The sequence below is a fragment of the Grampus griseus genome (assembly GCF_964374135.1).
Source record: "Grampus griseus genome assembly, chromosome: 9".
Lineage (NCBI taxonomy): Eukaryota > Metazoa > Chordata > Mammalia > Artiodactyla > Delphinidae > Grampus > Grampus griseus.
Window position 1 is genome coordinate 45,527,308 of NC_139003.1, and position 72,089 is coordinate 45,599,396.

Sequence of the window (72,089 nt, forward strand, 5' to 3'; positions counted from 1 at the left end):
TTTTATAAAAATTTTTAAATTTACTACTTTCATTTTGGTTATAATCTAAAAAATTTAGTAAAACATATTTTACCTTAAAACACCTTTTTCATAGGATCAATTGAAAGACAGTTTAACAGAACAAAACTTTAGCTCAAGTTTCTCATACTGAGGATTCCCTGATGTGTTCCAGGGGGTTTAGAGACCTGTTTCTTCTACAAAGTCCACTACAATACCAAGTTTGAGAACCTGCCTTGGTCAGAACGGCTCAGAGGCTGTGGGGTTTTTGCCAAGTGGGGCAGGTGTTTTGAACCAAGTGTTGATCTATGTATGTATGTCCAGGGAAGTCATCTAGAAGTAAGCCGTTTTTTACACCAAAACACTGAACGTGGCAGCTGCCCTGGAGAAGATGCCTTCAGAAGTCATTCAAGTATTGATATTTCTTGAGCACCTACTGAGTGCCAGTTACTCCGCTGGGCATAATGGAGGACATAGCCTTGAATGAAGTGACCCAAATCCTTGTCCTCATGGAACTTACATTCTGATGGGGAGACTGAAAATTAAACAAGACAAACAAGCAAAATGTGTTATGAAGTGTTAAGCTCTAAAGAGGAGAAGAGGACAAGGAATGGGGGTACGAAGGGTGTACGGATCTTAATGTGCCTGATGGGGAGAGGGTGTGGCTCAATGTTGAAACTGTAGATGGAATGGCTGGGGGAGTGTTCACTGGGGTGATGGCGGAACAAAGTCCTGGAGGCAGTGAGGGAGAATGTGTAAGGATTGGGATGGAAAACATTGCAGGCAGATGAACAGAGAGGGCCAAGGGCCCGCTTCTGTGTGTGCTGGGCAAACAGGACAGAAATCAGCGTGTGTGTGTGTGTGTGTGTGTTTGGTGGGGAGGGGGATGGGGGCCACGCAGGTGTTATTCTTGAGTGACAAGAAAAGCCACTGAGCTTTTAGGTTGAATGGGATCACTTTGGCTGCTGGGTGTGACACAGATTGTGAAGGGGTGCAGGTACAGCGAAGAGTTCAGGTAAGAGTCTTTGGCTATAGAGCAGGCGGGAGATGGCAGTGCCTTGGACCAGGGCGGTGGCCCAATTCTGAATAGCTAGTGAAGATGGATCTGATGGCCTGGATGCGGCACGTAAGAGAGAAAACTCAAGACTGACATCTGTTGTCACTAACCCAGAGGAGAGGTTAATGGAGTGGACCAGTTTGCAAGGTTGCTTCAGAACTCTTCTTAGAAAAATGGGAGCTCTGGCCTCAATTTAAAAAAGAATGTTCATAAAGATTTTTTAAAGCTTGTCAGTGCTTTTTTTCTTTCCCATAATCTCATCCTGCTTAATCTCACTGTCAATTAACTCATCCTCAGATGCAGAACAGTGGGTTTGGATGAGCCAAAGAAGGTTTTAATTAGCATGAGCTGTTCTAGTTAGCATAACTGCTTCTGCACTAATTGCTGGTGATTGAGTTTTAAGACCCAACAAATGCAGACATTGGCTGGAAAAATTCTACTTCGGCTCGCTTCTGCACCAAGTCCTGAATGGTAAAAGAGGAGGGCGGTGAGCTTTGGTTCCCAAAGAGAAGGGCTCTCTCTTCCCAGGCCCAAGCTCAAGAAACTTCCATTAGGTTCAGGCTCAGGCTGTGGTCTGGGACAGAGGTGTGGAGGGTTAGAGCAGGGCTATCACAGCTAGATTCTCGAAGAGTCAGGACTGGAATCCACTTTGCAGGGTTTCCGACACAGAGCTCACAGCTGCACCCACCCCCATCCAGCAAGATCACAGCTCCTTAAGTAAAATCACCCGGGGAAACCGAAATCCCACTTCCCCATCCCCACACCTGCTTGTCTAATTGTGTCACTGGATACAAGTTTCTTTTAAATTCACATTGTCAAAGAGAAGCTCCTTTCGGGAGAGTGATGGGTCCAGCACTTCACATGGCAAGAAAGTGCACAACGGTGCAAGAGTAGGCAAAACACTGAAGGGAACAAGAGGAACGACGCCCCCTCTGAGGGAGCCCCTAAGGCTCATCTTGATACACTGTCCCTGTCCCCAACACGTACAGTCCACAGCATCTGGGCCCCACAGAGGAGACAGACGGTGCACATTTGCTCATTCAAACAGACCCTTTCTCTTTGAAATCCCACGAATCCAACTGTCCATGACCCAGGACTGGGTCTCTCCATCCAGTGTCCACAGCTGCAGTTCTGCAATCTCCCCTCTGGCCAACGTGGAGTGGGCTTAGAATTAAAAAATAAATCAAGCCTTTCTCATTTAACACAAGGGTCACCCACCAGCCCCACCCCACAGGGCCCAACGCAGGTTCACCTGCCTAAAGTCGTGCTGATGGAGGGCTTTCTTCTTTCTTTCTTTCTTTCTGAATGAGGACACAGTTTGTTTAATGGTAAAGAATTGTCAGCTTTAGGTTATACACGTTGCCCACAGTAACACTGCCTGAGTGTCTGAGTTGACTCACTTGTGGAAGTGTCTGCCTCCAGAGTCTACCCTTTACTATGATGATACCTCAGCCGCAGGAAATGACATCGGGCAGGAAAACGAGAATGGTTATAGGTTCTGGACCCAAGTATCAACAAGCACAGAGCAGTCAGGCCAAAGACAGGCACCTCCCACTCAGCTGGCTCCGGTGCAACTCGCAGGAGTGAGGGGAAAGGTATTACTCAGCTGTTCATGGACGGACCTACTAAAAACTTAAATCATTCTGTTCAACCAGCTTTCAGAAAAGGAAACGAATGCTCAAGGAGAGGAGAAAAAGGAATGAGTGACTCAGGTGACAGTTCTCCCCTCTCCAGGTGAGAGCCTCTTACGGTTCCCATGTAATAACTCTTAGCACTCCTCCCAGACCCAGACGGCAGACAGCGGTGCGCATGTTTATGCCCTAGCTGCTTGCACTGATGACTCAGTTTTTTTAAAAAATAAATTTATTCATTTATTTATTTATTTTTGGCTGCGCTGGGTCTTCCTTGCTGCAGGCGGGCTTTCTCTAGTTGCGGCGAGCGGGGGCCACTCCTCGTTGCGGTGCGTGGGCTTCTCATTGCGGTGTCTTTTATTGTGGAGCACGGGCTCTAGGCACACGGGCTCTAGGCGTGCGGGCTTCAGTAGTTGTGGCTTACGGGCTCTAGAGCACAGGCTCAGTAGTTGTGGTGCACGGGCTTAGTTGCTCCGAGGCATGTGGGATCTTCCCGGACCAGGGCTCGAACCCGTGTCCCCTGCCTTGGCAGGCAGATTCTTAACCACTGTGCCACCAGGGAAGTCCCTGATGACTCAGTTCTGACACATGCCCTAACCTGGGCAAAAGAATCTTAAATGGCTTCACAAATGATGCCTAAATGGTTTTGGTAAATCTATATATCGAGGCGGACAGGAATGCTGTGAACAACCTGATGCCAAGCAAAAATTGCATGCATTTTATGGGAAATACCCCAAATGAGCAAATGTTGAACAGTGGACAAGAGATAAAAGTAGGAAATAAGCAAGGGCGAGAGAGAGATGAGAAGAGGAAAATTTTAGCTTGATAGGACATTAAGCAAAATTGGTGGTTGAGGACAGAAATGGGTTCGTGGAGACAGAGAATATCAGTGCTATAGTCTACCGGTGAGCCTGTGGACAGTCTTCTTGCCGCTTCCCTCATCTTCCTCTCTAGTGCGGGCAACAGAGAGAGGAAGATGAGGGAAGGCACAGTTTCTCGTGAAATGAGTCATGGCTGAGAAAACTAGACTTCCTAACGTGGCTGAGAATCTGCTGCTACAAACTCCAAAGTGTGGGACATAAGGAAAGGTCTTGAGTTGCAGGGCGAGGTTGTATACAAGTAAGACTTTCCGGATGGCAACAAACTGTCTAAGCTTTGTAAAAAGTGACTGAGTAAGGCTTAGGTGCAGTTAGGATAGTGACAAGGACGGGAAGTAAGTTGTAGGCTCCTCCAGGAGCCCCATCCCTTACAGACCTACGAACCTGTCCAGTTAGCCACAAAGCCAACTCCACGACTCTATGGTACCGAGTGATAAAACTCAAGGTCAGCTATTTGGATTTGCAAAAGGTCAAGCTTTCCCAGCATTTGAGAAGGTAAGTTTCCACGGCTGTCAGAGAACACACGGATTTCCTCATTCTCTGAGGCTGAATACGCCGGAGCACTTCTCTTCTTAAAGGAAAGATTTCTTCGGACGCTTCAAGGCACGCTTCCTCTAGTCATCTTCATCCCCAGCCACAAAGGTAGAAACTAGCAGAGCACAGATGACAGCGTAGTGCGATTTGATCGTGTACTTTGAACTTGGTTCAAAACTGGTTCTGCCCCCTACTAGCTGAGTGAACCTGTAAAGCTTCTGCTTCCTTTTTCTTTTATGTACAAGGACAATAGGATACTTAAATTATTGTAAGGGTAGAAAGAGAGAGCACAAGGGACCTCTCTTAGAACAGCGTGGCACGTGGTAGGCACCCAGCAAACGTGCCCTTCTCCCTGGAAACACTGTGCTCCAACCACTGAAGTCCTGGGGAATGGGACAGGCCAGCCTATGGGGCCGAGGAGGGGAATTCACCCCCCAACACTGGGCAAGGGAAGCAGGATGTGAGCTGTAGAGGGTTCGTGAGCGCACATTCACATTCCATGCTCACAGCGGAGCAATGAAAACAATGCCCGCTAAATCCATCTTTTCTGGGAACTTTGGTGTTGACAACTTTTGACCCCTGTTGTCATTAGAAACTTTGTTCAGAAGACCCTTCCCCACCCCGGAGTGAGGGGGGCGGGGTTCAGGCTCTTTATGGCTTGAGGTGAAGCCTCCGTTATAGCAGAGGTTTTCCTAAGGTGCTTTCAAAAGACTGATGCCCGGGCAACAGAACTCAATAAATTGGTTTGAGGGAAGCACAGATGTGAGCAATTTTTAAAGCTCCAGTGTCTCCAGTGTGCAGCCAGGGTTGAGAACTAACTCACTGCTGCGACAGGTTTAAAAAGATGTGTCCTGAAACATGCAAGGAAGGTACACCGTCCCAGCTGGGAGAACAGAAGTCACCAGCACCAGAGGGGCTCCTGGCAGGAGGGCAGGGCCACAGGCTACTGCTCTCAGGCATTTCCTGGTGAAGCTCCCAAATCACATTCCAATTTCGGAAGAGATATTAATCCCCTCCACATGGTCTTAACACAATTATTGGGTAGACACAGCCCAGTAACCAAGAATTATTGAAGAGACAAGAGGCGAATTTTGAGGCACAGCAAAATTATTCATCCATTCATGCGCTGAATCTTCAGCTAGATTTCTTTGTGCTGTAGGCCAAATGCCAAACAAACAAAACCTGCCTACCTACTATGCCTTACACACAGTCAGACTATCAGCAAAGATGCTGGTGCAAGGCTCTCTCACATGAGTGACGCTATCAAAATCTCTCCATCCTAGGTGCCCCCCCCCCCCGCAAGAGACACAGATTAATAGTTTTCTCTGGTGACAGGAGGTTAATTTAGGAGCAGCTGTAACCAGAGATCATTTGCATTTATTTCCAGGTGATCTGGTTCTCTTGTGAATAGACTCCGCTGGCTAAGACAGTCACTACCGTTACCCTAAGTTTATACTGGTTAAGGGACCAATAATAAATAAAGGTCTAGAGTGAATGTATTTCAAGTGATTTATTGAACAAAATAATTTTGCAAATTGTTGTCACAAAGACCTTTGGACATCAGACGTCTCCAGTACCATCTCACCCAATTAGTAAGATCATTTCTGTATTTACACGACTTGGCAATGATCTCCTTTTCTGGAACGCTCATCTGTATTCAGTATTTTACTACTATGAGCTATTAAGCACTACTAAGGTTCTGGACTCCTGCAGAACTCAGGCACAGGACACCTCTCTAGACTCAGCTCCTGAATTCCAACCGAAGTTTTAAAGGAACTCCTGTGTTCCTACGTACATTCCATGGAAACCAGTTAGAATCTGACCCTTCCCCGTCCCTGTTTTTCAGGACAGCGAAGAACAGATGTGGCTTCCCTGAGAGGCAGTGCTACTTACCCAGCTCTTGAGCTACAGCCCAGTTTGCTACATACAAATACATAAATAATAAGGGCCTTACAGTATATCAAGCCAGAAAGACCCTGGCTTTATATACGCATCGGGCTTGAACAGAGGAGAGGGGTGTGTGCACACAACTCTTGTGTGTAAAGAGCCTCTTTGTTTAGAAAACAACTCTTTCGCTGCTTGTGCTCACAAGCAAGCACACGTGACACAGAACCAGAGGGCTCTGCCACTGGCCCATCTTCCCCACTCAGGTAATCAGTCGCTTCAGAGACACCGGGTGTTCTCTCAGGAGAAATCACGCATTGCACATAGAGGAAAGAACAGAGAAGCCAGGGCTGGTAGAATTAATATCCAGCATCTAACTCATGGCAAATGTATTTTCCAATGAAAAGCGAAGAGCGCTTGGGTTCCAATCCCTTTATGATCCGAAGGAGGTAAATCCCACTATGTGTTTAATATATCTTTTCTCATCAAGGAGCTCATAACAATGTCTGAGGTGGCGGTGACTGTCTGACTATGGAGGTGCCCACTGTAAAAGGAAGTTAAATAAATGGGAAGAAGTAAAGACAACTGCCCCCCACCCCTACTCCAGCCCCAATGTGACAATGCTGGAATACACCCCAAGTGAAGAGCTAGATTATTAGGAATCTGAGGTGAAAAGAATCCCTAGAAAATAAAAACTCAGTTTATTTAAAAGCTAGTTCCTTCTAATTTAATGATGAATACTTTGAAAAGCACTGGGTAGAAGAGAAATAAGTTTCAGTGAAAGGCTTTCTTCCCCATATTTGTTCAAAACTTCAAGACTCATCCAAAGTCTATTTATTGACGACCTACTACGTGCAATACTGTGGTAGGCGTCATCGGAGATGAGATAAAGATGAGAGAATCCCTGGGGCACTCTTCAACTGCTCTTCACACCCAAGACAAAGGAAAACATTCTGGAAAGGGCCCCTCCCCTCCCCTCTACTGTCTGAGAGGAAGATGGGAAGCCAGACAGTCTTAGGTCTGTAAATAAAGAGCTGCTCAAATTGGCACATCCTTGAATTTTTTCCTAACAAATAAACATCTGTGTTCTGAGTGTCCTGTACAAAAACATCATAGAAGTAAAGTCCCTCAAAAGCTGAGCCAAAAAATACTAGTGATTTCCAGGGCTACCTGGGAAGCTAAGTACAAGCACGTCTTAAAATTCAAATAGAGGCTTTCTGTCAAGGCACCCCCTCCCGGAGACTCTGTCAGCAGGAGAATGGGGTCAGCAGCCCTGACCCCACCCCAGCAAGCCTCCTCCGCACCTCAGCTCCTCCCAGAAGCCGCCCACCTACTCAGAGACTGCTGCCTCTTTGGCACAGTGCATCACCACCTTCTCGGAGAAAGAGAAAGGATAGAAAAGGCAAGTCCACAGACAGATGAGTGGCTGCTTGCAGCTGGGGCTGGGAGGCGCATGAGAGCTCCTTTTGGAGCGACGGAGATGTTCTAAAATTGGAAGGCAGTTACACAGCTCTGTAAATACACTAAACGCCATCAGATTGTAAGCTTCAAACAGGTGAACTTTACGGCTCTCTGAATAAAGTTAACTTTAAAATGTATTAACTGTGTTTAACATTAAGCCGTGAGTGTCTACCCAAAGGTAGGAGAAATAGCTTTGCTGAGAACGCGGAAAGATGAGCAAGCGGATTACAGGTTTGTTCAGAATTCCTTCAGCTTTAATTGTGGGAGTAAGATCAGGCAGCCACTGAGGATAAAATGCAGTCCCCGGGAGGAGATGCAATGCTGTTTTTTTTTTTGTAAAGTGGACATGATGAGAGTTATTCTTTTATTAGCGCAAATGGTCAAAAGTTGCCAAAACTGTCCTCATTCTTCGATTGTCTCTTTTTTCCCAGTTTCTTGACCTTCAAAGAGAGGATATCTGGCCTCCACATCAGCCCACGTGATGCTGCCATTGGCCAGATCGCGAACTACGCTGGGCAGTTCAGAGACCTGGGGTAAAAGGAAAGAGAAGTCCCAGAATCAACCACCTCCATTAGATTGTCCAAAAGAGGATTCACCCTGAACTCAGGAAACTATATAGAGAGCCAAGGCAGTGTCTACACAATGACAGGATCCCTCTACAAACTGGTCCCCATACCATGTTTCTTGTGACTCCCACTGAAGCCTCTTTACCTCCTTCCCAGGCCTGGGTTCAGGCTCTTCTTCCCGCCCAGAACGGCTGCCTGCTCCCTGGATAACTCAATTCTCCCGCGCGGCCTTTCCTAATTATTCCAAATCTCTGTGCCACTTGAAGTTACTTCATGTGTGTAAAATTTAACTCTTAAAACTGGGGTCAATCAAGTAACATGAGTGAAGGGAGCTGGGAAACTGGAGAGCTCCCATGAAGGGGGCCAGCTGTTCCTCAGCCAGAACCGAACATTGGCTGCCACACAGCAGGGGTTCTCAGACTTGAGTAACCATCAGAATCACCCAGAGGGCTTGTTAAACCAGTTCTGCCCGACCTCTCTCTCTCTCCCCCAACCCAGTTTCTGATTTAGTAGGTCTGGGGTGGAGACTTCTCTTTCCTAACAAGTTCCCAGGTGATGCAGGTGCTGCTGGCCCAGGGACCACACTTTGAGAACCCCTGCCCGACGGGAACATCGGTTCAGAGTAGGCAGATCTGGTTCTGTAAAAAGATGAGCCAGAAATCTGTGACCTCTGTAGTAGACTAAAAATTCCCTTGGAAAAAAGCAGTCTTTCACTTATGTTTTCCCTATTACTCTCTGTAACAAGCAGAGCACACGATAGGCACTCTAAATAAAAACCTGCTCAAGATAGTCAGGCGGCTGTCAATTAAAGTGGCCACTCTTTCCTTTCCCTCCTGTACTTTTCCCATCTCCACTGTTCCCTTCCCATCAAGTAAAATTACTGAAACATTATTCACTGTTTTGAATTAATTGAAAAAGTTTATACGTACTCATGTGTACATTTATATAGAAATATAAAGATAAAACTGTCTACGCCCCCGAAAGCCTACCAATAAAGCTATGGCAACAACCACCAGGGATCATATTTCCCTTGTCCAAATAAATAACTATAAAAGGGAACTGTGAGAGAATGAGCCCAGGGTGATCTAAATGGCTATAAAATATTAGAGAGGGCTTCCCTGGTGGCGCAGTGGTTGAGAGTCCGTCTGCCGATGCAGGGGACGCGGGTTTGTGCCCCGGTCCGGGGGGATCCCACATGCTGCGGGGCGGCTGGGCCCGTGAGCTATGGCCGCTGGGCCTGCGCGTCTGGAGCCTGTGCTCCGCAACGGGAGAGGCCACAACAGTGAGAGGCCCGCGTACCGCAAAAAAAAAAAAAAAAAAAAAATATATATATATATATATTAGAGAAGTGTTAATGAATATTTTCATAATTAAGCCAAGGAGGTTTGGAATCTGTGCTCTGATAGTAACTTATAATTAAAATTAAAAAGAAAAAAAAGGGGAGCATAAACACAACAAAATCCATCTCAAATCAGAAGGAACCAGTACACATTTCTAAGATTAAAAATGCCAAAGAGAAGGCAGCCACCTCTGCTCTTATCTGCCGCATGGAGTCTCGGTCCCGCAGGGTTGCCGTGTGAGGGGCCTTGTTCACTGTATCAAAGTCAATGGTGATGCCGAAAGCCACGCCGATCTCATCAGTCCTGGCGTAGCGTCTTCCGATGGACCCCGAGGAATCGTCTACTTTGTGAGAGATGCCGTGCCGGGTCAAGGCTTCCGCTATCCAAAATAAATTAAGTAAATTAAAAATTTAAAAATGAGAAAGTCCCAATGTCATCTCAATGTCGTACAAGCTCAGGACGCTTATAAAAGGGACTTACACCAAAGAGCAGTAAGTTGCAGTTGCAAGAGAAAGAAAAATTCCAAAAGTATCATCCCTTGCTGGCGCCCAACCCCTCACTCATACCTACATCTCATTCAGCTGCAGGGGAACGAGCATCAGACTAGGAGCCAAGGCCAGGAGGCTTGCATGACCCTGAGCAGCTCAGTGAACGCTTCCTGTTTCCCAACTCTGAAATATGTGGGCCACACCAGGTGGCCACTAGGATCCCTTTCAGTGCTGTGGGTCCAGTGGCTGTAGACCCACTGGGGATGTTACCCTCCACTAGGGTTCCCCTGATGAAGCAAGCAGCAGGGTCAACAGGAGAAGCAAGGATGTTTGAAACCTGACTCTTGGGTCCTACGCTGACTCATTCAAATGCAGGAGAAAACATCCGGAGCAAGCATACTCTCTCTCTTAGAAATAAGACCAGATGCTAAAATCCCTTAGATTTAGTCTTCATTCAATATGTATTTTTATTGAAGAAAAGAGACATTTCTGGGGCTTCCCTGGTGGCACAGTGGTTCAGAATCCGCCTGCCAATGCAGGGGACACGGGTTCGAGCCCCAGTCCAGGAAGATCCCACATGCCGCAGAGCAACTAAGCCCGTGTGCCATAACTACTGAGCCTGTGCTCTACAGCCCGTGAGCCACAACTACTGAGCCCGTGTGCCTAGAGCCCGTGCTCCACAACAAGAGAAGCCACCGCAGTGAGAAGCCCACGCACCACAATGAAGAGTAGCCCCCGCTCGCCACAACTAGAGAAAGCCCGCGCAGCAATGAAGACGCAACACAGCCATAAATAAATAAATAAATAAATTTATATATATAAAACAAAGAGAAACATTTCCTAAAATTCAGTCTACTTGACAGTATTCCCATGGAGATCACCCAACTGGATTTGCTTACATAATTCCTTGACAAACGGCATGAACTCCTGGTTTTGGCTCAGTGGAAGGACGGAACATTTGAATGGAGCTACTACAGCAGGGAAACTGAAGAACTAGATGGTTTGGAAAGAAAGAAATCCAAATACGTTAGTGTATAAAGATCTAAACATTAATGTCCAATCTTCACTGTTAAAATACTAGAAAACATGATATGAAAAAGCAGTGTGACAAAACAGAGAGAGCAGGATATCCAGAACTAGAATCAGAAAGATCTCGTTCTCAGTTCTGAATTTGGACCAACTCGGTGAACTCTCCCTCTCTGGAGCTTAGTTTCTCCATCTAAAAAGTAGATCTCTACCATCTGCTCTGCTTACTTGGCAGGTCTGTTGTAAGAAAGTTAAATGATGTAAAGGCATTCTGAAAGCTACGATCTAAGATGGTAATTATTTGGTACCACTTAAAAGCCTTACTTCTTTCCGTGGAGATCCCTAAAGAACCTCCTCCCAAATCATCAGAGAAGTAGTGTCAAAAGACAAAATTCCATTCTGTCCTTTAAGAGATTCAGCATAGGTGAAGGCTCTCTGAGCCTTAGTGACTAAGTAAAACAGAAAAGCTTAATTAGCTCACAAATGTGTGTCCCAGAGAAATAGTAGAAAACAAACAAGAAAGATGCTCTGTATACCCATAGAAAAGTACAGCCCCCCTAAACTGCTCCTGAAACAGGTTTCAGATTTATTCAGAAATAAAACAAAGATACTCTGTTGAAGGCAAACTAGTCTACCATTTGGGGGTGGAAATGAGAGCTGAAGATAGTTCTTAAATAATATCTGTAAAAAAGGTTCACTTGAAGGCAAGAATATGAGACTCAGAATGAATAGGTCCCATTAAAATAATGAATGACACAGGGTCCAGTTTAGCCCCCGCAAAGCCTGATTAATCTTAAATGCCAAGCAATGGTGAATATTCCACTGTAAGTAAACCCTAGACTCTACCAACATAGTACCTGAATCATGGAACACTCAGAATTCCACTCCTCTCCTCCATCTTGTGATAATTTCATTTAACGTGAGAGAGAAGTGGGGACCTGCCTTTATAGAAAATTAATTTTTTTTATCTCACTAGCAATGCTTTTATACCAAATTTACAGGAAGATGGATCGAGGGACTATGTGCTAACAATTTAGAAACATATTTGGCTTCTCACAGCCTAATCAAATTTCTCTCCATGATGAGAATCTCTATGCAATTCATAAAACACTATAACTAATTTATTCTTGCCTAGCCTTTATGAAATTTTTATTAAAACTCTAGTCATATCAATATCATTAGATTCAAAGGAACAGCTAAAAGATTTTTACAAAAACTTTTCATTAGAAAAATAGCAGGAAAAGCTTGAAGCAAACTTGACTTCTAAAAAGAGCACATTCCTTTAAGTATGACATCATTCCTCAGGAAGAACCATGCCTTATGTTTGCATGTCTGTGTCCAGCTCAGGTGCTTACTATCTGTTAATGAATGAAAAGCTGCTCCTTAAATGTCAGGAAATGAAGATATAACGTAACGGCAGAGACTAAAAGAGTAGCTTTATTAGCTACACATTACCCATGGTACGTCAGACTTTTAAAAATACTGGTGCCAAGAACTCATCAGTCCGTTTTCAAGATGAAACACCCTAGAAAGAACTACAGAGCTCATGTCCAACATTGCGTACACACTCAGCTTTAGCTGGTCATGCAGGTAACAATGCTTCTTTCAGTTAATTTGACCTATACAACCTCTCCTCCCTAGCATTCTTCTTCTGAGTGCCTTTCCTGGAAACCTGAAGCTATAAATTAAAGGAGTATAATTTCCACAGGCAGAGGCGAGGTGAGAGAGGTGAAATTAGCCAGAATGAAGAGATACGTGGTAGGCACGCGGCAGTGATTCAAAAGCACCCGAGCCAAAAGAAAACTTGAGGGAGTGGATGAAAACTTCTTAAAAACATTTATCCTTAGCTAGGCTTGAATGTTAGGAAAGGCTACACCTCACATGCTACTGCCCAATTTATTATCTGTAAATCTCCCACACTGGAATCACCTGGGGTTCTTATTTTAAAAAAGAACCAAAAAACCAGATCCCTGAGTCTCAGACCTAGTGAGAATAAGTATCTCTGGAATAGAACCTAGGAATTTACATCTTTTACCCCCAACAAACCCCAGACTATTTTATGCAATTTGAGAAGGTTCCTTTCAATGCTTTACCAATGTATAAATACAGTTTTTTGGTTTGATCAAATTCTATGAATTATCTCCTCCTTCCCAATTTTCTGAAAACACGAGTATATCCAGAAAGTACCATTCCTTCCATTGATGCAATACAGTTCTCCCAAAGTAGTATGTTCTGTCTCAGAACTCAAATGCAACTAAAACAATGGCATCTAGAATAACCTACACATCCAAGCTCAAATGAGATAAAAAAGTGCTTTGCTTCGTAAACAGTTAAGCAAAGGTGTTAACATTACAGTAAATAACAACTGATTGTTTCAGAGTTGTCTTAACATCACTCAGTAAATGTTGTTCTCTGACACTGTAAGAGAACAAACAGTACACTGTACGTGACAACTCACCGTTCTCTGTTCATCTCCCTCGCGTATTTGGAATGTATGTTCAAATACTGTATACATGATCCTACCCAGGCCAAATGAGGGTTCAATTACACTCGGAACAACTTCTTCCACTGCAAGAGAGAGAGAAATTCAATAACACTCTCTCAAACCTCACATAATGCATTTCAGGTCCTCTCTAAACAATTCTTACTGGCCCTAAAAATATTTCTATTCTAGATAGATGGTGATCGACCTTGTACATCAGGACAAAGAAATCAGAACAATCCTAAAAACTATTTCCTGGTAGAAAACACAGTGCCTTTAAAGAGAAAACTGGAGTGAAAATTTTTTTACCAAATTTAATTTTGTTTATACAGCATAAAAATGAAACAAGATACCAGGGTATTCCTTCCCCAGTTGGTAAGCTATGAACAACAGCTACCACACTCTATCATCTGCCTCGGCTATGCAGAAAGCATTAAAACTCTAGAGCATCTGTAAGACTTCGTTAGAATTAAAAAATCTACCACCACAGCTGGCAAAATTAACAAAAACAACTCCTACGTACAACAAGTGTCATTGATTTGTGTTTTACTCTTTATCTTGCTATCTGGATGAGAACTCCTTAAGAGAGCCAAGTTACTGCCATCGTATTTCCAAGGTTCTGGGGTCAGGAGCCCCTCAGAGAAGAGTTGGCTCAGGGACCAGCACTCAATCCAATACATTTACGTGGGGCGCCACGGCTCTTCCCACGGGTGAGGCTATGCCTGCGGTATACACAGGAACTGTCTTCATTGTTACTTATTATTCAGAAAGGAAGCATGGCTAAGCACTATCCAGGTCTAAGGTAACTGACCCTAACCTTGGAGAATTTATGTTTCAAGAGAAATGAGATAATTGGAACCAAAAACTTACACATGAGAATAACATTTCAGAAATATGATCAAGGCATTTCCCGCCCATCGTTTCCTGGCATCCAAGCAATGGTGAAGTACAGCTCTGAGCCAGCTGCCAGGATAGTGGCTAAAAAGCCCCAGAGCAAGAAGAAGGATCCCCTGCTTCCTCCTATCACTTTTCAGACTCCTTTTACAGCTCATTGCAGCCTGGTGACAACGATGCAGGCCAAACACAAATGGAAAAGGAGGCCTGCTTGCTCCATGGGCAGTAGCATCTCAAATACCCACTACTCTTAGTTTCCAGAAGCTTCAATTCAGCCAGTTAACCACAAGCATCCTTCGTATATTCTCCAAAATAGTCATTTCCCAATTCACGGAATTTGTTCTACCAAAAATAATCATCTCCTTGGCTTTTAAAAAAGCATGAAAGATCACTAATCTAAACTACTTTTAACAAGTTAATTTGCTAAAATAGACAGAAGGGATGAGTTCTCTCTTTTGCTTAAGAAACAAAAGGACTTTTCCTTAAAGTGAGAAAAGAAAAAAAAAGATGTTTTTAATCAAAGAGATATTCTTCATATGTACCTCAGGTCACACAGGAAACATAAAGGTGGCATTATAAATTATTCTTCAGTATGAGTACAATTATGTTTTTTAAAAAAAAAAACCTGAGATAATACCTTGAACATATTCATCAAATTTAGGGTTATAGCATTAAGGATTTTTCTTCTTCAAATTTTCCATAAAATGGTTATGCTATGAAACTTAAAAAAACAAAAAAACAAAATGCCTTTAAGGAGTAATGATTTTTGTTTGTTTGTTCCTTAATTATTTTTACAAATTTACCATGTAGTGTTTTCTGGAACCTCTTCACAATGACCATGTCTTTTGTCAACTGAAATGTTTTCCCTTCAGTTTCAATAGTAAATTCCCTGCAAAGAAACAAGGCACATTACATATTGGTGAAAACACATATCCTATGCCTTAGTTTAAAGAAGTTATACAGACTGCTAAACTGTTTTTCATTTTAAGTGTAATACAACTTGGTCAACAATCCAGATATAATAGCTGAAGTCAAATTTAAATTAGTTCATAAGGAATACCAAATTAATTATTCTAACAACGGCACCAAACAGTATTTGGGGAGGCACCCAAAAATGTGGTTAGTGTTATAAAATTCCACAAGTGACTTATGACCAATTCTTTTGGTTTTGAGATCAAGGTAAAACCAAAGAAAAATTTTTTAAAATTCAGTTTTAGAATAATTACAATAAATTTGTCAAAAACAGGCCTGCTGGCAAAAAGACCACTGTTCTCACTACTGTCCCAACAAATGTAAAAATGACCAACTTGTCATCTTACAGAAAGAAATTTTAAAACTCCCACACTATTTCCAAAATAAACTTTGACACTTACATTGATGAAGATCAGCTTAAAAGAAGTTTAATGATTCTGCTTGACATGTCAATATAAAATACTATCCCCACAAAAATTACTGCCTGCATGCCATATGTTCACATCCTGAGATACGCCCATTCCATTTCAGGTTATAAGAATTCACCTTGGGACTTGCCTGGTGGTGCAGTGGTTAAGAATCTGCCTGCCAATGCAGGGGACACGGGTTCAAGCCCTGGTCCGGGAAGATCCCACATGCCGTGGAGCAACTAAGTCCGTGCGCCACAACTACTGAGCCTGTGCTCTAGAGCCCGTGAGCCACAACTACTGAGCCCACGTGCTGCAACTACTGAAGGCCGCGCGCCTAAAGCCCGTGCACTGCAACAAAAGAAGCCACTGCAATAAGAAGCCCGCGCGCCACAACTAGAGAAAGCCCACACACAGCAATGAAGACCCAACGCAACCACAAATAAATAAATAAAAAAATTTTTTTTTAAAAAAATTCACCTTTATAAAGCACTTCGTGTAATACCTGTATTTCAGCTTATGAAGTATTTCCTCACATTATGAAGATCAATTTGGATGTGTCTCATCTCACAAGCAGCTCAGGGCAGGGAAAAGAGTGCCCTCATGTGGTTGTCCTTGAAGCTGTATGGCTGATACATGGTACACTGCGTTTTGCTAGTTTCTTGCAGTGATAATCTCATGCATCATATGAATGGTTTTCATTGATTGCCTCCACTTTTACTATTCTGTCTGAAGTCTGTGCACACATGCATTAAAGACTCCATATAAACAGTATCATATATATTGTCTCTGTGAGCACAATCTAAGTGTAGAGTAGGTAACAATTATGAAAAAGCTGAAATTAGCAAGGAGATAGCCATTATTTGAGAATAATTTTTTAAAACCTGTCTTGTTTGCAGATAATGATATCTGCTAGTAACCTATGTTTACTTTATTGGCATTTGATGTTATTTTAGCATAAACAGACATTAATTCTGGGAGACCAGAAATGTTTTAAAATTTCTTGTAAATTTTATCTTCAACTTACAAGAGTTCATCTTATGATAGTTCTTTTGACAAATACCCATACACACGCAACCACCATCGCCCCAAATGTTCCCCTAAGTCCCTTCTCCTTCAATCCCCTTCACTGTTTCTATCGCTATAAACTAGATTTGTCTTTCCTAGAATTTGGTGTATAATCCTTTGTGTAAAAGGGGTTTGGCAAAATTTCTGTGTATGAAATAGGGTTTGCAGGCCATATGCAGACTCTCATACTCCGTTTTTTTGAACAATGCTTTGAAAATGCAAGTCATTATTAGCTAGATAGTGGTACAAAAAACAATATGAAAGATGTTTCAAGTGTACTTAAAATGTATACTCTTTGGTTATCAGGTATTCTATAAATGGTGAGTAAGTTGATTAACAGTGTTTATATCTTCAAATTCCTATTGATTCTTTTTTGTCTACTTGCTCTACTGATCACCGAGACAGGGGTGTAGAAATCGCCAACTGTGATGGTAGATTTGTCTAACTTTCCTTTCAGTTCTGTTAAGTTTGCTTTATATATTTTGAGGTTGTTTTTAGTGGCATACAAGGTTAGAGGTGATGTGCCTTCTTGATGAATTGATCCCTTTACCATTATGAAATGCAACCTGGTAATTCTCCTTGCTGTGAAGTTTACTTTGCCTGATGTTAATAAGCCACTCCACCTTCTTGATTAATGTTTGTATGGGAAATAGTTTAAAATTCTTTTCCTTTTAAGCCTATTTGTGTACAGGCATACCTTGTTTTATTGTGCTTCACTGATACCGCATTTTTTGCAAATTGAAGGTTTATGGCCACCCAGCATCGATAAATCTCTCAGTGCTATTTCTCCAACAGCATGTGCTCACTTCATGTCTCTGAGTCATATTTTGGTAATTCTCACAAAATTTCAAACTTTTCCATCATTATTATATTTGTTATGGTGATCTATGATCAGTGGTCTTTGACGTCACTAAAGATTTCAACTTGCTGAAGGCTCAGATGGTCGTTAGCATTTTTCAGAAATGAAGTATTTTTTAATTAAGGTACGTACATTGGTTTTTATTTTTTATTCTTTTGGCCACGCCGCACGGCATGTGGGATCTTAGTTCCCTGACCAGGTGTCAAGCCCATGCTCCCTGCAGTGGAAGCATGGAGCCCTAATCACGGGACCACCAGGGAATTCCCTATTTTTTTTTTTTTTCCTGTACGCGGGCCTCTCACTGTTGTGGCCTCTCCCGTTGCGGAGCACAGGCTCTGGACGCGCAGGCTCAGCGGCCATGGCTCACGGGCCCAGCCGCTCCGCGGCATGTGGGATCCTCCCAGACCGGGGCACAAACCCGTGTCCCCTGCATCGGCAGGCGGACTCTCAACCACTGCGCCAACAGGGAAGCCCCCTATTTTAAAAATATAACGGTTATTGCACACTTGATAGAGTAGGTTACAGTGTAAACATAAATTTTACATGCACTGGGAAACCAAAAAAATTTTGTGTGACTCACTTTATTGCAACATTCACTTTATTGCAGCGGTCTGGAACCGAACCCACAATATGTCCGAGGTATGCCCGTGTATGAGAGTTACAGTCAGTTTCCTGGAAACAGCATTTAACTGGGTCTCGAATCTTTTAACCAGTTTGACAGTTAAAAGCTATTAATTTGAGTGTTTACATCATTATATTTAATATAACTATCAATATTATTGAGTTGAAATCTACCATTTCCTAAGTTATTTTCTTTTGGTCTCATCTGTTCGTGGTTCATTTTTCCTCTTCTCCTGTCTTTTTCTGGAGCATTTTTTATTATTCTATTTTAGCCCTCTCATTGGGTTATTAGTTATATCCCTTTGGTTTCTGTGTGTTTTATCCAGGCAATTGCTCTGGAGTTTACGGTATGTCCTTTTCTAAACTTACCATGGTGTACCTCCACACGTAATGTACACACCTCAAAACAGTATACATATTCTTACGTATTCCCAAGTCTTCACTCCCATCCTTTGGGCTACTGATGTCATACATTTTACTTCTACACATTATAAATTTCACAATACATTGTTATTGTTTTTGCTTTAAACAACCCATTATCTTTTAAAGAAATTCAGAGATGTCATTTTAAAGAAATGAAAGAAAGCGTTACTCATATTCACCCACATATTTATCATTTCTAGAGCTCTTAATTTCTTCGGGTAGCTCTAAATTTCCACACTTCTGCCTGAAGGACTTTCTTTAACATTTCTTGCAGTGTAGGTCTGGCTGGCAATGTATCCTCTTGAGTTTTTGTCTGAAAATATTTTCTCTTCATTTTTGAAAGATATTTTTGCTGGGTATACGGCTTTTGTCTGTAAGCACTTAAAAAGATTTCATTCTATTGTATTGTGGGTAGGTACACACAATTTCATTTGAGATACTGCCTCTAGATGTTCTATTTGGTTCTTTTTTACATATACATTCCCATTTCTCTCCTCATATGTTCATGTTTTCTCTTAACGTCCTTGAGCACAGGAAGCATATTTATAGTAACTGTTGTTTTTTTAAAATTTATCTATTTTTGGCTGTGTTGGGTCTTCGTTGCTATGGGTTGGCTTTCTCTAGTTGCGGCGAGCGGGGGCTACTCTTCACTGTGGTGCGCGTTCTTCTCATTGTAGTGGCTTCTCTTGTTGTGGAGCACAGGTTCTAGGCGCACAGGCTTTAGTATTTGTGGCACGAGGGCTCAATAGTTGTGGCTCACAGGCTTACTTGCTCCGCGGCATGTGGGATCTTCCCGGACCAGGGGTCGAACCCGTCTCCCCTGCACTGGCAGGCGGATTCTCAACAACTGTGCCACCAGGGAAGCCCCTATAATAACTGTTTTAACATCCTTCTGTATTACTTTCATCACGTTTGTCATTTCTGGGTGTTTCTTTTGACTGATTTTTCTCCTCTTTATGAGTCATATTTTCATGCTTTCTCATATGTCTAGAAATTTTTTATTGTTTGCCAGACACAGTAAATTTTACATTGTTTAGTGATGGATTTTGTTGAATTCCTTTAAAGATTCTTCTCTATCATTTTTACATTTATACTTACAACACTTACACAGACGACTCCAAAGTTCAAAAAAAGAGCACTGACTTAAGAGATAGATGTAGTTTCTAATTATCTTGGATAAGTCTCCTCCTCTAAGAAAGTTATTGGGGAAAAAAAAAAATCTTTATAGTCCATATCAAGTCTATTTCCAGGCCATAATGCCAAAATCTAGACAAACACAGTCCTTTAAATGTAGCCAAGAGATAGTACTTACCTGCAAAACATTTCTAAAGAAACTCATCTCACCCTAACTTTCAAAATCTGGCAGAGAAGACATAGCTGACTGGAGCCCATGTAAAAGTACGCATCTTTTTTTTTTTTGCTGTATGCGGGCCTCTCCCTATTGTGGCCTCTCCCGTTGTGGAGCACAGGCTCCGGATGCGCAGGCTCAGCGGCCATGGCTCATGGGCCCAGCCGCTCCGCAGCATGTGGGATCTTCCCAGACCGGGGCACGAACCCGTGTCTCCTGCATCGGCTGGCGGACTCTCAACCACTGCGCCACCAGGGAAGCCCAAAAGTACGCATCTTAAACCTTACCCTTTTTCATTCAGTAGTTTCTCCATTTCTGTAATGTAACACTCATCACAAACGGCAAGGTACTCCATCACCAGCTTTGCGTCCTTCTTATATGCCTTGCCAATTGCTCCCTTATTAGGTTCAAACTGAACAACATTGACTGTTTTGTATGAAGTAGTCAAGGAATACAAAACTATAGAACTGCCTTCGTATTTCGGGAAATGATCTTGAGGACAAGCCATCATCGACTTAAAACAGCTATCAGTTCCCTATTGGTGTCCGAGATCCTCTATATGCTGATTTCCAGTGCAAGATGAAACAACCACCCACAGAATCATTCAGATAAACCTCAGTCAAAATAAGTAAACATCATCAAGAAAGACTTTTTCAAAGTTACAGTGAGATAAAGGGATATTATCTAATCAGCAGTATAACCCAATACATAGCATAATAACCTCTGAAAACAATTCATTCATTTCTCAAATATCTCAACATGACAGGATCTATTTCCTGTCACTGGCCTAGCCCTTAGATCAGCTCACAATCTCACTGGCTTGGAAAAGAAGAAAATTTCTCCTTTGACGATCTACAGATCAAGTGAACTAAATTATTTCGTCTACCATAAAAGGCACTCATCTTTTAAAAGAGAAAGTAGTCACTAGGCACCCTTTACTTAAAGAGCATGTATGTAGATGAACGTGTGGGAAAGGGCTGAGAAAAACTGGTCAACATCCTGGAAGACATACAGAGCATTTTTCTTTCAAGGACCAGACACTGAGCGGGCACATGTCAGATTACAAGTAAAGAGAATAGGAAAGGAGCAATGAGATGGGTAAAATAATAGGTTTAAATAGTGCACAAACATCTCAGTTTATCCATAGAACAAGGTATAGACTTGGACTTATCCATTTCCAAGATGTTTACACTGTGGTCCTGAGCTGCTGAAGTGACCAGAAAGGATATGGGCTCTTTCAGAGGCTTCTCAGCTACGAGTGGGACTTTGGTGGCTCTCGCATGACAAGAAAGGTCATAACAGGAACGGTCAGCACATCCGACAATCTCAATCCAGCCCTAAGAAGACATGATAGAGAAAAACATTTGTAAGTCACACAAGGTTCATTCACAAATGCATGCGGATTATAGGTAACTCTTTCACATACTCAAGAATAATTCAATTACAGAATCTTCACTCAACTTTTATAAACGTTTGAAATGGGAATAGTTTTATACATCAGTAGTAACACCCTTACAAAATATAATTCACACATGTACACAAAGTAGTCTTTTCATTTTCTGGACAGAAATATTTTGCCATATTGTGAATGTGGGGTAAACTAATATTTTCTAGGATTTAGTTATGGAAATAAAATGTGAATCAAGACAAAACTGGCAGATCTGTTTCCAATTTGTGACCAGGATTCAAAATGAATCTGGCAAAAACCGCTAGGGCAACACTGTGTTACATACGGGGCTTTAGCATCCATGGATTTTGGCAAACTTGCAGGGGGGTTCCTGGATAACGATCCCCGACAGATACCGAGGGACCACTGTAATGGTTCTTCCCCCCTCACACTCATACATTTATGTTGTTAAAACCCTGGCTCAAATCAAAGAAGTAAAACCTGCAAAGTCATTCTTCTCTGTGCACTTTTAAGAACTGCCGAAGAGGAGGGCATGGCTGTTTCGGAAGAGCCCTACACTAGGCAAGTAAATGACATCCCTGGCCAGAATTCGACCTCCTGAATTCCACAGAGCGCACAAACAGCACATTCCCAGAGACTTCCTAGCGCCACACACACGAAGGGTTGAGGGGTCAACCAAGATCCTTTTTGTGAGTCCACACAGAACATATGCACCCACAAATCTAAACCTGGTGCTCACCTCAAAAAAAAGTTTGTGGAGAAGGAAAACAGGAAGAAAAACTTTCGTGATCTTTTAAAAGCATGGAAGATAGTTAAGAGGAGGAAGTACTTCACCAGTCTTTACCAGAGATAACAACAGTTCATGGGTTAGTGACCCCATTAGCCACCTGAAAATCCCTTTAGGGTTCAGAGACCAACACAGGTGACAAAAATAAGGTCAACAGCAGCAGGTGGGAAGGCAAGGATTCACCAAGGGGATTAGCAACGTGAGAAGAGGAGATATTACAACAGAAATCATGACATTACAATAAAAGAGCAGCAGAAATAAGAACATGCTATTATGATGCTGTGGTGATGGTAAGTCTGAACATAGGTGACAAAGTTACGAAGGACAACAGGTGTGCGGGGAAATCCGTCGGGAGTTAGTTATATCACAGCATGCCCCGCACCTACGTCACTCAGGTTCATAACTCTTCGCCAGAAGACTCTTATGAGAAATTACAAAGAAAACAATATAGTGTGTATGCATTTTTCTGAACCATTAAAAAGGAAAGAGGGGCTTCCCTGGTGGCGCAGTGGTTGAGAATCTGCCTGCCAATGCAGGGGACACGGGTTCGAGCCCTGGTCTGGGAAGATTCCACATGCCGCAGAGCAACTGGGCCCGTGAGCCACAACTACTGAGCCTGCGCGTCTGGAGCCTGTGCTCCACAACAAGAGAGGCCGAGATAGTAAGAGGCCCGCGCACCGCGATGCAGAGTGGCCCCGCTCACCGCAATTAGAGAAAGCCCTCGCACAGAAACGAAGACCCAACACAGCCAAAAATAAATAAATTAATTAAAAAACAAAAAAAAAAAAAGGAAAGAAAGGTAGTTCTCTGGTGGCCTAGTGGTTAGGATTCTGGGCTTTCACTGCTGGGCCCGGGTTCAATCCCTGGTTGGGGAACTGAGATCCCTCAAGCCACGCTGTGTGCCCCCCCCACAAAATTTTTCATTAAAAAAAAAAAAGGAAAGAAAAAGAAAAATATTAATAGATTACGATGCATCACAAGAAGGAGGAAATGAATAGAGTGCTAACGCATCCCATCAGCCTTGAAGGGTAAATAGAATGGACAGAGGACAGATGCTCAAAGAGGAAAAAGGAACTTTTTCTATGTTGCTATTTCATTATTTTATTGACTTTCTGCCTCTAAAAAGCTTTGAAAAAACTGTTAAGTAGATTCTGAAGGGTGTATTTAAGTGTTAACACCCAATAATACAGCCAGCCCTCTGTATCTGTGGGCTCCGCATCTGCGAATTCAACCAACTGTGAATGAAACATACTCAGAAAAAAAAATTCCGGGAAGTTCCAAAACGCAAAACCTAAATTTGCTGCGAATCTGGCAACTACTGGTATAGCATTTACATTGTGTTCGGTATTATAAGTAATCTAAAGATGATTTAAAGTATACGGGAGGATGTGCATAGGGTCTATGCAGATACTAAGCCATTTTATGTAAGAGACTTGAGCATCCAGGATTTTGGTGTCCGTGGGGATTGTGGAACCAAGCCTCAGCAGACACCAAGGGATGACGGTATTCCCTCTGTATGAAGTGTCTACTGCCCTCAAAACTTGGCATCAGATAGCTGTAGTAAACACACAGCTAAGCCGGCCACAAATGTGGGCATTTGTGCTCAATTCAGTTTCCTACCCAACAAAAGGAAAACTCAGTGAAGAACAGGTACTGTTTCGGTCACAGAATAAAACTTAATAACAGCATTACTACCACAGGGGTGGCAGGTTCCACTTCTTGTTAACGCCTAAGTTACTTTTCAAAAGCAAAGTGTTTTCAAAAATTCTTAAGAACCTGTTATTTGAATAAGAACAAAAGAGGTAAAAAGCTTAGTCAAGTAGATATCTAGTTAGTCCTTCTCATGAATATTTACTTTTGCCTTTAATCAAAAGAGTTTGGGAAAATTCAACCATCACAACTACTAAGCTTTCCAAGCACAAGCTACCACATGGGGTATTTCAAACAAAGAGGCAAATATAAAACTCATATAAGCTCAGAAACCCCAACACTTAACAACAACAAAAAAACAGGAATTAAAGAAAAAAGCTTAAAAACATGTAACTGGATCATTTGACAGTCACTAAAGATGTCAACTAGTATATCTATGCCCTTAAACATATAAACGTGCTCATTATCATTTACTAAAGATGTCAATGAACATATTTATGTACTGAAAGGTGACACTACAAAAACACGCCTAAGAATGGTAGACAACAACTTTGGGATCGTGGTTACCTCTGAGCAGAGAGAGGAAAAGGGTGGAACGTTAGCTATATCAGTAACTTTTTTATTAAAAAAATAAAATATGAAGCACACAAAAAGAAAATAGTAAAAGCTTTAAAGGAGTTCTCCCCCTCCTTCGAAGTCCGTTACTTCGGAGCTTCCGGTTTTGTTTTAGTCCAGTCTTCCAATGACCTTACACAAAACACTGTAGCCTAATCTCAAAGCTAGGCCCACATTTCTGTTTTTAAATTTTTTTCTTAATTCTTTTAGATTCAGGTATAATTAACATATAAGATTGTATTAGTTCCAGGTGTACAGCATAATGATTCGATATTTGTATATACTGCAAAATGATCACCACAGTAAGTCTAGGTAACATCCGTCACCACACACAGTTACAATTTTTTTTTTCTTGTGATGAGAACTTTTAAGACCTACTCTCTAAGCAAATTTCAAATATATAATACAGTACTATTAACTATAGTTACCATGCTGTACATCCTCAGGACTTATTAGGCTCACGTTTTCTGATCTCTCATCCTTGAGGGTTTGGCCACAGTTCACAGTGACACTCAGGAAAGGACGAGCAGGAATGCAGTAGGGTTTATGAAAGCAGTGTAGCACAATGGTTAAGAGCAGGGGCCTGGAGTCAGATAGCCCTGGCTCACATCCCAGCTCCACCACTCACTCACTAGCTGTGAGACTCAGGCAAATTACCTAACCTCTCAGCACTTCCGTTTCCTCAGAAATAGGACCAATGCACAGAATCACTGTGAGGATTACATAAGATAATAATACACTTAGAACGGTATACAGCCCTTAACAGTTCCAAATATTAAATGAACAAACAAATGAAACGTAGATTCAGAATCTAAATTGAGATAGCAAGAATTTGTGTCCAGGACTTCCCTGGTGGCACAGTGGTTAAGAATCTGCCTGCCAACACAGGGGACACGGGTTTGAGCCCTGGTCTGGGAAGATCCCACACACCACGGAGCAACTAAGCCCGTGTGCCACAACTACTGTGTCTGAACTCTAGAGCCTGTAAGCCACAACTACTGAGCCCACATGCCAAAACTACTGAAGCCTGCGCGCGTAGAGCCTCTGCTCCGCAACAAGAGAAGCCACCGCAATGAGAAGCCTGCGCACTGCAATGAAGAGTAGCCCCCGCTCGCCGCAACTAGAGAAAAGCCCGCGCACAGCAACGAAGACCCAACGCAGCCAATAAATAAATAAATAAACAAATAAATAAATAAAATAAAAAATAAATCTATTAAAAAAAAGACTTTGTGTCCAGTTTAGCTTGAAATCTTCTTATACAAAACAGAAAATAGTTTATTGGCTTAATTTGAAAATGAAAAGAAATTCCAGAAAATGTAATACATTTTGAAGTTAATGATCACCTACAATCCAAAAATAATTACCACTATCATTTTAGCATATGTCAAGTAAGCTTGTGAAGAAAGTAAAGTAAAGAAAAACCTAACAGATTCTTTCCTAATTCCACAAAGGAAAGAGAACATGTTAAAAACAATATCAGTAACAGCCACTACAGGTATATGCATATCATTATGCATGTACACATGTGCATATGTTTGTAAAGCATATAAAATTATCTTGAATAGGGGTTGACAAACCAAGGCTCATAGGCTAAGAATGGTTTTTAGATTTTTAAAGGGTTGTTAAACGAAAACAAAAAACAAAACCCCCCAACCAAGAAGAGAGGCAACAGAGATCCACAAAGCCTAAAATATTTACTAAAGAAAACATTTGTTCATGCCTGATCTAGAAAAGAGACATGAAACACTTCTGGGGAGCATACAATAGGAAGTTTCCCTTTCTACATAACACACTTAAGAATTATTTTTTGCTTTCTGTTTTACAAAAAGGGGTCATCATTTTTTTAATGACTTTTATTTTTAATTAAAAAAAATGTATCCATTAAAAGGAAGTCACTTTAAAAAGTAAGAAGTGCAACCAAGGACATGTGGGAACCACGGACTCCTGGGCTAAAGTCTCCATATGGGTGAGAAGCCTCCCTAGCACCAAACGAGGGAGATGCCAGAAGGCTCTTGGCCCCCTTGTTTTGGATGCCACCCTGTTCCCACTGCCACCAATGCAGGAAGCATCTCCTATATCCAAATGCCTTTCAATCCTAAGTTTCAGCACTAATGTTCATGTTTGAGGGTTGGGGGTGGGAAGCAACAGTGAAGAGGTAACCTGGAGGTCTTCTCTGAATTATTATTAAATATACAGAATTTGAGAAAAGGTAGTTCCTAAACAAGAGATCAGAATCTACTAGTCTATCCCCCAAATCTACCAAGTAACTCTCGAAACTAAGAGCACTATGACCTTCTTTACTCAGCCTCACCACCACTTCCAACGTTTGCCGGGGTCCTTGTCAGGAAGAAGGCCACCCCATCTTAGCTGCACTCAGGGATATTACCAATCACACTGCCCACACCAGGAAAGGACACACCAGCACTGCCCCGTCAGTGGCCTTCTCTTGCTCTCTCTCACTCTTATTCTCTCTGTAAAAGCCATCCAAGTCTACAAAGGGCTTCTGGGACATAAGAGTAGACCCCCACTTATGAGAGCGCAGGGGGGCAACTACTTTTTCCATTTAGCTCAGGAAGAAATCTGTTTTTTTCTTTTTGTTCCACTCTGACATGAAGCACACAAAAGGCAACTCTGATATCCATGCTTCTAGGTTAACAATGTGAAAATCACATGGTGAAAACCATTGCATTCTACTTACGTAGGATGTTTTGGATTCGGCATCCCAACAGTCACAGGCATAATGGGCCATCTCATTCTCCATGTGCTGTCGGAAGCGGAGCTTATCTGGAGATACGCCAACCTTCACGAGGTAGAGGTAGATGCGGCCAATGAAATAGCCTAACACTGAGTTGTTAATCACGCCCTAAAAATAAATGAATAGACAACTAAGTAGATAAATAGGCAAGCATCACGCAAGCAAGCATAGAAGAACGAACAAAAACACAAACATTAATGCTTTTGAAGGCCAAGGTACCATTTTCCATTGAGTTATTCATCATCTACTGAAACATTTTTGAAACACAAGGTAAGCCAATTTATCCAGCTTTCAGAACAATCTTAAATACCCAAAATGTGATCTTGGCTATTTTCAAAAGGTTTAACTGTCAAGGGAACAAGGAGATAATAATGGCGTCATTATTGGCGTCATCTTTCTACCATACTCACTGGGTCAGCAAAAATTCAGCCTAATACCTCATACCTTCTAAACCTACAGTGCTAAAAATGACATTCATAATAATGGTCCTAAGGAATTGTAAATATATTCCTTCTCAATTAGCAAAAGTCATAAGACATGTTGAGGGGATTTTAATGTACTCTTACCCACTGAAATTTGTGAATCCCATATAGTACATGTAATCTTATATTTTTAGTACAGAAGGATCTTAGAAATCGTCTAGCCCCGTCTCCTAGTCCCTGCAGGGCTCTTTTCTGCAAAACAACTGACAAGTTATCACTCAGCCTCTACTTGAATATTTTCAGACAGGAAGCTCATTGTTCCCAGGGCAATTCATTCCACTCTTAGGCAGCAGCTACCGTTGGAATGTTTTCACTCACTTATTTCTCCAAGCAAATGATCAGAGAAATTCTATTACAGGCAAGGCCTTACCCCAATTGCTATGGGTAATGCAGAAGAGTTTAAAATCCAGAGGGCTTGCTTTCTGTGAGTCAAAATGTCTCCCCCAAAGTAGTATATACACTGTTAAAGGTCAGATTGACGGGGCACAGTTCAAACCAAGAACTTTTTTCCAAGTGCTCTGCTAAACATATTTTTCATGTTAGCTCCAATGGTCCACACAGTGGCGTGTTCAGGTAATTTCCTCCCACTATAATAGTGTGTAATAAATACTGTATAAAAACACATACTGTATCAAAATAAAATGCCTGCCAAAATACAATATTTTGTCATCCAGTACACAGAATTTGCTAAGTGCCAAAAACCTGGAATAGGTATAATCTAAATTAAGTTACCTATGGAATCTTACCTGTTCAACAGCATCTCCTAGGCGCATTTTCCGAGCAGACTGTCCGCTGACCTGGGCTTTCGCTGAATACAAATACAAGTGGAGGTCTGCCACATTCTGGAACTTGGGATGGTCTTTCTCACTGGGATCTACAAAGTGCTCAATTTCTGCCATTGTGAATTCTCTGAAAGCCAAAATATAAGGGATAAAAGCTGCACACTTCACTATAAAAGACAATAAACAAAAGCCATTATTTTCAACTTCATTCTACAATGATATAGAATGATATGGAAAACAGTTTTAAAGAACAGATTGATACAGTTTTTTAAAGTTAGGAAAACCTGAGCGAACATCAGACACACACAAAAAATGGGATACTGAATAATGGCTTCCAAATAAAATGATTTTCCTTAAAGCATTAGCAAGTCTTTATAGACGTACACGAAATGAAGTCCTGATTATTTACTTTTCATAGAATGGGAAATTAAAAGTGAATTGAAATTATCCTTTAGCTTTTATAACAGTGTGATTTCTTCCTTTTTCTTGCTCTGAACAAGTAAATGACTGCTAATGGCACCATACAGCTGGTGCCTTGAGAGTAGCAGCTTCTCAAATAAAGTGTTATTCAAGGCAGAGGACATAAGGCATGAATTGAAAAAGCTAACATCAAGCTAACTACATAATGATGAAATAAGTAGGCACACAGTAATGGTTTCCCAAAGAGATTTCCCTGAATGGTAATTTAGTAGCTATTGGGTGGAAAAGAGTTTTAAGTTAATTTTAGGAGTCAAAATCAAGTCTCTCTTCTTTAAAACACACACACAATTTACTAGTGCACTTTCATGATTATCTCAGATGTTTAAGAAGTAATGAAAAATTGCTTAAATGGCTCCTAAAAATACATGAAATGCATTGCAAAAGAGCTTTGATTTTGTTTTTTCAATTTTAGTTTTTAATGGTATCCCTTATTTGGTCCAACAGCACCTATGTCTTGTCTTTCAACAGCTATCAAACATTCTGTGAGCATAGAAATATGAGAGAGAGAAGCATGATGTCTGTCCTCACACAGCTTCCAAGTGAGATGACAGCAACAGAACATCTAAAATAAGGACCTTGTCCAGAATCCCCAAATCATCTGCTGCCAGTCTTTCCATCTGTTCTGGAAGTAATCGCAGCTCAAAGACAGGAGATAGAAATCAACACTAATACTGATTGTATCAGCTGTCTGTTGTCTTTGAGTTCAGAAAGTCTACCTGGAACCCTGGAGATATAAAATAGACACAGGACTAGAAGACAGAGCCAGCCAATCAAAATAAAATTTAATTAAAAAAAATTTCATATGAACAATCCAATGCTCCCAACCTAAATCAAAGGAATCATAGCTATACAAAGACGTATCACCTGATAACTCTATGTCAAGAAGAAACACTAAACAAACAAGTCCTAGCCCTACCATGAAACAAAGGCCATGGGGATACTGACTCGTGGAAGGATGAGTGGATTTCCAGCCAGGATCTTGCAGAAGCACATGACAAAACCAACCAAAATCCAGATGGAATATTTTGAACTGAAAGTGACCAAGGAATAAAATGTCAAGAAGCCCCAAGAGACTTTCCCCAGTTAACTCCTGGGATTGCTCCTCTGTTCTGAGCTGGGTTTCCTATTTACCACTTCTTATTCCACAGGCCCCAGGTTTTGCCTTACTTCACGGTCCTTTATAATCATCCAACAGCTACTCTACTTGATGTAAATCGTCTCCAAAACAGTGGCTTTAGACAAGCTCAGTCTCACACAGCTTCCTCAGTATTCTGAAAGCATGCGTGCAGACACTACTGGGACAGAGGGGAAGCCCAGAAGCAAGACGAGAAGAGATACGAAGAAGTCCAGACACTGAGAAATAAAACAGATTTAAGTCTGACAAGTTTTTCATTGTTACAACACCTAGTTAAAGTTTAGGACTATCTCTTCTCTCTGCAGCAAGGTCCAGGAGGGTCCTCCCCACTCCATTTCTCTAGGCTGTGCAAGCTCCTTCCCCATGAAGGTCACTGGGGCTGTGGAAAATACTTCTGGAGTCTAAGAAAGTTAAGTTTACCTATATATCCCATTTTTATATTGAATTTACTACCTTAAGAGATGATATCAGTAAGAAAATGTATAGAAATCTCAAAAAACTTAAGTCATAAATATCTAAGTCATAATAAGTTTCTAAAGAAAAACGTAACTCAGAAGTGCCAGGATGCCTTCCCGCACACTCTGGATACACCTGATGAAGGGAGGTTATTACAATAGAGACAAGAGAGCATCTGAACTAGCATAGATAGCGGTAAGCTTGCTACCTGGACACTGTCATAAAGGTGCCCCAAATATCTGGAGGAACGCCATCTGGCTGCTGAAACACCCTCACCCCAATACCAGCAATGCCATCTGCCCTGGACACCTAGAATGGCCCTCCTGCCCTAACCATCACTTCCTCCCCACCTCACCCTACATTCATCTATACCACCACCGCCAGAAAATGCCTCGGTGTAGACAATCAAGATCTTGCCATCCTCAAAACATAAGATGAACAAGGAGAAAAGATCATTTTGGATCAGATGTGAAACTTCAGCTATTCTTCACCCTCCTTCCTTTCCCTTCAAGTCCACTTCAGTCACTCAAAACTGTCCATCATCCCAGAGATTACATTTGGAGCTAACAAACAAACAACAAGTATATAATCACGTAAGAAGGAAAAAGGTTGTTGAAACAGCAAGCTTTTGTTTCCACTTCAATGCCAAAATCATTTACTAATTTCACCAGAAGAATAACATGGGCAGTACCTGACTCGGATCAGTCCAGATCGAGGGGAGATCTCATTTCTGAAAGAATTTCCAATCTGGGCCGCAGCAAAAGGCAACTTTCCTTGGTTGAATTCCAAAAGTCGTTTGAAATTCAGGAAAATCCCCTGTGCAGTTTCTGGTCTCAAGTATCTGGAAATTTAAACAAATCAATCTGTTATAAAGGAGGAAATTATGTGTTCCAATAAATCTGAAATTCTAGATACAAATCCTAAAAGTCCTAAATATACTATCTTCACACAAAGCTGTATGGGCCCTAAAAATAAAAAGAAGTTTTCGAAATAGAAATTTTCCTCAGTAGCAAACATTCTCAAACAGGTAATAGAGAAGGTATCAGGTGGCTGGCAGGGCAATACCACTGTTAGACATGTCATTTAATTTCATCACTCCAGTGAATCACACATGACCTCTCTTACAATATCTCTAAAACCTCTGATATTCTCATGACTAATCATTTACTTTGGAGGCAGATGACAATTTTAGATCCTTTTGAAAATAAAGTAAGTATACCTCTGCTGTTAACCTACATATTAAAGCATAACCGTGGAGCTAAAAAGAAGCCGGTATGGGCTGACATTTAACATTAGAGCTCACTCATCACAATCATCACACCATGGCAAGCAATTTTCAGGGTTTTTCATATCATTTTCTTCTTTGTACCCAGAGACACAAAGAAACAAAGAAGTCCAGAATGATCGACTCTTTGTGGTGCTTTATATCTTCAGCCAGAGGCCTCTTCTGTATTTCTCCACATTTCAAAAAGTTACAGTCACTCAAATACACCCTGAGAGCCATTGTTTTCTTCTCAATTTCAGAGACAATATTCTGGGCAAAACATCACATAAGAAAGCGCTCCCAACAGCCTACTTCAAAAGAAACGTTTTATGAAAACAACTTTAAAGTAAAGAAAAATTAAAATTTTACTCTCGTCTCACTCTTCTCTTCAACAACTCTTTTCATTTTGTGGTTTTTATCCAAATATAAGTATAGTTACAGTTAATATGTATATTTATTAAGTAGAGTGCACTAAATTATACTTTATACTTTTGTATTTTCTAAAAAAATTGTAAAATTTTCTCATATTTAACAGTTGCAGAGTATTCTACTAAAATAACCTACTTTACTATAATTTATTTAACCGTCCTGAAATTATGGGATAAATAGGTTATTTCTACTTTTCATTTATACACTCTTGATAAGTATAGCTTCCTTTCCTTTGAGTTATTTCGTTAGATAAATTTACAGGAGTGGGAAGGCAGGTCAGAGGGCATGGCCCATTTTATGACTCTCTGTATGTATTGCCAAAATGAAAGGTTCACCCTTGGCCTCCTTCCACAAAATATCCTAAATCAACCCACTGTCTTATTAAAATAATTCCAATAATACATTCTGTCACAATTAATTTTTATTATTCTTTAGTTTCTACTCCAGGAAATATGATCTATCTAGCTTCATCTAGCAAAACCCATCCTCTTATCCTAAAATGAGACCATGAGAAAAACATCTGAAGCTATGAAATGGAATACTTTGACTAAGTTTGTAACAATGGACAAGGAATCTGGACATACAGATTCTTCTTCTGAATCATATTGTAAACTGTTCAGGTTTTCTTTACTCTATCTGTGAAAACCACACTTTAGCTTGAATCAACAAACTAAACGTATCCTGTCCAACATGGTAGGTCACTAGTCACATGTCTATTTAAATTCTTAAAATTAAATAAATTTAGAAATTCAGTTCCTCAGAAGCACCAGCCCCATTTCAAGTACACAACAGCCCCATGTGGCTAGTGGCTACCATATTGGACAGCAGATTATAGAATATCTCCACCACTGCAGAAAGCTCCGTTGGGCAGTGCTGATCTACAACAAATGGTTTCCAAAGTCTCCTTCGACAGTAAGTTCAATGTCTTTCAAAATCGTTCTTCAACCCTCTCTCCTGCCCTATGCAGCTATAACTACAAGATGTGATGATCACAGACTTCTGTGTTTATTTTGTGACCAAAAAAAAATCATCATATATACTAAAAAATAAAAACTATATTCAGAAAGAATTAGAAGAAATAAAATTTAAGAATACATCTGTCATTATTTCTCCTTAATATATTTGTCTATACTTTCTACAAATCACTTTTCAAACATCTTCCTTCATGGCTGATATTGATATTTACCTTGTATTACAAGTAATTTTAATAACTTCATTACATAAACAATAAGTGATACATACCCAGGCATGTTTCCTCCAGGCCCAATGAAGGTCTTGAACATTAAGTTAAAAGGCACTGGAGGGGAAAGATCATTTCCAGTAGTGGGGGATTTTACATTATAGTTCACAAAAAGATCCCCCAGTTCTTGTTGTCCATAGTTATCGAGCTAAAGAATACATCAAGAAAATGATTAGTGTAAAAGACAGAAAAAACAAGGCATACGATAAAGTATTATATATAAAACCCCATCCATCATTAAAATTCACCCAAAATAAAACCATCAGAATTAACCTAACCTTCAAGATATTTACATTAAACCCATAAACAGTTTATACTCTTTCCATTTACCAACAGAGAAATGGAGTATCTTTCTGGGACCGACCTAAAATTCACACACATACCATTGAAAGATACAATGGTACAATGAAAGATAAGGTAAAATACCTCTTGTTCAATTATAGTAGTTACTGGTTGGCAAGAATCTGAATCACATAAATAAGTTTTCACAGTTGAATTTTACTACTCTGTACACTTAAGAGCCAGGTGCACTTCCCTGTCTATTAATTAAATGTGCATGTAACTTTCCTTTCCCACCAGATATTAAGTTCCTTGAAGGTAGAAGCTGTGTCTTATTCACTTCTGCATTTTCCAGGGCACTGCACATCCTATACATTGATATCAATGCCAAACCCTCTAAAATGATATATGAGCTCCAATTCAAAACCTTCAAATGACTATGACAAACCATCTAATAGTAAAGAATATTTAAAACTTAAAAAAAAAACTTCTAATAGAAATAAAATAATTAGATAAATCAACTAATGAGTGATGGCACGTGGGGTCAGAAAAACCAGGGTAAATCACCCAACTCTACCACTTATGGGTTGTGTGATTCAGGATCAAGTTCCAACCTAATCTCTCTGAGCCTCAGTTTGCTTATCTGTAAAATGGGGAGAACAGATTCTACCTCACTTCTTAACCACAGAGGGTGAATCAATGCCTTTTATTTATTTTTTTAAAATTTTTTATTTATCTATTTATTTTTGGTTGCATTGGGCCTTCATTGTTGCTCAAAGGCTTTCTCTAGTTGCGGCGAGCGGGGAGCTACTCTTTGTTGTGGTGCGCGGGCTTCTCATTGCCGTGGCTTCTCTTGTTGCAGAGCATAGGCTCTAGGCACGTGGGCTTCAGTAGTTGTGGCGCACAGGCTTCAGTAGTTGTGGCTCGCGGGCTCTAGAGCGCAGGATCAGTAGCTGTGGCACACGGGGCTTAGTTGCTCCGCAGCATGTGGGATCTTACTGGACCAGGGCTTGAACCCATGTCCCCTGCATTGGCAGGTGGATTCTTAACCACTGTGCCACTAGGGAAGTCCGTCAATGCCTTTTATGTTTTTTTAATTTTTTTTTAAGTTTATTATTTATTTTTTGCTGCATTGGGTCTTTGTTGCTGCACGCAGCTTTCTCTAGTTGCAGCGAGCGGGGGCTACTCTTCGTTGCAGTGGGCGGGCTTCTCATTGAGATGGCTTCTCTTGTTGAGGAGCACGGGCTCTAGGCGCATGGGCTTCAGTAGTTGTGGCTCGCGAGCGCTAGAGCGCAGGCTCAGTAGTTGCTCCACGGCATATGGGATTGTCCCAGAACAGGGCTCGAACCCACGTCCCCTGCATTGGCAGGCGGATTCTTAACCACTGCGCCACCAGGGAAGCCCCCTCAATGCCTTTTAGATAAACTATCATGCTTCATAAAGCTAACAAGGAGTCACAGGCACTAACAGGTCCAGAAAATGCCATTATGTGCTGAAGCAACAGATGCACCTCTGGCCAGGGAATCCACTGAGGCCATTTCTGAGTATCAGGCCATTTCCACGGGTTCCTAACATTTCACTAAAGATTAAATTGACAGCTATATACAACTGACCCTTGAACAACACATAAAACTTATAGCTGAGCCTCTATAACTGCAGTTCCCCTGCATCTGCAGATTCAACCAACCACAAACCGTGTAGTACTGTAGTATTTGCTACTGAAAAATAGCAGAGTGTAAGTGGACCTAAACAGTTCAAACCCACATTGTTCAAGGGTCAACAAATGATACAATATGGCAAATCAAAACCCAAACTGTTCTCCTGGAACATGTATCTGAGATGAAACAGAAAGTGCTCAAACTATAAATTATGACTTAACAAAACAACTAATTACTTCCTGTCTCTGACAATTTATTTGGAAATGAACAAAACTGTTAAGATCAAAGACACTCAAAGACATGTGCACACAAAACGTTAATAAGTCTAAAATTCTGAACGGGAAACAGAATAATTTAAGGGTAATTTGAGGTGCTTTTTATTTCTTCTTTCTTATAAAGGTCATACCTTTGGAAAAGGAAGGAAATGAGAAATGAGGGTGTGGCCATAACAGTATCAAAGAACAAGAATTGATTTTCTAAACCATGAGTAACAACACTAAAGCAATGAGCTTCAAGCAAGGGATAAAATATACTTCACAAGGTTCAAAATAAATTGGCAGATGAGTCAATAGCCAGATTAAGAGGTTTTTCAATTTAAATGAGGAAGGAGAAAATTTCTCAGCTAATGTTGGAAAGCTAGATACCACAGAGGAAAATCAGCATGTTTAAAAAAATTAGGGCGACAGTGGAGAAGTATCCAGTAATTTTCATGAGAGAAAAGCAGAGTTAGAGTCCTACATTCAGCCTCATTTATATACCAATGTAAAGAAAAAATATATAAACACAGCACTGGTGGTTGTTTTCTTTTATCCAAGGAAGTAAAAGAAGTTTAAGAGGTGAGCCCTGGTGGACCTCATGATCAAATATGGTGCTGGAGAAATGTACTTTGCATAAAAGGATGGATGAGGTGAGAAATCAGCAACATCCACATACAGGCATGTTCAACTTCCTGGGGCAAAGGTGTGCAGTTTTCATCATATTTTTAATGTAGTATGTGACCTAAAAAAAGGATAAGAACTACTTCTGATATAGAAGGTATTTCTGCACTTGGTAAAAGTCAGAATAGACGATCTCAATGCCTTTCCTAAAACTTGTCAACTTTAATACAAGTTATAAAACTAAAGGTCTACAGGAAAAGCAGGGGTCTGCTCCATCAGGTTCTAAAAAGAAGCATGTAGTCAGGGACAGCGCAACCAGAAGCAGATCAAGTGGCTGATGAGACAGTGCTCATATAGATATCTGCCCTAAATTTCCACACTGAACGCTATCCATCATTAGACACTGTCCTGGTTTTTGCTATTAAATCCAGAAAACTGGTTTCCAAGGAGAGAGAACTAATTTCATGCCTATTTACATTGACTTGCTAGTTTGACAGAAATAAAGGTTAGCCACAAAAGGCTGACAGAGAAGAAAATAAAAATGCAAAAAGAGATGATATGAGGGACAGAAGGTAAACTCTCCTTTTTTTACTATTGTGACCAGGTCAGCACAATATGGAATTCAACAGTTATCAAATGCTGAAAGACAGACAGCACCTACCTGGGTTATTGCGATCTCTCAAGTACTCACCTGGGCCAAGACACTTTCCATCTCTGATTTCTTCTCAGCAGAACACTTCTTATCAGACATCAATTTCTGTAAATGAGCTATATAAGAACAAGTACATGGAATTAGTACATGTCAATTTCAATCAATGGGAAAAAGGACAATGTACTTTTTAAAAAAAATTTTATTTATTTATGTATGTATGTATGTATGTATGTATGTATGTTTGGCTGTGTTGGGTCTTCGTTTCTATGCGAGGGCTTTCTCCAGTTGCGGTGAGCGGGGGCCACTCTTCATTGCGGTGTGCGGGCCTCTCACTGTCCCGGCCTCTCTTGTTGTGGAGCACAAGCTCCAGACGCGCAGGCTCAGTAGTTGTGGCTCACGGGCCTAGTTGTTCCGCGGCATGTGGGATCTTCCCAGACCAGGGCTTGAACCCGTGTCCCCTGCATTGGCAGGCAGATTCTCAACCACTGCACCACCAGGGAAGCCCCAGGACAATGTACTTTTGAGTTTCAATGTTGGGCAGGCAAAAAAACGAAACTAAGGATAATGTTCTTAATTTATATGAATCCCATGGTTGATTTTACAGGGACAGTCATGATATTGTCTTCATTCTTTCCATGACTTAGAACTTCTAATTATCTGTATATAACTTTCTTTGTCAATAAGGGACTTGTTCTGTATACTTAAGATCTGTGCACTTTACTCTTTGTATGTTATGTCCCAAGAAAACATTTAAAAACTTGAGAAAAAAGTTTAATCCAAACCCTTTGTTTTGATCAATCCTACTTGAAAGGTTATTTATCTGAGATGAAGAACCATACCTTTCAATAGATGGTCAGCACGAAAACACTCTCCATTTTTTACATCTTTCACCATGAAGTCAGCAAATTTGTCTACATGGCCAGAAGTCCTAAGTTAATAAATGCCAAGCCAATTAGTCATTTTCATACAAATTAACCCATAAACTTTACCTTATAAGACAATCTCCCTTCTATATATTTATCCAAAGTTTACATCTGTATATCTGAAAGATGGAAGCTCCCATATCTATTATGATATATCCCATGGTAGATAAAAATGTACACCAAAGAAAATTCTTCCTCAAATCTATTCCCACCCTCTCCCCAACTTCTTCCTCCCCTTAGGAAAAAAAATACTAACTAGATTACACTTTTCCACAAATTGTCATAAAGTCTGTGCTACTTTGCAGAATCAATAAATCCATGCCTATCCCATTATTATTACTGATCTAAGCAAAGGCCAAAACCATGGGGAATTTGACTAGCCAAGACTTTGTGATAACTCAGTATAGACACTGAACCTCAAGGAAAGAGTTTTCTGCCACTGAAACCTGGTTGGACACTGGCATCATCTCTGTACAGCTATTAGTGGGGCAAGTAGTTAAAGAATAGGCTGTCCTGATCCATCATCAAGAATTCAACTTGTTTTAATTGGCTGAAACTAGGAGAGAGCCTAAACTATACAAATAGCGAAAAATAGCTCTTTAACAGGCAACATTAAATGAATGAAGTGATGAGATACAAAATGTAAGAATTCCTCTTTCAGTTTCGTATTTGAGAAATCCTGACCTGCTTTCAACAATGTTGGTAGGAATAATCTAAATTTCTGCATTGAAACATCAATACAAATAGTAGCATTTGATTTACAATATATACACACCTTTGCCCAGAGCTTCTATGAATTTATACTAAGGAAATAATCAGGATATACATAAAAACTCATCTATTGGGATGTTCAATGTAATCAAACATAAGAAACAACTTAAATGCCTACCCTCATGCACTAGTTAAGTAAATTATGGCACGTCATTAAAAATACTTTAGAAGAATACTTAATGACATAATGTTCACATATATTATGTGAAAAAAAGCACTGTGCTACTAAACGCACATGAACTTAAAAAGACAGAAAGGATAAATACAACATTTTTAACATGGCTACCTGTGGGCAATGAGTATATATTTTCTTTGTTTTTCTTTATTTTCCAGATTTTCACAATGAACATGGGCAGTTTTTTTGAATCAAAAAGTTACTTAAGTATGCATATTCAAGAATGTCAACCCTCAAAGTAGAGACCTTACTTTAAAACTGGCTCAGGGGTGAGCATGGTGCAGTCAATCTCCAGAATCTGTTCCTCTTGGATAAAGTGCTGCCTCCACGTCTGAATAATATTGTTTTTCAAAGCACATCCAACTGGCCCAAAATCATAGAGACCACTAACACCTGCAAAATATGACAGGAAAACGGGTACTCTACCTTGTCACTCTGCACGAATCAAAGCAAGCAGATGGGAGAAACTGATACTTGTAAGACTTCACATACTCCCTAAAGATGTATTCAAGTCAACACTTCAAATCCCTTAACACTGAAGCGCCTTATTTCCAGGTAGCTGACGGAAGTAAAACTAAAATGGTCTTACTCCATTAACTGCAGTATTTCCATATTTGAAATTTCAAGTAGGATTAGCAAAAAACTAAAAACAAAAGAAGTTCCTTCATATGTAAGAAACAAAATGAAGAAGCAGATTATAGAAATCAGAAAATAATTTGCTGCATCAGCTGAATAACAATGATCTCAAATTTTAGCACCCAATTCTCTAATTTATTCTTGGGTATTTGAGCCACTATTTAAACCTCAAGAAGTAAGACATTTAGAGATCTGCTCAGACTAAAACTCAAATCAAGTTTCAGTGGCAAAGTACTGAAAGTCTAATATTGTTGCAGTAATCTCTGTTAACTATGAAAAATATCAGTGAATTATACTTGTCTACATAAATTCATAGTGTTCAGAAAAATGTAGAGATTTATCTGCATAGCCATGAAGAACGTTTTCTCCTGGCAGTTGCCATAATGAATAATCTAGAAACTGTGGTTTACCACTGCCCTTGTGGGGAGCGGCACAGTACAGTCAGCCAGTGCTAGAATGGCCCTCTACTGCTCTCAGGTCTTCACTGGCATTTTAAGAAGGGTCTGATATGTACATGGACACATCAAACACTTAATATCTGGGCCTCTCCAAATTCCCTAAGTCTTAATGGAAAAACGCTATCTCCAAAAATAAATAGGGTTGAGGGAAATAAGAACTGATATCATGCCAAATGAATGACTCTAAACAAATGAAAGCAAGATATCTATCCCCTGCTTTGTGTGACCTGAAACTATTAGATATCAAGCAAGCTGTGGTTTTGATTTAAGAACAATATTAAAGCCACTAACAACACAGTTTTTCTTTCTCTCATTAATCCCCTACCTCCATAAATAGCAAAAGCTTGATCGTAGAAAAACCTCCTCTTCAGGGTATCTTCCATTTTCGCTCTGTCTACAACATCATCTTTGGGCTGTAACGCTAGCTCCTGTAAGGGATTTTTAAAGAGAAAATATGTGATTGAATGAGTGAGTGGGAATTTCAATTTATACATGTGAATTTACTTTATTCCTCAGCAGAATTCACTATAAATTTATCAGACAAGATTTTGATACCCTTAAAACAAAAGAAACCTTAGGGTTTTTTTCCCCTTTGAGTTACAGAAAAGATACTTTTACTTAATTATTTAGGAAAGTATACGATCATTTCCAAGATTACAAGACTAAGCTTACTTAGATGCAGATACTGATAAGCAATATCTGAATTTTTAGTGGATCCCTGTAGCAAAATAGCGACTTAAAACTCCAAACAGGAAATTCCCTGATGGTCCAGGGGTTAGGACTCGGTGTTTTCACTGCCAGGGCTGGGTTCAATCCCTGGTTGGGGAACTAAGATCCCACAAGCCATGCAGTGCAGCCAAAAAAAGAAAAAACTCCAAACGATTTCAGTTTGTTGATGGGACGTTTATAATTTGAAAAGTTTGGAAGCAGGTATCAGGTGACTAGAACTTTTCCTTAAAAGAAAATAATTTAAAGCAGCATAACCATTATTTGCAGGTATAGGAGAATTCATAAAGAACACAATGCCTTCCAGGGAAATTCATGAAACATAACCAGTCTAGGATTTGAGTCTGGGGGGAGAGGGGGTAGGTCAGGGTTGAGGAAGGCTTTGTAGAGAAATTTTGAATTACACGTTGAAAGGATGAAGAAGGAGTCTGCCAAGTAGAGGGAGAGGAGAGGAAGGCATACTGGATAAATAGAGATAAAGCAAATGTTACTTGTTCAGAAACTTTTCTAGGTCTCTCCTGCCCAAAGAGACTAAATAAAGATAAACAATCCTATACCTACTTACATTCCTTTTTGAGGCTCCTGAGACTCACCTTTGCTTCCAGAACCCTCTTCCGGGCTTTGAGCTCAGCTACTGCTTTGTCTACATCGACCTGGGGTGCTTTATCTTCTTTCAGTTTTCGCACAAGATCTCCCTAGCCAACAAAGAGAATCTGTATTCACAACTGGTTTCAGAAGTCAAGAAAAGTTAGGAATGGGTTTTTAAGCTTGCCTTTTAAAAAGTATCCGTGTAAGAATGAGGAAATTCAAATGTTTATTATGTGAAAGTTCATTATGAATAACTGTAGGTCGTTGCCCTCAGCATTTATAATCTAGCAGAATATCCAAATACAAGTACATAAATAACTATGCTTGCAGGGTGATTATTACTGGTTTGTTTGTTTTCTTTGTGGGGAGGAGACAGATGGTGGAGAGAAAAGCATTGATAAAAAGTAAAGAGCAAAAAAAAAAAAAAAGTAAAGAGCAATGTAACTACTGAGAACACAGAAGAACCAATAAATAGACTACCCTCTCCTTGAATCCCTCTCCTTTCTTGCATACAAAAAAATGACTATCTTAGTTTTCCGTTTACTTCTCTGACCATTTCTTCTCAGTCACTACTGGCTAATCTTCCTCTGCCCTTTATTGTTGGAATTTTTTCCTTGCTACTTTCTTTAGACTACTTTATTCACTTCCAACAACCCTGTACACTGATTTTATTACAGCAATGTGGTGGAATAGGCAATCTGAGAAAACAAAACACTATCACACAGTCTGGGAAACTTCAAGATGAGAAATTAAAGTTATCAAATTAATAGAGCCCTTGGGTGCCCAACAGAAGCAACTGCTCTCTAAAGGAGTAGACCTTCCATAGGCCTTTCAGGATTTTCACAGATTAGGGTTTCCAAAATAATAAGCACTAAACTCAAAATTTAAAAATCCATGAGGAAAGAAGCCACCATGTGTGAGACTCAGCAGAAATGACAAATAACAAAATTAGCTCCTTTAAAAGTATTAGAATGACCAAATATACTTTTTAAATGCTCAAGATGTTTAAACTAAAATAAAAGGAGGAATCAACAACATGAGCAAAGAACAAGAGAATATCAGAAACAATCAGGGGACTTGAAAAAGAACCATACAGATGATCTGGAAATAAATCACTGAAGTTCAAAACTCACTGGACAGTTTAAATAGCAGATCAGACACAGGTGAAGAGAGAATTAGTGACCTAGAAGAACGACCTAAAGAAATTATCCATGGATAATTTCCATCCCATGGAATGTAGCAGAGAGACAAAGTTGAAAATACAAATGAGGTAATGAGACAGAGAAGAGAATGGAAATGGGATAGATGTCCTCCTTATTCCCCTCTGTACTTTCAAACTAATTCCTCTTTTCTCCTTCTAAAACTCCAGCTCCTTTGAGGAGCCTGTCATCAACCTTTCTCCCTGTTGTTGATATTTTCTAAGCTCCTGCCTATTTTCCCTCATTCAATGAGTCCCCCTCTCCAGCAATTCATTCTACTTTAGAATGTCCCAGTTAGGAGGTGAAAAAGCTGTTTAAAATGATCTCAACCTAGAGCCTAACTCTGCTTATATACCATGAGAAGAATTTCCCCAGTTTTAACATACATGAATTCTCCAGGAATGCACCCAGGAAAATGTAATTTAAAGCAAGACTAAAATCAACTATACTTCAGTTTTTTTAAAAAAAGGAAAATTGTACCTTGCTTTGTTCAGAATTTTACAAAGTTGTTATTATTTGAAATAAAAAACAAACCATGTGACCACAGGCTATGCTGCCATCCTGAGTAAACGATACAGTATACCTTTATCAATGTGCACTTAGAGCAATTGCATCCACAGTAAATCTACGTAGAGGTATAAGCATCTGCTTAATTCAATATAACTTCCAGTGGAGTCATACCCCCAAATCTACATATTAAAATAATATCATTTTATTATAAATTACTTTTTATTTATTTGTATTACATTTAGAGCATTATGCGTACACATATCTTTCTTTAATTTATGTAGATATTTCATATGAATTTCATTACAGGGTAGTAATGGAGAATTCCAAAATATCTGGTGTAAAAGGGTACACTGGGTCTGATATAGTTGAGAACCACTGAATTGGTTCTTCCTCTCAATCTCTTACTGTGTACAAATAAATCTGGTCTGTTATTATACTAGCAGTTTTTATTCTATTATCTTGACCTCTCTAGCTAAAGCAACATCCTTAGTCACCTTCTAACTTTAACTTCTTTATTACACGTACAATACCTGAAATCACCCTATCAATTGATTGGCTTCTTTATTTACACACATTTTATCTGTCCCTGTCATTATAAAGCAGGCTCTTTTAAGACAGGAACTCCGGCACGTCAATTCTGGCACTCAAATATTTGTTGCCTGCTATCACAACCTAAACCTAGCACAACACTAAGCACTTAGTACTTGGTAAATATCTACTGGCTTATTCTTTACTCATTCAGTGGTTCTTTTCCCTTCCTCTACCCGTCAGAACACTTATCTCATAAATGTTCACTGACAGTGCTTTTTGATGGGGATAAGAACCTTGTGAGGGTCTGTGTTCTGAAAGGAGAGTGGCAAGCAGTTCTTTTTCAATGTCTTAAAGAAGTAAGCAAGCAGTTCTTTTGAATACCTACCCTGATGTGTCAAGTATTGGCACTCCCATATTTTCTTTTGGAGCTTTTCAAAGGACACTGGGTAAGCAAGGCCACAAGTAGGTAAAGGTAAAGGTAGGAAGAATTTAAAATTTTTAAAATTAAAATTAGTTTTCCTGAATCATTTTTCTGTCTCTTAAAGTTCAGGCACAGAATCAGGCACACATACATTCAAGGATAGGCTAGCTATCAACAGAAGCAGTGGGAGAGTGAGGATTCCTACACTGAGTTAATCATCTCTAAAAATCTCAGTGAATTAAGGAAATAATTGTGTTTATTTTGAATAATGGAATAATTAAAACCATGATTTATAATGATTTAATTGTGTAAACAAAAGAATTGGAGGTGATCGAAACATGGAAAGTAAGTACTTAAGGATTCCTAATTTCTAATTATTTTCTTCCCTCTTTCTTCACCACCAACTATAGTGTGTGTGTGTGTTGAACGAAACCGATGCGAAACATCATCAATATTTCTAAATTACCTTTAAGAAACATCATCTAGAAGCTTAATTCCTGTATAAATTCTTACCATAAAGACATATATTAGAACTAAGAGTCTGTAATTATAAAGCAGAATACTTATTAGGTGAGAAATCACTTCAAGGGATCTTTTTCATGCATCTTTCATATATATCATGATGCATATTCAGTTGGCCAAGGAAAAACAAGAAAACATTTTCTCACCTTTTTAAGATGTTTGGCTATATCATGATGCATATTCAGTTGGCCAAGGAAAAACAAGAAAACATTTCCTCACCTTTTTAAGATGTTTGGCTTTACACATGGGCCTAGAAGGTTCTTGTTAAGATTAAAAAGTTAATTTCAGATTTCCAAGTTTTATAACCATTGACAAAAACTTCATAAACTTATCATTTGTCCTTTGTGGATTAAGCAACAGTTTTAATGGGCACTCTCAGTTCAGAAAATCAAAGCAGAGAAAAATCCAGGGCTCTAAAATTTCCCAAAATTGAATTTTATTATTGGCCACAAATACTATCAGTTGCTTTTTGAAGTGACAGTCTCACTTCACTCATTTTCCGGAACCCAAGACTGAATAACAATTTTTTGTCAGACATTTTAGAGTGTTTCATTCTTGCAACTCGAACAATCATAAGTGCTCTTCCTCAGGCAATCATCATGCGTGGGTATGCTTTATGCATACTTCCCATTTAGTCACACAGAATATTAAAAAGATGTGTGCACAAAGGTCTGAATTTAATAAAATTAATAATTCTTATTGGGACTTCCCAGGTGGTGCAGTGGTTAAGAATCAGCCTGCCAATGCAGGGGACACGGGTTCGATCCCTGGTCCGGGAAGATCACACATGCCGCGGAGCAACTAAGCCCATGCGCCACAACTACTGAAGCCCACTCACCTAGAGCCTGTGCTCTGCAACAAGAGAAGCCACCACAATGAGAAGCCCACACACCGCAAGAGTAGCCCCAGCTCACCGCAACTAGAGAAAGCCCGTGCACAGCAACGAAGACCCAATGCAGCAAAAAATAAATAAATAAATATTTAAAATAATAATAATAATTCTTACTGCTTTTTCAAGGATACTCTAAAGCAAAACTGAGGTTTTGTTTTGTTTTTTGGTTTTTTTAAAAACACGTGAGAGTGTGGCAGAGAATATAATGACTTGGCTTAGTATCCCTGACTTGATTAGTGCTCAGGGCCAGCAGTTCTACTCACCATGCTTTGCACCATCAGTGCAAATGTCAACACAGTGTAAAATGCAAATAACATTCTTAGTTTTATTATAAAAATGGTTTTGACCTTGGAGACCTCCAAGAATTTGCAGACCACACTTTAAGAACCACTGCCCTAGAGCAATAGTTCCCAAACAAGATACTCCAGGACAAAGTTTTCACCAATATGCAGTAAAAGGGGGGAAAAAAAGAAAAAAAAAAGACAATGTATTAGACCTTTTTTCAAAGCTAAACCTGCTAAATATAAAAGACTGTTCTTTATTCTGAGTTATGGTCTGTCCTTTCTTTGGTATTAAAATACACTTTCTTTTATGAAATGAAAGGGGAAATAAGATGGTAGTTTGTTGATACATTTCAGTCAATCAACAAACCAAATCATTAAAAAACAGCATCCACGTAGCATAGCAGATTGGGAAATTTATATGAAATACATATTTATCGGAAACACATGCCACTAACAAGACCAGTTATTAAGCACCTTAAAAAATCCCACTCCAAGGATGCCTTCAACTGCACAAACTTCACAGTGGAAGTATGTAGAATGAGAAGAAGTGACCGTGTGTCTCATTTCCTCATATAAGCAAACAAACAAACAAACAAAAAAACCAAGGGAAAAAAACAGTTTAACTAGATGATCTTTAAATTCCCTTCCAACTGACCCTGGAATCAGTGCGATTCAAAGTTCCAGGTAGTTAACTAATATATGTGTGGTCCTGGAAAAGTACGGAAAAAAACAAAAACTAACTTACATAAACTAACTTACATATTCAAAAAATACCTTGAAGTACCAAAAAACTAACAATCAAGCCAACATAAACAATACACAAGATAGTAATAACATCGGAAGGCTATTCCATCATCAAAGTTTACTTCAGTTACCTAGTTCCACAGTCTTACTACAGATGGATAATTTGCACTGCAGTTCCAGGCTAACGTGGCAGAGGGAGGGGTTTGGGTGTATGTTTTTCCAAATTAGATGTATTCTCCCTTCTAAAGTGAAGTGAAAAAAAAAAAAAGTTGAGAGTTAGAGAAAAGACAAAGGAACCACACCTAATTTCATTTGGGAAGGGTGGGTGGAGGGACATGGAGAATAAGCATTCACAGAGCTTTGGTATCAAGAATAAAGAAAAAATTAAGCCCATAGTGAAATTTCAAAATAAAACACTACTGAATCAGTCAGGCTCAAACTAGAAAGAAGTAGATAAAGTGGCAGAATTTGCCGAATTTTCGGCAGCTCTGCCCCAATGAATTATTTCCGAGGGAGGGATCCACCCTCCATAGCTAAGGCAAGTTATTGCATCAGGCGCCCGTGCAGGAGAAACCCATTCGGTGTTCACTACTAGGTCATCAATCCTCAGGGTCCTATTCCGAGCTTTTGGCTCTACCTGACTGGATGTGAGAATCCCTTTGAAATAATCTTTTCCTTGTCCTCTCTAAATTCTGACACTCATGCAGTGCCCTAGGAAAAGGAGGCCTGTATTAGATCACCAAGCTCTCCAGCCCATGAAACCTCCCTCCCTTCCGCAAAATCAAATTTCAAAATGTTCCATACGAAGGATGGCTGACTTCACCGAGTCACTCAGGGACATTTACAGCTTCCCACGTTTACGATCTGAAAGCTCACTCATTCTGGGGAACCCAGAAAAGGTGACAGAAGTGAAGGACGATGAACTCACATTATTAGAAACGAAAAAAAAAAAAGTTCAACACCTCCCCACATCCACGTTTCAACTATTTTTATTTCCTCAACGGACCATTCTGCTAACTAAGCAGCGAATGAAGGAAGATGTCAAGGAGGAAACACTATTCAAAGCATCCTGAAGATTAAAAAACAAGAGTCAGGCAGTGAGAAGAGGAGAACCCGCAGCTTCGGCACGTAATTGATCAGGGAAGAATTAGGAATCTCGCCACCCAGGAAGCACAAAGAACACAGCAGGGACTGGAAATCTTCAGTTGAGGCTATTGAGCTAGGACAGGAGGAGAAGCAAAGGGTCACAGATCCCAGCGCCATCGGAGAAGCAAGTGGTACGGGCAGTGACAAGGATTGGGAAGGGAGAACAGATCGCATGAGGAGGGAGGCAGAACGTCGAGGGATCCGAGGAAATCACCCCAGGAGAGGGGAGGACAGGGGTCCACCGGAGGGAAGGTGGCCGGCGCACGCGGGGACTTGGGTCCAACGTGGGGAAGGCGAGGAAGACGCCTAGAAACCAAGGGCTTCCAGAGAATGAAGGAGAGGGATAATCGGTGAGGTGGACCGGTGCCCGGGGAAGAGAGAGAGAGGAGGAGAAGGAGGGGACCAGGGAGAGGAGAGCCGGGGCTGAGAGGAAGGCGAAGAATGCCGGTACCTGCTGGCGCACCGCTAGCCTGAGAGGTGCCAGCACCTCCTCAGCCCCCGCACCATCCATGCTGCTCCGGGAGGCGGCAGCGGGGAACGAGGTCGGGGCGCGGGCTGGCTTGCTGATGGGCCGGCAGGGCAGAAGAGGAGGCCGGGCCGGGAGCCGGGGCAGCGGCGACAGCAGCAGAGCGGCGCGGGTGGCTCTAAGCAGCGCCGGGCGCAGAGAGGGCATGAGACCGCTGCCCTGGGAAGTCCGGAGGGGGCGGCGGCGGAAGCGGCGCGCGCGGCCAGGCCGGGTGCATGATGAAATCGCCGCGTAAACGCCGCGGTGCGCGCGCAGCCGCACATTCCCCACCCCCGACGCGGCGTCGGGTCGCCACCAGCCGATTCGACACAAAATCCCGGAAGGACCCGGAGTCCCTCAGAGCCCCGAGAGGGCTTACCCCACAGTGGGCGCACGGGAGGGCTGCGAGGTCCCAGGTAGAACCCCCCCCCCCCACCCAGCGAACAGATTTGCACGATTATGCGTCAGTGGGCCTTCAAGGACGCAGCTCCATCCGACACATGCTGACCGAAACTCACGAGGACCTTCAGAGCACAGGCTTGTACAGGGGCACTGACGCCCTGGCTGACCGACGGGAGTACACACTTATGTTTGTGTTCTTTCGCCCCCTGGTTCTTAAAGGCTCATTAGACATCACATCAGATAAGGACTTAGACTCAGTGTTGCTCAGCTCAGATGATCCTCCGATAAGGAAACAGATCGAGAGGTTAATGATTTGCCCACCTTCACCCATCCATGCCTTCCAATGTCAAGACAAAAGTTGGGGAAAGGAAGGGGAAGAATGACGGGCTTTTTGGAGAAGATCAGTGCTGACCAGCCTTTGAAGGGCGAACAAGATTTGAATCAGCAGAGATGAGGAAAGTCTGGGAAAAGATAATGTGCCAGAGAGTGGAGATGAGTGTCCAGGTGCCTGGGATTCCCTCTGCCTGGCCTTGCTTCAGCTGACCTCCCTCTTGTAGTTAGGCCCCCGCTGATGGACCCTCCGGAAATGGCTTCTTCCCTCCCTCCTGCCCCAAGGGCGGGTTGGCTGCAAAAGCTGGATTCCCTTTCTACAGAGGGAATAGAAAAATAAAGAATGTATTAGTTATAGAAATAGCATTGCACACACCCACCAGAATGCCTAAAATGGAAATGATGGAAAGTGCAAAGTGATGCTCTGGGACTCTCGCACACAGCTGAGAGGAATGTGGATTTGTACAGCCACTTTGGAGAACTCTTTGACAGTGGCTACTGAAGCCAACCATACACACCTTATGGGTGACCAGCAGTTCCACCCTAGGAGTATACAAGAGTAGACAAGCTCAACAGAGTGAAGTCACCTTTCCCAGAACTGTGAAATTTCATATTCTCTTCCTGTTCCGGTTTGTGGTTCTGGAGAAGTACACACAATTTCCCATAAGCAGAGCAGGTACAGAAGGACCTTCTGCAATATTAAACAATTTGTATTTTTAAAACTTTTATTTCAAGATTTGATATTTACTAATCAGAATTTTTATTTGGCTTTATTTTAATAGGTAATTTAAAAAATTTTAATTGAAGTATAGTTGATATACAATATTATATGTTACAGGTGTACGAGACAGTGATTCACAATTTTTAAAGGTTATACTCCATTTATAGTTATTATAAAATATTGGCTATGTTCTCCGTGTTGTACAATATATCCTTGCAGCTTATTTTATACCTAATAGTTTGTACCTGTTAAGCCCTTGCCACTATATTGCCCCTCCCCCTTCTCTCTCCCCACTGGTAACCAATAGTTTGTTCTCTATATCTGTGAGTCTATTTCTTTTCTGTTATAGTCACTAGTTTAATTTTTTAGATTCCACATATAAGTGATATTTTAGTTTTTTGAGAAACCTCCATACTATTTTCCACAGTGGCTGCACCAATTTACATTCCCACCAACAGTATATGAGGGTTCCCTTTTCTTCACGTCCTCACCAAAATTTGTTATCTGTATTCTTTTCTTTTTTCTTTTTTTGCAGTACGCGGGCCTCTCTGTGTTGTGGCCTCTCCCGTTGCGGAGCACAGACTCCGGACGCGCAGGCTCAACGGCCATGGCTCATGGGCCCAGCCGCTCCGCAGCATGTGGGATCTTCCCGGACCAGGGCACGAACCCGTGTCGCCTGCATCGGCAGGCGGACTGTCAACCACTGCGCCACCAGGGAAGCCTTGTTATCTGTGTTCTTTTTGATGATAACCATTCTGGCAGGTGAGAGGTGATATCTCATTGTGGTTTTGGTTTGCATTTCCTTGGATTAGCGATGTTGAGCATCTTTTCAAGTGCCTGTTAGCCACCTGCTTTTCCTCTTCGGAGAAATGTTTATTCAGTTCTTCTGCCTATTTTTTTAATAGGGTTGTTTGGGTTTTTGCCTTTTTTTTTTTTTTCTAATCTTGAGTTGTATGAGCTGTTTATATATGTTGGATATTAACCCTTTAACAGTCATAGCATTGCAAATATTTCTCCTATTCAGTAGGTTTCTTTTTGTTTTGTCGATGGTTTCCTTTGTTGTGCAAAAGCTTTTAAGTTTAATTAGGTCCCATTTGTTTATTTTTGCTTTTATTTCCTTTGCTTTAGGAGACAGATCCCAAAAAAATATTGCTACAATTTATGTCAAAGAATGTTCTGCCTCTGTTTTCCTTTAGGAGTTTTGTGGTTTCTGGTCTTACATTTAGGTCTTTAATACATTTTGATTTTATTTTTGTATATGGTGTGAGGGAATGTTCTAATTTCATTCTTTTATATATAGCTGTCTGATTTTCCCAGAACCATTTATTGAAGAGACTATCTTTTCTCCAGTGTATATTCTTGGCTCCTTTGTCATAGATTAATTGACCGTAAGTGTGTGTGTTTATTTCTGGGCTCTCTATCCTGTTCCATTGATCTGTTTTTGCGCCAGTACTATGTTTTGATTATTGTAGCTTTATATAGTAAAGTCTGAAGTCAGGGAGCATGATTCCTCCAGCTCTGTTTTTCTTTCTCAAGATCGTTTTGTTTATTCAGGGTCTTTTGTATTTCCATACAAATTTTACAATTATTTGCATTTTTAAAACTTTTATTTCAAAATTTGATATTTATTAACCGTAATTTTTATTTGGCTGTATTTTTAAATTTATTTATTTATTTTTGGCTGTGTTGGGTCTTCGTTTCCGTGCGAGGGCTTTCTCTAGTTGTGGCGAGCGGGGGCCACTCTTCATCGCGGTGCGCGGGCCTCTCACTGTCGCGGCCTCTCTTGTTGCGGAGCACAGGCTCCAGACGCGCAGGCTCAGTAGGTGTGGCTCATGGGCCCAGTTGCTCCGCGGCATGTGGGATCTTCCCAGACCAGGGCTCGAACCCGTATCCCCTGCATTGATAGGAGGATTCCCAACCACTGTGCCACAAGGGACGCCCCTTGGCTGTATTTTAAAGGTAATTTTGAATTTATATTAATAGTTTTCAATATGAAAAGCAGTTAAAATTTTTACACATACTCTTAGTTACATTTTTGTGTATGTTCAAATTCTGTACACTTTGAATACAGTTACATATTTTTAAAAATTCTTTAGGTCAGTAATGTCTCATCTGTGTTCATGTGAGGATAGTCTCATCACTAGTCTCCAAATCTATCCTTTCCCTGCTCCAGTTCATCCTCCCCACTGCTGCCTCAGTGAGTATTTCTAAAAGACAAAGCTGTGCTTGTTGCACCTCTGCTCAGGACACCCCATTAGGTCCACATGGCCCTTAGTAGAATTTCCTAAGTGGTTTTCCTTAGGAAACTACTTCTGCAAGACAGTAATAATGACTTATATTCTTTGAACGCTTACTAGGTACCAGTTAGTGTTCTGAGTTATCTCGTGTAATTTACTCACCAATCCAGTGAGGCAGGCTACATAATAATTCCCATTTTACAAATTCAGGATTCAAGACACTAAGAGATTAAACAGCTATGGTCACACAACTACTGAGAGTGGAGACCAGAATATGAGGCTGGGGCAGGGAGTGGAGGGGAGTGGCAGTTTTGCCGCGCAACTCATGAAGCTGGTGAAGCTTTTAGTGAGCACGGGAACCTCCTCGTTTGGATGCACTCTCACAAGGCTCTGGAAGAGGCCCTAGCACTGTCTACACATGGTCATATTTTTTTCTTTCTTTATTAAAGTTCTTTATTTGAAGGAGTGAAATTTGCATACATTGTAATGTACAAATCTTAAGCATAGTTCAATGGATTTTAACAAAGGAATTCCTACTTATAACCCACATCCCAAAAAAGATAATGAGCGTTTCCCTCACCTCACAAAGTTCCCTCCTGGGCTCTGTTAATACCCTCTATTGTTTTGTCCATTTTCTATTACATTGATTTCTACTTTTATCTTTATAATTTTTCCTTTTACTTAATTTGGGTTTAAATTGCCCTTCTTTTTCTGGCTTCTCAACGTAGAAACCTAGATAATTTATTGTAAACCTTTCTCCTTTCCTAAATCAAACATTTAAAGCTATAGATTTGCCTCTAAGTACTGTTCTAGTTGAATCCCCAAAATTTGATTGTTGTTTTTATTTCCATTTAGTCCAAAATTCTAATTTTCCTTATGATTTCTTCCTTGTCCTATTAGTTCTTGAGAGGAGCATTATTTAATTTTCAAATAGTTGGGGCTTTTAAACATATCTTATTATTTTTAGAATTACTTTCTAGTTTAATTCTTCTGTGCTCTGGGAAAAACTTTTGAAATTTGCTGACTCCGATCAGTTTTATGACCCAACATATGGCACACCTTGGTGACCGTTCCATGCCTTAAAAAGAACGTGCATTATGCAGTTGTTATGTTTAGTGTTGTATAAATGTCAGCTAGACAAGGTGGTTCATGATGCTGTTCAGATCCTCTTCATTATTAATTTTTTTGTCTACTGGTTCTATCCATAACTAAGAGGATGTTAAAATCTCTATGATTGTGAATTTGTCTATTTCTCCCTTTAGTTCTGTCACGTTTGCTTCACATATTTTGAATTTATTCAGCACATACACATTTGTAATTGTTACATCTTCTTGCCAAATGACATTTTTGTTATTCTGAAATGTTCATCTCTAAATATACCTCTTGTCTTTAAACCTATTTAGTCTCATGTGAGTATAGGCAGTCCAGCTTTTTTATGATTAGTGCCAATGGCCAATGCAGAGCTGAATCCTCCTACCATAAGCCAAGTGACTGAGCCACCTAGGAAACAAGTTCCTAGCCCCAGTCTGGCTTTCAGATGACTGCAGCACCAGCCAACATCTTTTTTTTTTTTTTTTTTTACATCTTTATTGGAGTATAATTGCTTTACAATGGTGTGTTAGTTTCTGCTTTATAACAAAGTGAATCAGTTATACATATACATATGTTCCCATATCTCTTCCCTCTTACGTCTCCCTCCCTCCCACCCTCCCTATACCACCCCTCCAGGTGGTCACAAAGCACCGAGCTGATCTCCCTGTGCTATGCAGCTGCTTCCCACTAGCTATCTACCTTACGTTTGGTAGTGTATATATGTCCATGCCTCTCTCTCGCTTTGTCACAGGTTACCCTTCCCCCTCCCCACATCTTCAAGTCCATTCTCTAGTAGGTCTGTGTCTTTATTCCTGTCTTACCCCTAGGTTCTTCATGACATTTTTTTAAAATTCCATATATATGTGTTAGCATACGGTATTTGTCTCTCTCTTTCTGACTTACTTCACTCTGTATGACAGACTCTAGGTCTATCTACCTCATTACAAATAGCTCAATTTCGTTTCTTTTTATGGCTGAGTAATATTCCATTGTATATATGTGCCACATCTTCTTTATCCATTCATCCGATGATGGACACTTAGGTTGTTTCCATCTCTGGGCTATTGTAAATAGAGCTGCAATGAACATTTTGGTACATGACTCTTTTTGAATTATGGTTTTCTCAGGGTATATGCCCTGTAGCGGGATTGCTGGGTCATATGGTAGTTCTATTTGTAGTTTTTTAAGGAACCTCCATACTGTTCTCCACAGTGGCTGTATCAATTTACATTCCCACCAACAGTGCAAGAGAGTTCCCTTTTCTCCACACCCTCTCCAGCATTTATTGTTTCTAGATTTTTTGATGATGGCCATTCTGACTGGTGTGAGATGATATCTCATTGTAGTTTTGATTTGCATTTCTCTAATGATTAATGAAGTTGAGCATTCTTTCATGTGTTTGTTGGCAATCTGTATATCTTCTTTGGAGAAATGTCTATTTAGGTCTTCTGCCCATTTTTGGATTGGGTTGTTGGTTTTTTTTGTTATTAAGCTGCATGAGCTGCTTATAAATTTTGGAGATTAATCCTTTGTCAGTTGCTTCATTTGCAAATATTTTCTCCCATTCTGAGGGCTGTCTTTTCATCTTGTTTATGGTTTCCTTTGCTGTGCAAAAGCTTTGAAGTTTCATTAGGTCCCATTTGTTTATTTTTGTTTTTATTTCCATTTCTCTGGGAGGTGGGTCAAAAAGGATCTTGCTGTGATTTATGTCATAGAGTGTCCTGCCTATGTTTTCCTCTAAGAGTTTGATAGTTTCTGGCCTTACATTTAGGTCTTTAATCCATTTTGAGCTTATTTTTGTGTATGGTGTTAGGGAGTGATCTAATCTCATACTTTTACATGTACCTGTCCAGTTTTCCCAGCACCACTTATTGAAGAGGCTGTCCTTTCTCCACTGTACATTCCTGCCTCCTTTATCAAAGATAAGGTGACCATATGTGCGTGGGTTTATCTCTGGGCTTTCTGTCCTGTTCCATTGATCTATCTTTCTGTTTTTGTGCCAGTACCATACTGTCTTGATTACTGTAGCTTTGTAGTATAGTCTGAAGTCAGGGAGCCTGATTCCTCCAGCTCCGTTTTTCGTTCTCAAGATTGCTTTTGCTATTCGGGGTCTTTTGTGTTTCCATACAAATTGTGAAATTTTTTTTCTAGTTCTGTGAAAAATGCCAGTGGTTGTTTGATAGGGATGGCATTGAATCTGCAGATTGCTTTGGGTAGTAGAGTCATTTTCACAATGTTGATTCTTCCAATCCAAGAACATGGTATATCTCTCCATCTATTTGTGTCATGTTTAATTTCTTTCATCAGTGTCTTATAATTTTCTGCATACAGGTCTTTTGTCTCCTTAGGTAGGTTTATTCCTAGATATTTTTTGTTGCAATGGTAAATGGGAGTGTTTTCTTGATTTCACTTTCAGATTTTTCATCATTAGTGTATAGGAATGCCAGAGATTTCTGTGCATTGATTTTGTATCCTGCTACTTTACCAAATTCATTGATTAGCTCTAGTAGTTTTCTGGTAGCATCATTAGGATTCTCTATGTATAGTATCATGTCATCTGCAAACAGTGACAGCTTTACTTCTTTTCCGATTTGGATTCCTTTTATTTCCTTTTCTTCTCTGATCTGTGGCTATAACTTCCAAAACTATGTTGAATAAGAGTGGTGAGAGTGGGCAGCCTTGTTTTGTTCCAGCCAACATCTTGACTGCAACCTTCTGGAAGGTCCTAATCCGGAACCACCCAGCTAAACTGCTCCCAAATTTCTGACCTACAAAAACTGTGAGGTAATAAATATTTGTTGGTTTTCTTTTTTGTTGGTTTTCTGGGGGTTTGGGGGTTTTTTTTTTTGGCCCTGCCCTGTGGCTTGTGGGATCTCAGTTCCCCGACCAGGGATGGGACCCAGGCCCCGGCAGTGCAAGTGTGGAGTCCTAACCCCTGGACTGCCAGGGGAGTCCCGATATTTGTTGTTTTTTAAGCTGATAGATTTTGGGGTCATTTGTTACACAAAATATAGATAACTAATACAGAGTTCTCCCCTGAATTGACCATACAGTCCCTTTTCTTGAGAAGTGAGTGGCCAAACTTTTGGCCTTCAAGAGACCTTGTGGGACTTTGACAGTGACAGTGTCACAGCAGTAAGAATAGTGTCCTCCATGAATCTCGTTACTATGTACAGAAGAGCCAGGAACCTGTCATACAGTTGTTCGGTAAACATTTACCTTTTACTTGAGATGCAGAGGTCTCCAAGGCTTGATTTTCTGGGTCTTCTTCCCTTAGGTGCAGGCAGCTCAAATGGGGCTAAAGCAGGGAGACGGCCTGAAAAAGATTTTAAATGCAGGGTGAGTGAACACACCCTGTGCTCCAGCTGATCTAGCTTCCTTGCTTCTCTCTCACTGACTTTCTTTTCTGGCTCCTGGGTCATTAGCAAAGTTTTGCCTCCAGCCTGCCTTAGCAAAGATTTATTTCAGCTTCTGTCCTCTAAGAATAAGGAGGCAAGACCCCTTGAACCTGAGTGAAGTCGTCTGTGGCTGAGGCAGATGAGTTCATCATCAGATTAATTTCTATTTTGATTTTACTGATGTAGAAGCATCAGGAGGAAAGAAAACTGCTTCCCTTTTCTTCCCTCCTTGATTCCCAGGGCATAGTTAAAGGAAGACTTTTACCTTCTAACACTGTGAAATTAGGGGGCATGGGGAAAGATGCCCAACCAGGGGCTTGGAAAGTGAGGAGCAGAAGTGGCTAGAGTAGCAGGATTTTCTCTGAGACAGGGAACCAAGGTCGGCAGATCTCAAGAAACGGAGACCAGCAAGTGCTGCGAAACACCGTTCTGGCCACAGTGCCAGGGTCTCGGTGAGAAATGCTTATGCAGCACCCCTAGGGAGGCTGGGTCCAAGTGCCGGGACTCCTAGCCTTTGAAAGGATTCCTGTGTTCCAGCTTGGCATGCAGGTGACCAGACGATTGGCCTTCAAGGGACTTCTTAGGACTTGTTCAGTGAATGTCCCAGCAGAGAGACAGTGGCCTACCTGAACCTTTCATGCTGCTTAAAAACCCTGGCACCTGTCACATAGTCATGCAGTGACATTTACAGAGTGCCTACTAGGTGCCAGACATTGTTCTAGACACTGGAGGGACAGCAATGAACAAGGCAGACAGACTTCCCGTTCACAAGGAGCTTACGTTCTTTGGGACCAGACTGGCAAGATAAAAATGAACTGATTCGTAAATAGTTTCAGACAGTGATAAAGACTCTAAAAATAACAAAGTGGAGAAATTGTATAGAGCATGATCTGAGGTAAAGGTGGTCTGTAGATAGATGGTCAGGCCTCTTTCAGGAGGTGACATTTGAAGGCTGTAAAGCTGACAAGGAATCAGCCATGAGAAGATCTGAGGTAATAGCATTACCTACTTGGCCTGTGTAAAGAACAGTAGGAAAACCCACGTGCTTGGAATGTTGTGAGTGAAGAGGAGAGAAGCATGAAATAATATCAGAGAAGTAAACAGAGACCAGATCATATAGACCTTGTTGGCCATGGTTAAAAAAAAAAATTATTTATTTTCAGTGCAAAGGGAAGTCATTGAAACATTTGAAGCAGGGGAGTGAATGGTCTGATGTGTCTTTTAAGATGATCATTCTGGCTGTGTGTGGAGATTGGGCTGAAATAACTTAACAGTGGAGGTGGTGAGACCAGTTAAGAGGTAGTTACCCATAGTTGCCCATTAGATTGCCTAGATCGGAGTAGTAATAGTGGTGATATTGAAAGGGGTTGGATTTAGGAAATATTCTGAAGGTAAAGCAAATCATACATGCTGTAGATTAGTTGTGTTGGAGGATGAAGGAGAGTCAGGAAAGGCAAATAATAAAGATGGGCTTGGGCTTCCCTGGTGGTGCAGTGATTGAGAGTCCACCTGCCGATGCAGGGGACACGGGTTCGTGCCCCGGTCTGGGAAGATCCCACATGCCGCGGAGCGGCTGGGCCCGTGAGCCATGGCCGCTGAGCCTGCGCGTCCGGAGCCTGTGCTCCGCAACAGGGAGAGGCCGCAACAGTGAGAGGCCCGCGTACCGCAAAAAAAAAAAAAAAAAAAAGATGGGCTTGTAGATATTTTAGCATGAGCCAGTGGGGTAGATTGTGGTGTGGTGTCATTTCCTGATGTGGAGAAAATTGGGAGACATGCAGGGCCCCTGCATCAGAGGAAAGGGATCCAAAAAAGAGAACATAGATTAGACTTGAGGAAAAACACGGTGAGTAGGACAGGAAAAGCCTTCAGATGGAGAAAGTGAGAGGCAGACACGGCGTGAGGTTAAGGGACCCCCCTTCTGTCGGTGTCTGTTTTTCTGTGAAGGGGTAGGTAAAGTCATTTGTTGAATATGAAAGGGAAAGTTGCAGGGCTGAAATGTTGAAGAGGGTGGAGAAGGTTTGGAAAAGCCCTTGTGAAGAACAGAGTAACCCTGTTGGGGAAATGTGGACAGGAGTCAGGCTGGTACTGGAGGCCCAACCAAAGGTGAAGACTGTTATGAGTTGAATTGCACCTCCCCCCAAAAAAGTATGTTGAAATCCTAACCCCTGGTACCTCTCTATATGAAATTAGCAGGTTCTGGGATTACCCAGAGCATCTTTTGTTCAAACAAGTCTGGTCCATCTTCACCACCTGGGTTAAATGACCCCAACGAGAGTTGGGGTAGTCAGAATACCAGGGAGTAGTCTCCTGTGCTAGACTGAGTCCTCCAAGATGCAGACACCAAGATGGGATTGAGTGTGCAAGGATTTTATTAAGAGAAACACCTCTGTGAAAGGAAAGCGGGAGGAAGCCAGGGAGACGGAGAACCACCAGACCATGATGCAAGTCTGACCCCAAGGGAAGGAAAGAGGGAATGACAGTTGGGTGAAGCATCCTAACCTGCCACATAGTCTAAGGAAGGTTCAGCAAAGCCACTGGGAGTTCTGGAACGAAAGTTGACAGTACAGGAGTCCGCTGTACTTCAAGGAACCAGCTGCCTTAGTGCATCAGCTGCACTCAGTCACTGGCAGGGAGCAGCCTGTAGGAGGCGTGCTTTGGCACAAGCTCTGTCATGGATTCCAAAGAGCAGCAGCTGTGGGAGGAGGTCTGTGAGGTGTATTCTTGCCACACCTCCCATCAGACCACCATGTAACCCAGGTTGTTCTTGTCCTTTCTGGATCCTTTGTGTTCTAGCTTATGGAACATGACTAAAATGTACTGTACAGCACTTCGCAGCCTGGCTTAGGAGAACTCCTGTGTGTCATCCTCTACGCTCTTCCCTTTTCTGCTGATTGTCTCTCGATGTCCATATGTTAAAGACGCCAGAGCCTGGTCCCTGAGAGACTATGGGGGACAGAGCCCCTCGCCCCAACCCTTTCTGATAAACTCCGTGAACTGTTGACACAAGCAAAAAGTAAGTTTCCATTGCGTTTGAGCTATGATGCCTTCTGGCCTACCTGTTAGAGCAGTAAACTTGCCCTAACTACTGTGCTACCACTGGGCCACGTATGAGAAAGATGGTCAGGGTATCTGGGACACAGGAGAAGGAGGGAGAGGGTACAAAGAGCATCTGACTTACAAAAGTTCTGTATGTACATGACTTCTTAGGAGTATGGAGTTAGGCTATGCTGGGATCACTCACACAGGCTGATGGGGAATCGTCCAGAGTGAGTGGACTGACTGGCGGTCCTGGTTCTCTTTGCCGGGTCAGTACCTGGCCAGCTTTCTGAGGCCTGTACTTGAAGTAAGGTGCCCACCTTCTTTGCCTTCTCCTTCTCTGGCCATTTTTCCTCCAAGCTCAGCTGTATGCAGGCTTCCCAGGAGCCCCACCCTGGCTTTCTTCGAGCCCGCGCCTCCAGGATCCTAAGAGATGCTTCCCAGACCTTGGTGTGGGAGGGAGGTGGCACACGTCTGGTCTCTGTGTGGCCTTACACAAGGCCTTTCCCCTCTCCAGCCTCAATCTCCCCCACTGAAAAATGGGGGAACTGGCCCTGCTGGCCTCTGGCCCCTGACTGTGTTTACTGTGGGTTTGTGAACTTGCGACTTAGGGAGACAAACCGCTAAGAAATGGAAGGACAGCAGATTTCCCTCTGCCCAGCAGAGGGGAGCATCTCCGCACAAACTAGCAGCTAAGCAGCGTGAGCGCTGGGACAGCCCTATGCAGGCCCAGCTTCTGAGGCCTTCGTGCGGGAAGTAGCCTCTGAGCCAGACTTCTGAGCCCCAGAGACCCAGGCCCCAGAGAGTGACCACAGGGAAGCCCTGGAGCCCCTTCTCAGCCCTTCCTTAAGGCATCCCGACCCTCTACACCTGTCCGGCAGAGACAGGGTGGGTCAGTCCCTAAATATCAGTGGGGCTCTGGCTTTGCCAGTTAGGTGGGGAGGAGAAAGCTTACGCAAGCTGGGAAGACAAGACAGCAAAACCACACAAATTCACCAAAGCTAGTGGCTACCTCTAGGTTGACATGTCTCCAGCTGGACGGGACCTCAGACTCCCAGTTATGGTTTGAATTGTGTCCCTCAAAAAGACGAGGTCACCTCAGAATATGACCTCATTTGGAAATAGGGTCAGGGCAGATGTAACTAATTAAGTTAAGATGAGTTCCTACTGGAGTAGGGTGGACCTCTACTCCAATGTGACTGGTGTCTGTAAGAAGAGGGAAACACAGGGGAAAGATGGCCACGTGGAGACGGAGGCAGAGATTGGAGTCCTGCTGCCAGAAGCCAAGAAACACCTGGGGCTGCTAGAAGCTGGAAGGATCCTTCCTCAGAAGCTTCAGAGGGAGCACGACCCCACCATCACTTTGATTTTGGACTTCTAGCCTCCAGAACTGAGAGATGATAAATTTCTCTGAAGCCACCCGTTTGGGGGACTTGGTTATGGCAGCCCCAGGAAATAACACACGCCGCCCCGCATTCCTGCGCAGAGGCTGTGCATCCACTCAGTCCCACCTCTGCAGCAGACTTCGTTCCACGTGCACAGTGCTTGCTGTTGCTGCCATTGGTTTTAATTTTGAATTTTTGTACCTTTAGCTGGACTGCTCCTCTGAGTGCCTCACCTGGCACCTGTGGGCATTTGATCTGTGGTCTCTGTTCCACGTGTCCCTGGCATCTGGGAGGGGGAACCCCTCGGCTGCCCTCCAGACCCCTCTCAGCATGGGCTGTTCATTCCGTCCCCAGGCTTCCTGTCCACACGGGGTTTTTACGTTGCAAAAATCTGCATCCCTACAGCTTTGGCCCAGCAGTCCTTGCTGTGTCCTAGGGCCACTGTGAACCCTCTGCTCCCTCCGCCTTTAGACATTTACGCACAGGAGGCTCATCCCCTTAAAGTTTGTCTGGTCCCTGGTCCCTCAGAACGCCCTCATTGCTGTGGTTTCCTGACGGTCGCCTTACCTGGACAAGCTCCAGTTGTTAAACTTCTCTTTGTGGTTAGGGACCAAGACTAGACACAATATGCCTGGTATATGTTCTAACCAGAGTCAAGAGGGCAGGAGCATCACCTGCCTTGTTCTGAACTCAGTACCTTTGATGATGCAGCCTGAGACCATCTGAAAGGCTGTGACCATTGTGACTCCAGGGGAGAGATGAGAGACGGTGTGTTCTTTGGTCCGAGAACACTTCCACAGGTACAGGGGTGTGGTGTGAGGATGCTAAACTGCCTGCTGGAGGGAAAAAATGGTATCCATCTGGGTGCTCAAGACAGAATTCTTTATTTTATTGGAGTATAGTTGATTTACAGTATTATGTTAGTTTCAGGTATACAGCAAAGTGATTCAATTGTGTATATATATATATTTTTCCAGATTCTTTTCCATTGTAAGTTTATAAGATACTGAGTATAGTTCCCTGTGCTATACAGTAAATCCTTGTTATTTGTCTATTTTATATATAGTAGTGTGTATATGTTAATCCCAAACTCCTAATTTATTCTTCCCCTCCCCTGTCCCCTTTGGTAACCATAAGTTTGTTTTCTGTGAGTCTGTGTCTGTTTTGTCAATAAATTCATTCATATCTTTTAGATTCCATATATAAGTGATATCATATAATCTTGTCCTTCTCTGTCTTACTTAACTTAATATGATATTCTATAAGTCCACTTATGTTATTGCAAATGGCAATATTTCATTCTTTTTTATGGCTGAGTAATACTGCATTGTGTATATATACCACATCTTCTTTATCCATTCATCAAGACAGAATTCTTGATTCTGAACTTGACATCTTTTTCGCCTTTACCCTTCAAATATAGTTCTTGACTCTTTTATCTCCAAACCTCTCTAAAATTTGTTTCTTCTTTCCCCACTGCCTCCATCATTCCTTACCTGCATCCCTGCAACAGGTTGCTGTCTTCAAACTGGCCCCTTGTAATCCTTTCTCCTTGCTACAATTGCAGTGAGCTTCCCAGTTTGGAAATATGGTCATGTGACCTATACATACACACATAGAACCTGCCCACGACTCCCCTTACCCTTGGGGTTAAAATCCATTCTCACCATAGCCTACCTCTCAGCCTCACTCTAGCCAGTCCTCCCTTGCACTCTATGATCCAGCCTTACTATCCTGCAGGAGGCATGGTCTTTCACCTTTGGCCTCTGCACATACTCATATCTCTACCTGGAACATGTTCTTTCATCTCCACCGCCCCCTCACCCCCATCATGCCCCTCATCCCCTTAGTCCTTCCCACCTGGCTTATGCTTTATACCGGGAAGAGTTCTTGGATACAAACAAGATCCCATTCAGGCTAGCCCAAATGACAGGACACCTACTGGAGGGACAGCCGGGAGTCTCAGTGGGAGCCTGGGGGCCAGGCTCAAGAATGCTCAGACCTGAGAGAGGTCTGAATGGCTAAGAAGCAGAAAGTATTAGTCAGGAATCGCTTCTGGCCGCAAGCAACAGAGACATGAACAGCAGGCATAATAACACAGTGCTCTGTTTTTCTCTCATCTGAGAAGAAGCCCAAAGGTGACAAGTCCAGGGCAGATGCGAGGCTTGAGGATATTGAGTTCTTTGAGCTTCTCTTGACTTTTCCAGGGCGAGTTCAAGATGGCTAGTGCAGTGCCGATCACCAGGCTCACCTCTTGGGCAGGAAGGATGAGGAGGAAATAACAGAACGTGGGCAAGCATAGCTGCCTCCCTCTTCAGGAGCCCTCCCCGCTCAACAACTTCTGCTGACATCCCGTTGACCAGCGCTGGGCCATACAGTGTGATGTTTAATGTTATGTCACCTTGGCTAGGCCACAGTGTCCAGATATTTGGGCAAACACATCTGGATGTGGCTATGAAGGAATGTTTTAGATGAGATTAACACTTAAATCAGTCGACTTTGAGTGAAGTCTATCTCCACCATGTAGGTGGGCCTCATCCAATCAGGTGAAGACAGCCTTTAGGATAAGACTGAGGTCCTCTGAGGATTTGGCCCACAAGCTATAGTTTGGAAGCCCCTGTCTTAGGGTAGCAGTGGGCAAGGAGGTAGAAAGAACAGTGCACGGGGAGAGAAAAAACTGCCATGAGAGCTAAGGGAATATTGGCAAAAGAGGAGCCCTTTAAATCTGCCGAGGACAGAAAGAAGACAATTTTTTGTTGGTACTTGACAGCTTACCTGCCTGGGCGAAAAGGGCAGAAAGGTCTGCATAGCTGGAAAAGTGTCTCGGCCACCTCAGGGTTAGCACCGCATCCATCTTGCTGGATTCTGCAGACCCTGCTGGCCAGATGCCCAAATGCAGTCAGCTCACTGTGCCTTGTTCCTTTTGGAAACAGCAGGTGGAGAAATCTCTCTCTCAGCACCATGGCAACCAGATCGCATTCTCCTCTCACAGAAGAATCACAAGTGCGCCCCTGCAGACATTGATCCATTTGTGTGCACTGAGCTCCTTTCAAGGCCAGGCCCTGTGCTGAGTGCTTGGAACACAGAGATGTATAAACCAAAGTCCCCGATTTAAAGGAGTCCACAGGCTGGAGCAGGAGACAAGCCTGCGAAGGCAACAGCGTGATAAGTGATTGACCGAGGAAGGAACACACCGAGGGCCGTGGGAATCGCTTCTCCTCTTTGGATCAAGAAGCTGGTCTGCTGGGCCTCTCTGAAGAGCTGAGCTCGAGCTGAATTTGGGAGAATCAGTCAGACTTGGTCAAAAGGATGAGCTGGGGAAGCTTGAGAGCACCTTTAAGGAGCAGCAAGCATGGCCTGAGACTAGGGCCCTCGAGGGTCCCAGAGACAGACAGGGAGAGGCCCACGGTGCTAAACCAGAGTGCTCTGCCCACACTGCTCTCACTGGGGTCCACCATCAGCTAGCGCCCAGTCCAGGGGCCATTCTCCAGCCCATTTTTTAACCCGCTTCCTTCTCTCTCTTTTTTTTTTTTGGCTGCGCCGCGTGGCTTGCGGGATTTCAGTTCCCCAACCAGGGATTGAACCCCAGGCCCATGACAGTGAAAGCCCAACTCCTAGCCACTGGACCACCAGGGAACTCCCACCCCCTCCTTTCTCTTAAAAGATCCTGTCTTGGAATAAAGACACAGACGTAGAGAATGGACTTGAGGACACGGGGAGGGGGAAGGGTAAGCTGGGACGAAGTAAGAGAGTGGCATTGACATATATACACTACCAAATGTAAAATAGATAGCTAGTGGGAAGCAGCCGCATAGCACAGGGAGATCAGCTCGGTGCTTTGTGACCACCTAGAGGGGTGGGATAGGGTGGGGGGAGGGAGATGCAAGAGGGAGGGGATATGAGGATGTATGTATACATATAGCTGATTCACTTTGTTATACAGCAGAAACTAACAGAACACTGTAAAGCAATTATACTCCAATAAAGATGTTAAAAAAAAAAGAAGAAAAAGGAAAGATCCTGTCTTGATCACAATAGCGGGATACCACCAGCTCCTGATGCTTCCTCTGCTGTCTGGCTGCCCTTTCTCACTATTCTTATTGACTCCCCCACTTCCTTAAATGCTGACCTTCTTCTCCAGTACACTGCCTCTAGGTATATCAGAAACCTCTTCATTTCTCATTTCCATCTCTAGTTCTCTTTGAATATTGGTCTCAGTTTATCCTGCCACAAGATAAGCCTCCTGTACGTGTCTGGGCTGCAAGAACTCCAGAGGAGCAATCCCATGGGGATTCCCATATTCACCCATCCATCCTGGGGAAGGATTCTGATGGGCACTGGTTGGGTCGTGTTCCTGCCCTGAAACTCATCACCGTTACTAGATTGATGGGGCAGTATGATTCATGATGAGGGAAACAAGGTTCCATGGTTGGCCCCATCAAAGTCACACTGAGTGAGAAGAGAAAGGCAGTTCCCAAAGGCAGGTGTGTTGGTCAGGGTCCCAGTCAGGAGACAGGAACTACACTATGTGAACAAGGAAAGTTTAATATGAATAATTATTAACTGATAACAGAGGGTTAACCACTAAAGGGTAAAAACTCTGAAGAGCACAGAAAGAGATAAACGGATAAACAAAATATAGTATATACATACAACAGAATATCATTCTGCCGAAGAAAGGGAGGAAATTCTGACACATGCACCAACATGGATGAACCCTGAAAATGTTTTGCTAAGTGAAATAAGCCAAGCACAGAAGGACAAATATATGGTTCCACTTATATGAGGTGAATTCATGGAAACAGAAGAGTAGAGGTTACCAGGGGCTGATGGAAGGGGAATGGGGAGTTATTGCTTAATGAGTATAGAGTTTCAGTTTGGGGTGATGGAAAAGTCTGGAAATAGGTAATGGTGATGGTTAATCCAATGTCGTGAATGTCATCATAATGACACAAAGTTTACCATTTTAACCAGTTTAAGTGTACAATTTATGTTCATTTTACCACAACAGGAAAAAAAAAAAAAAGTACAGGAAGAGTGGATAGGACTGAAGGAGTACCCAAGGAAGAAATCACCTTGGAGAAGGCCTTTTCCAGGGCTGAGACTCAGACCCCATTGGAGAGACATTCTGTGACCCATTCTCCCTCACATACAAAGAGACAATCCAAGGGGGCATGGGTCACTCCAGTTTGGGATTAGTTGTTCAGTTTGATTTGTGTCACCACTGTGGTGGTTTAGATAGGAACATAAACAGTTCAGCAGGTTGATGCAGCCTTGATTACCACATATGGCATAACGAGTTGGGCATCAGAAGAAGCATGTGAATTTTGTGTCCATCAAGTAGAGACGAGGTTGTACCAGTCCGGGTGTTTGAGCAGTATGAGGGGGCTCTGGGAGGCGTGACTGGGGCTGCGCCTGGCAGCGTCAGGGACAGAAGGGTACTTCAGAAGCGGCCGTGCCCACATGAATTTTCCTATTTTCATTGTATTCAGACCGGGGTGACAAAACCCACAGAAGGGCAGGTTGTAGTAATAGCTGCTGCCTGGTCTAGGCAGACAGTGTGACTGTGCCAGGTCTTGTGGACAAGGAGCCATTAATTGCACCCCTGACCCTGCAACTCAACAGCTCCAGGGTCCAAGGCGTGCCCTCCATGGATGCCAGGGTTATTGTTCTTCCTCTACCACTGCAAAATTGGCACACCCTGTTCCAGTGCCTATACCTTCATCTTTCCTTCAGTCATCCCCACAACCTGCCCAGACCTTCCGTCCAGAAGGGTCACATACGAGAGGGACAAGGGCACTTTTACCAAATTCACAGAGACCCACAAGAGTGCTTACATGGGCTGCTCCAGGAGGAGCCCCAAGCAGGGCTCTCAACCAAGTAGCTATTATCTTTATGCTCTAGGACCATCTCAAGCCAAGAAGAAAATCTGCGTGGCTGAACCAGAATTCAGTTTGGATCCCCTCAGTCCCTTTTTGGTTGATCTGCCACCAGGAGGGTACACACCAGCCTGGCCTGGTGTTGCATCTAGGGAAAAAAAAGAAACATCATGCCTAGGAATGGTCAGGGTGGAATCTCAAAATTTCAAAATAAGCTTATATGGCTCACCACCACTTTTGTTCTGATCATTACCCAGGAAACAAAAACAGGAGATGGTCCCTCTCTGGGCATCTGTATTAGATAGATTGTAATCTATCTAATTCAGTGACTGTATTACATAGATTGCTTGAGCTGTAGTAATAAAATACCACAGGCTGGGTGGCTTAAACCATAGACATTTACTTTCTCACAGTTCTGCAGGCTAGGGGTCCACGATCAAGGTGCCACAAATTCGGTTTCAGCTAAGAGCCTCTACCCGGCCTGTAGCTGGCTTCCTTCTTAACGTGTCCTCACCTGGCCTCTTCCATGTGTGCACCCATTCCTGTGTCTCTTCCTCTTCTTATAAGGACACCAGTCATATTGGATCAGGGCCCCACTCTTATGACCTCATTTAACCTTAATTAGCTCCCTAAAGGCCATATCTCCAAAGACAGTCACATTGGGGAGATTAGGGCTTCATTCTAAAAACTGCAGCGTGGGGGGACACAATTCAGCCCATAACAGTGACCAAGGTATGGAGGAGATGAGAAGGTAAAGTTAGAAATCTTGGGAAGATTCATTTTTGAGGAGGCTATTCAAATCCTGGGTCATACCAGATGCCTGTCAATGGGAGGGAGCAGGAGAGGTCCATGGAATACCTTGACTATGGGGTCCTCTGTTGGGTGGTTGTATGGCTGTTAGCATAACTGACCCCATCTTGAGACCTTACAGTTTCCTTTCCTTCTTCTGACCCTACCCAGGACTGTACTGTTCAGTAAATCACTTCTGTGTCATCCAGGGCTTTGTAGTTAATAGATACTGTTTAATAATCATTAAGACCAGGTGGCCTCTATGCTCAGTCAGTCCCCAAACAATGATGAAAACCTTTGCTGACCTGTTCCCAGCACCCATGAGACTAATTACCCATTCATAAATCTTGCCTTAGGAATGCATGTCCTGTTTCCAAGCACCTACCCCCGTATCTTAGGTTAACTACAAAATTGTCCCCGTGGCCCCTCGGTGGTGTGAGTGCAGCTGTAAATGCTCTGGATTGTGGTCCACCTGATCCAGATCCCACCCGGTGAGTAAGTTACCCTATAATCAACGGATCCATTGATTATACGGAGCTGCCTGCCTTATTTTTTTGTCTCAAGATACCTTCTCAGTTCAATGGGCGCTTTCCATTCCCCTGATCCTTCGACAGCGGTCTTTGCATTTTCGACCGTAGATGGTGTAGAAAGCTGAAAACGAGACCCAATTTTGTTTCAAGGGCCGTAAGGGCCTGGCCAGTGTCAGTTATGGAGCTGCTGTATTCCCAGAGTCAGGGAGGGAGAAATGTTCCTCTACCCTTTTAGGTTCTTCTGGCCGGTGTAGGAGTTCAATTGACATGAGACGGATTAACAGGTGAAAATCAAACAAAAGTTTAATAACATGTATAGATGGGTGAGCCCCAGGAAAGCTGAGTAACTCTCCAAGAGTGAAAGCCTCACCTTAAGTACTATCTTCAGCTAAAGACAAAAGACAACGTTGGGGGAAGTGGTTTGGGGATACAAAGTGGAGGAAGGCAATTCATATGGAGATGGAAAAGCAACTGTTTGATAACCAGATGGCGGGCCTCTCACTGTTGTGGCCTCTCCCGTTGCGGAGCACAGGCTCCGGACGCGTAGGCTCAGTGGCCATGGCTCACGGGCCCAGCCGCTCCGCGGCATGTGGATCCTCCTGGACCGGGGCACGAACCCGTGTCCCCTGCATCGGTAGGCGGACTCTCAACCACTGCACCACCAGGAAAGCCCCCTGGCCCATATTCTTTGCAGATATCCCTGGTGATAGCTCCATTCCAGGAACAGGGCCTCTATCTAAATTCTTTCAGGCAGTTAAGGAGAAGATCAAAGTCTCTTCCTGAGTCTTTTGGGCCTTAATTGTTTTCAGCTCAAAATAATCTGCATGGCAAAGAGATATTTTGGGGCGGGCAAGTTTTGCTCCGCTACACTAGTGCCTAGAATAATGCCTGGTACATCATAGGTGCTTAATCAGTTAATAAACATCAGGTGACTTTGCCTTTTAAACCCTTTTATTTCCATTTCGTTTTGCTGACTTTTTGTTATTACTGCCCTCTATGTCCTTACATTTTCCGCAGTGTTTTTCCTTCCTTGGGCTAATTTCTATTTTCTTTTCTTTTTCCACTTTTTTTTCCTGAGCTCATGTTTCTCCTCCAGATGTCTCACCATTTTCCCCTGTACTCTGTCTTCTTAGAGGCAACCATTTCATTAAGTTTTTTAAAATGCCTGGCAGTTGTTTGGTTACAGCTCTCGTCTGCTCTAAGGCAGTGTTTCTGGTGAGGATTCTGCATTTGCCACTTGCGTTTCCTATCCCTTTCCTCTTGGAGAGATCCTTTGCAGCTTCCTTTTTGCTGACTCATCTTTGAACGAGTAGAGTTTTTCCCAGACCAGCTCTTTGCTGAAGCATCATAGGGGAGGGGTCAGGGCAACCGTCCCTGTTAGCTGGAATTTTCCTTATGATCCAGGGTTTTAGATGTGAGTTTGATCGGCCTTTACTTCTCAGCTCAGGCGTGTCAGGGCAAGTTTGGCAACCCAGAGATACTTGGCCTCTGTCAAGGAGACTTGCATGATTTGACTTTCACTTATTTATCCCTTTGTTGCCTAAATGCTAAGAGAGGACATTTACGTCCTAGTGCCTGGGGGCAGAGACAGAGGGTGGAAAGACAGTGTCTGCACTTCAGCCTCACAAGGACCAGGTTTGAGCCGTCTGCAGAGAGGAGCCTCCAGGCAGCAGAAGACAGAGCTGTTTTGTCAGGGGGCCACATGCCCAGGTGAGATGCAAGAGCATGGCAGAGGGGGCAAGAGCTTCTTCACATACCTGCCAATATCGGGGGCTCAGGTGCAGGGGCCAAAGGGAACACAGCCCTGCTTTGGCATCATGTCAACTGAAATCTTAGGTCACTGGGGACAGAAACCAGCCTGACCAACGTGCGCAAGCACCCAACTTTCCTTTCTCCCTCCACCTTCCACATGGTCTTGATGCAGCCGTCAGTGACAGGGCCACCATCGCCACATCTTGTCACATCTCAACACCCCTCACCACCTCCACCTGGGCCCTGGACCCAAGCCTGGCTTAGAATATTTTAAGACCCAGTTAGGAGTCTAAGTGTTCGGACATCTTAATCGAAGAAGTATCTAATGTAGATCGTGGGGTCAAAAGAGGGATTGAATATCGAGACTCTGAAGAGATGGGGCGCTGCTGTAGAGTTTCCATGTCTCTCAGAGGCCCTGCTGCAGGTGGCTCAGTGATAATCATCTTTGGACTCCCCATCAGATTCAAATTCCCTGGAAAGAGAGAAGCTAAGGTGTATCAACAATGTGTGGAAAGAACTAAAATGTATCAGTTGCCAAAGCCTGATGTCATCTATTTTGCTCTTGCTTCAGTAGAAGAAACGCCGGTGCAGCATTGTGCCGGAACCTGTCCTCTCTAGAGAGATCCTGACGGTTCCACTCATGCAAAGTGAAGATCAAAGGAACCAAAGGAGAGCAACAGCCAAGCTTTATCATCAATAACCCTTCACTCTTTATCCTATAGGTAAAAGACAACCACCCTCTTCACCATGGATTTCAAGTTAAGATATGATACGTTTCTCAAAAAGTCTATTTCCTTTTAAAATCTTTTTGCATAATCTAGGTTACCCTGGCCCGGATGTCTTTTTTTAAAATTTCATTTTATTTACTTATTTTTAATACAGCAGGTTCTTATTAGTTATCTACTTTATACATATTAGTGTATACATGTCAATCCCAATCTCCCAATTCATCTCACCACCACCACCCACCCTGCCACTTTCCCCCCTTGGTGTCCATACGTTTGTTCTCTACATCTCTGTCTCTATTTCTGCCTTGCAAACTGGTTCATCTGTACCATTTTTCTAGATTCCATATCTATGCATTAATATACGATATTTGTTTTTCTCTTTCTGACTTACTTCACTCTGTATGACAGTCTCTAGATCCATCCACGTCTCTACAAATGACCCAATTTCATTCCTTTCTGTGGCTGAGTAATAGTCCATTGTATATTTGTACCACATCTGCTTTATCCATTCATCTGTCGATGGACACTTAGGTTGCTTCCATGACCTGGCTATTGTAAATAGTGCTGCAATGAACATTGGGGTGCATGCGTCTTTTCGAATTATGGTTTTTTCTGGGTATATGCCCGGTAGTGGGATTGCTGGGTCATATGGTAATTCTATTTTTCGTTTTTTAAGGAACCTCCATACTGTTCTCCATAGTGGCTGTATCAATTTACATTCCCACCAACAGTGCAAGAGGGTTCCCTTTTCTCCACACCCTCTCCAGCATCTGTTGTTTGTAGATTTTCTAATGATGCCCATTCTAACTGGTGTGAGGTGGTACCTCTTTGCACTTTTGATTTGCATTTCTCTAATAATTAGTGATGTTGAGCAGCTTTTCTTTTTCTTTTTTTTTTTTTAACATTCTGATTGGGGTATAATTGCTTTACAATGGTGTTAGTTTCTGCTTTATAACAAAGTGAATCAGTTATACATATACATATGTTCCCATATCTCTTCCCTCTTGCATCTTCCTCCCTCCCACCCTCCCTATCCCACCCCTCCAGGCGGTCACAAAGCACCGAGCCGATATCCCTGTGCCATGCGGCTGCTTCCCACTAGCTATCTACCTTACGTTTGGTAGTGTATATATGTCCATGCCTCTCTCTCGCTTTGTCACAGCTCACCCTTCCCCCTCCCCATATCCTCAAGTCCGTTCTCCAGTAGGTCTGTGTCTTTATTCCTGTCTTACCCCTAGGTTCTTCATGACATTTTTTTTTTCTTAAATTCCATATATATGTGTTAGCATACGGTATTTGTCTCTCTCTTTCTGACTTACTTCACTCTGTATGACAGACTCTAGGTCTATCCACCTCATTACAAATAGCTCAATTTCGTTTCTTTTTATGGCTGAGTAATATTCCATTGTATATATGTGCCACATCTTCTTTATCCATTCATCCGATGATGGACACTTAGGTTGTTTCCGTCTCCGGGCTATTGTAAATAGAGCTGCAATGAACATTTTGGTACATGACTCTTTTTGAATTATGGTTTTCTCAGGGTATATGCCCAGTAGTGGGATTGCTGGGTCATATGGTAGTTCTATTTGTAGTTTTTTAAGGAACCTCTATACTGTTCTCCATAGTGGCTGTACCAATTCACATTCCCACCAGCAGTGCAGGAGTGTTCCCTTTTCTCCACACCCTCTCCAGCATTTATTGTTTCTAGATTTTTTGATGATTCTGACTGGTGTGAGATGATATGTCATTGTAGTTTTGATTTGCATTTCCCTAATGATTAATGATGTTGAGCGTTCTTTCATGTGTTTGTTGGCAATCTGTATATCTTCTTTGGAGAAATGTCTATTTAGGTCTTCTGCCCATTTTTGGATTGGGTTGTTTGTTTTCTTG

At 42.0% G+C, this 72,089-nt stretch overlaps 1 protein-coding gene across 1 annotated transcript; it reads right to left on the reverse strand.

Annotated features, from left to right (window-relative positions):
* Positions 1-7,674: 7,674 nt before the first annotated feature.
* GARS1 (glycyl-tRNA synthetase 1) lies at positions 7,675-48,118 on the reverse strand. Its single transcript, XM_082661994.1, has 17 exons — positions 47,864-48,118; positions 41,169-41,270; positions 40,175-40,277; positions 39,007-39,148; positions 37,726-37,814; positions 36,926-37,002; positions 33,422-33,567; positions 31,178-31,327; positions 28,380-28,542; positions 27,095-27,259; positions 21,165-21,273; positions 20,224-20,368; positions 15,042-15,127; positions 13,321-13,430; positions 10,736-10,829; positions 9,537-9,727; positions 7,675-7,970 (listed from the first exon to the last, which is right to left on the reverse strand). Exons 1-17 carry the CDS (start codon positions 48,083-48,085, stop codon positions 7,845-7,847), a joined length of 2,220 nt encoding a protein of 739 aa, XP_082518120.1. The 5' UTR covers positions 48,086-48,118; the 3' UTR covers positions 7,675-7,844.
* Positions 48,119-72,089: the final 23,971 nt, after the last annotated feature.

Coding starts and splice junctions, on each gene's coding strand:
- GARS1 (XM_082661994.1), bottom strand. CDS start 48,085: ATGCCCTCTCTGCGCCCGGCGCTGCTTAGAGCCACCCGCGCCGCTCTG. Junction 37,815..39,006: donor ACCCCTGAGCCAGTTTTAAA/GTAAGGTCTCTA, acceptor TTATTAACTTAG/GACTTCTGGCCATGTAGACA. Junction 9,728..10,735: donor GCCGTTTGTCAAGGAATTAT/GTAAGCAAATCC, acceptor TATTTTGGATAG/CGGAAGCCTTGACCCGGCAC.